The 62,033-nt window shown below is 35.3% G+C and overlaps 7 protein-coding genes across 7 annotated transcripts; 5 read left to right on the top strand and 2 right to left on the bottom strand.

Moving 5' to 3' along the window:
- Nucleotides 1-752: 752 nt before the first annotated feature.
- On the top strand, nucleotides 753-5,555 carry LOC111905038 (V-type proton ATPase subunit a1). Its single transcript, XM_023900726.3, has 14 exons — nucleotides 753-1,105; nucleotides 1,766-1,810; nucleotides 1,923-2,153; nucleotides 2,231-2,518; nucleotides 2,608-2,745; nucleotides 2,843-2,950; nucleotides 3,065-3,172; nucleotides 3,265-3,413; nucleotides 3,499-3,652; nucleotides 3,736-3,896; nucleotides 4,005-4,479; nucleotides 4,552-4,751; nucleotides 4,826-4,885; nucleotides 5,025-5,555. The coding sequence occupies exons 1-14, from the start codon at nucleotides 965-967 to the stop codon at nucleotides 5,230-5,232; spliced, it is 2,466 nt and encodes an 821-aa protein (XP_023756494.1). The 5' UTR covers nucleotides 753-964; the 3' UTR covers nucleotides 5,233-5,555.
- A 6,367-nt stretch (nucleotides 5,556-11,922) lies between these two features.
- LOC111905037 (protein NRT1/ PTR FAMILY 2.7) lies at nucleotides 11,923-15,551 on the top strand. The gene is made up of 3 exons (XM_023900725.3): nucleotides 11,923-12,076; nucleotides 12,175-12,934; nucleotides 14,563-15,551. The coding sequence occupies exons 1-3, from the start codon at nucleotides 11,986-11,988 to the stop codon at nucleotides 15,377-15,379; spliced, it is 1,668 nt and encodes a 555-aa protein (XP_023756493.1). The 5' UTR covers nucleotides 11,923-11,985; the 3' UTR covers nucleotides 15,380-15,551.
- A 1,399-nt stretch (nucleotides 15,552-16,950) lies between these two features.
- LOC111905050 (protein NRT1/ PTR FAMILY 2.7-like) lies at nucleotides 16,951-26,999 on the top strand. Its single transcript, XM_023900737.2, has 2 exons — nucleotides 16,951-17,705; nucleotides 26,147-26,999. Exons 1-2 carry the CDS (start codon nucleotides 16,951-16,953, stop codon nucleotides 26,997-26,999), a joined length of 1,608 nt encoding a protein of 535 aa, XP_023756505.2.
- A 540-nt stretch (nucleotides 27,000-27,539) lies between these two features.
- On the bottom strand, nucleotides 27,540-28,181 carry LOC111905049 (CAAX prenyl protease 2). The gene is made up of 4 exons (XM_052765831.1): nucleotides 28,052-28,181; nucleotides 27,897-27,959; nucleotides 27,731-27,808; nucleotides 27,540-27,637 (listed from the first exon to the last, which is right to left on the bottom strand). The coding sequence occupies exons 1-4, from the start codon at nucleotides 28,092-28,094 to the stop codon at nucleotides 27,540-27,542; spliced, it is 282 nt and encodes a 93-aa protein (XP_052621791.1). The 5' UTR covers nucleotides 28,095-28,181.
- A 666-nt stretch (nucleotides 28,182-28,847) lies between these two features.
- LOC111905035 (protein NRT1/ PTR FAMILY 2.7) lies at nucleotides 28,848-36,229 on the top strand. The gene is made up of 3 exons (XM_023900723.2): nucleotides 28,848-28,985; nucleotides 29,080-29,836; nucleotides 35,167-36,229. Exons 1-3 carry the CDS (start codon nucleotides 28,871-28,873, stop codon nucleotides 36,017-36,019), a joined length of 1,725 nt encoding a protein of 574 aa, XP_023756491.2. The 5' UTR covers nucleotides 28,848-28,870; the 3' UTR covers nucleotides 36,020-36,229.
- LOC111905036 (CAAX prenyl protease 2) lies at nucleotides 36,171-38,470 on the bottom strand. The gene is made up of 8 exons (XM_023900724.3): nucleotides 38,149-38,470; nucleotides 37,527-37,586; nucleotides 37,179-37,391; nucleotides 36,988-37,099; nucleotides 36,831-36,902; nucleotides 36,672-36,734; nucleotides 36,506-36,583; nucleotides 36,171-36,412 (listed from the first exon to the last, which is right to left on the bottom strand). Exons 1-8 carry the CDS (start codon nucleotides 38,365-38,367, stop codon nucleotides 36,276-36,278), a joined length of 954 nt encoding a protein of 317 aa, XP_023756492.1. The 5' UTR covers nucleotides 38,368-38,470; the 3' UTR covers nucleotides 36,171-36,275.
- Nucleotides 38,471-58,526: 20,056 nt separating this feature from the next.
- On the top strand, nucleotides 58,527-60,505 carry LOC111905034 (uncharacterized). The gene is made up of 4 exons (XM_023900721.3): nucleotides 58,527-58,709; nucleotides 59,131-59,387; nucleotides 59,464-59,943; nucleotides 60,049-60,505. Exons 1-4 carry the CDS (start codon nucleotides 58,616-58,618, stop codon nucleotides 60,343-60,345), a joined length of 1,128 nt encoding a protein of 375 aa, XP_023756489.1. The 5' UTR covers nucleotides 58,527-58,615; the 3' UTR covers nucleotides 60,346-60,505.
- The last annotated feature ends 1,528 nt before the right edge of the window (nucleotides 60,506-62,033 follow it).

Consider the following 62,033-nt stretch of genomic DNA (forward strand, 5'->3'; position numbering starts at 1 on the left):
ACAATTGCGCTTTTAAATATATAAAGTTAAATATGATATATAGTTTTTTCAGTTATATTTCATTTGGTTTTTTAAAAATTTTAATCGGCAGTACTTGATCGGTTTTATCGGTTATATTTTATTAAATCGTACACAACCTATTTTGGTTAATCTCCTTTGATTGTTATGTATAATTGATTCAACCATTTTCGAGAAACAAGAGGGATTGAGTTTGTAAGTTTTTTTTGAACCGACAAATTTACTCCCAAATACCACCTATGTCTTTTAATGAGATTTGAACCCACGACCTCTTATTTAAAAGTGTCATTCTTGACAGCTAGGCCAAAGTATTGAGTTTTTAAGTTAGCATTTACTTTTAAAGCGGTGGTTTTTAGTTATTTATAGAAGAAAAGTATGATAAAGGGTACAACAAAAGAAGTAGGATAAAAGCTCAAACCAAAAGACATATGGGCCATATGGTTGTAGGTATGCTCCTTTCTTGGGCTAACGTAAATCCGACCCGTAAAGGTGAGAAAGAAAAAAAAAGGTGTCTTAATAGACAAATGCTCATTTCTTAAACGTAACCTATTAAGACATGTTATATGTATTGTTTTTTTTTTAAAAAAAAAATGCTGTTATATGTCTGTATAGAATAAGTCATGCCTCCATTTTATTAAGTAGAAAAGAACTATGATTCTAATTGTTCAATATTTGATAATCACATGAGAAAATCTCAACTATTAAACCAATTCGACACCGACATCACGTATATGTACGCGATCATAATTCATATAGGAATAGGGGTTTACCTTTACCCCCAAAATAAGAAAACAAACAAATTACAGTGAATTGTAACGCGGATTTCCGTATGGAACATAGAATATGAATTGATGGTGTCTAGATCTCAAATATAACCCTCAATATCAAAATTTTAGCATTCATTCAATCCGTAGGTAGCGTAAGAGTAGCAGCAGGAACAATAATTATGGAGCTGTTAAAGAATTTGCCTCAAATGGATATGATGCGGTCGGAGAAGATGACATCGGTTCAGTTGATCATCCCCGTTGAGTCTGCTCACCGCGCCATCTCTTATCTCGGCGAACTCGGCCTTTTACAGTTCCGTGACGTATGTTCCTGAATCCGAATTTCTCTTTACATATGCATATGTATTACTCCTCAATACCACATTTTACTCTACGGACTTGATTTTACTTATTATTTTTTTTTTTTTCCAATTCCAGCAGTGATTGGTTAGGATCTTAGTGTTGTTTAAGAACGACTTGGAATTTTGATATCTATTCACCTTTTAAGTAGGGTGTGTGCCATATGATTTACTTAGAATTTTGTATCCAATATCAAAATGCATGCTATGTTTTAGGTTATGGTGGTTTGGTAACCTAATCTCCTTAGTAATTACTTCAGGCATAGACTAATAAAATGTTTGAGATTATAAATGTGATATAAACTTATAAAGGTGTAGAGTCATTAAGACAAATGATGTTAATTTCACTAATAGCGAATGAAGATGAATGAGGGCACCAGCTGTGTCAAGTGCCAACCTTCTTTTGAAGTTGATCCTCTCTTTTCACAATCAAATGTTAAGAGTTCGGATGTGGAGTCTGCATGTGTTGCTGCTTAAGTTCTTGGCATTACAAGACAATTCCAAATAACAAGTTGCTCTTATCTATTGGTTTTCATATTTCAATTTAAATATTGATTTAGGTTATAGATCTTTGTTACATCAGGCAGATTTTACTAATCTCTTGATTCTGATTTTTCTTGGCAGTTGAATGCTGATAAAAGCCCCTTTCAGAGAATATTTGTAAATCAGGTAAAGCTTATATTTATCAGTAGTTGATATCACTTGTTGATTGTTGATTGTTGAATGCATTGCACAAAGTAACCTTAAATCCTTAATTACCAAATTGTGCTACAATTATCAGGTAAAAAGATGTGCTGAGATGTCAAGAAAGCTTCGTTTCTTCAAAGATCAGATACACAAGGCCGGTTTATCATCTTCATCTCTTCCCATAATACAACCAGATATTGATCTTGAAAGATTAGAGATACAACTAGCTAATTATGAACATGAGCTTCTTGAGATGAATGCCAACAGTGACCAACTACAACAAACATATAATGAGCTTCTAGAGTTCAAGATGGTGCTACAGAAGGTATATATAACCAAAACCTTTAACTTCTTAAAGTAATCAAATTTGTAAATCTTATTAACTTATTATTCTTTCTTCAGGCAGGAGGCTTTCTAGTTTCAAGCAAGAGTCATGAGGTTATTATGGAAGAGAGAGAATTAGATGAGAACGTGTTCTCCCATGACTATCAAGATTCAGTCTCCTTACTTGATCAAGAAATGCAATCAGGATCATCAAATCCATCAGGTCTTAGATTTATCAGTGGCATTATCATAAAATCCAAAATGTTATTATTTGAGAGAACACTGTTTCGTGCCACAAGAGGAAATATGTTTTTCAATCAGGCAGATGCAGATGAACCAATCCTGGATCCTGTATCAACTGAAATGGTTTGCTCTCTCTCTCTCTCTCTCTCTCTCTCTCTCTCTCTCTCACACACACACACACAGTCATTCACTTTTCAATGATTCTTTTGAAGGTGGAGAAGACTATATTTGTAGTGTACTTCTCAGGGGAGCATTCAAGAACAAAAATTCTGAAAATCTGTGAAGCATTTGATGCAAACTGCTATCCTGTTCCAGAAGACCTAACAAAACAGAGACAAATAACTGAAGAGGTGTTCTGTTTATTGTTTATTCTTTAATTCACACTCCATATGTCCCAAAATCATGCAACATAAATCATATAATATTACTTTTTATTTGTTTCTGCAGATTTTGTCACGATTATTGGATTTAGAAACCACTTTAGATGCTGGGATTCGTCATCGTAATGCTGCTTTACATTCTATTGGATTACACTTGTTGACATGGATGACCATGGTAAGGTGTGCATTTTCTTCATTTCCTGTATTGTTAACAATAAAACTTAAATTTTTTTTCATATACAAGACTTGAATTTTCTTTAATATTTTAAGGATTTAATAATCTTGGTAGGTTAAAAGAGAGAAAGCTGTTTTCGACACATTGAATATGTTGGATTTTGATGTAACAAAGAAGTGTCTAGTTGGAGAAGGATGGTGTCCAATATTTGCTAAGTCCCAGGTACTTTTCTTTTATTTTTCCGGAAAACGTTATTATTATTATTATAGTTATTTTTTTAAAGGTTTTGATGGAAGTTATTTATTTATTTAAAGATTCAGGAGGCATTGCAACGTGCAACATATGATAGCAACTCACAAGTTGGCATAATATTTCATGTAATGGAAGCTGTGGAATCACCTCCAACATATATCAGAACTAACCGATTTACACACGCATATCAAGAGATTATTGATGCATATGGGTAAAAACCTAAATCTCATTCTCACATCTTAAAAATACTTTTTGATTTAACTATATTAGTAACAGATTGTTTTTACTTTTTACAGGGTTGCTAAATATCAGGAAGCAAATCCAACAGTTTTTACTGTAATTACTTTCCCATTTCTTTTTGCTGTCATGTTTGGTGATTGGGGTCATGGAATTTGCTTACTTTTTGGAGCTTTATTTCTCATAACTCATGAAAAAAAACTTACTTCTCAGGTATCTCTTCAATCTGCTAAGATTTTTTTTTTTTTTGTCATTTACTTGGTATTTTTTATAATCCAGATTTTTATATGTGGCAGAAACTTGGGAGTTTCATGGAGATGTTATTTGGTGGGCGTTATGTGCTCCTTTTAATGTCCATATTTTCAATTTACTGTGGTTTAATATACAATGAATTCTTCTCTGTTCCTTTTCACATATTTGGGGCATCTGCATATAAATGTCGTGACACCTCATGCAGGTATTTAATTTAAAATTTAAATTCATCTTTTCTCTTTCTTTTTCCTTTCAACGTGTTCATAATATAAGCTCAATATCTTATTTATGATATCCGTATGTTAAACAACAGTGATGCATATACAACTGGTTTAATAAAATATGGTGACACATATCCATTTGGTGTGGATCCTAGCTGGCGTGGAAGTCGATCAGAGTTACCTTTTTTAAACTCTCTGAAAATGAAAATGTCTATTTTATTCGGTGTTACACAAATGAATCTTGGAATCTTATTAAGCTATTTCAATTCAGTTTTCTTCAACAATTCATTAGACATCAGGTATCAGTTTATACCACAGATGATCTTCTTAAACAGCCTCTTTGGGTACCTTTCTCTTCTCATTATCATAAAGTGGTGCACTGGATCAAAAGCAGACCTTTATCATGTCATGATTTACATGTTTTTAAGTCCCTTTGATGATCTTGGTGAGAATGAGTTGTTTTGGGGACAAAAGCTCCTTCAGATCATGTTATTGGTGTCTGCCATTGTTGCAGTTCCATGGATGCTCTTCCCCAAACCTTTCATCTTACAAAAACTTCATTTTAAGGTACTCGATTTCTACTATATGTTTATTTTTTTTTCTCTTTGTTTTTACATTTTTAAATTTTGTACATTTTAGAGATTTCATGGGCGTTCATACAACATTCTAGAAGCTTCCGAGACAGATATGGAAGATCATGAACCGGATTCAGCAAGAAGACATCATGTTGAAGAGTTTAATTTCAGTGAGGTTTTTGTATATCAAATGATACACTCCATTGAATTTGTACTTGGTTCAGTTTCCAACACAGCTTCATACCTTCGGCTATGGGCTTTAAGGTACAAAACATTATATTCATTCTTGTCAATTACAAAATTTACAATCTTACCCTCGTTCTTTCTCGTTGTTACAGTTTGGCCCACTCAGAATTGTCCACTGTATTCTATGAGAAAATTCTCCTCCTTGCTTGGGGGTAATCTTTTCCTGACTATATTTCTTTTTGAGTAAATTACATTTTTGGTCCCTGAGTATAGCTGGACTAAAATTGCAAAAAATGGCTATACTCAGGGACCAAAAATGTAAATTTCTCAAAATCTGAGTAATTTTTGTAGGTATGATAATGTGATTATACGAATGGTGGGGATAGTGGTTTTTGCATTTGCGACTGGATTCATACTACTGATGATGGAAACCCTAAGTGCTTTTCTTCATGCATTGAGGCTTCATTGGGTGGAATTCCAAAACAAATTCTATTCCGGAGATGGTTTTAAGTTCAAACCGTTTTCGTTTGCCGGAATAGCCGATGCCGACGATCGGTAGAATCACTTCACTTTTTGGGTGAAGACGGAATCCAAATTTTGGGTAGGTTATAGATAGATGTGCAGCTCAGTGAGTGTTAACATATATAAGAATATAGAGAGGTGTTAGATGCAAATATTCAGATAACTTTATAGGTGATGAAAGGATTTTGCAGGAAAATGTTGGGGATTCAGAAGTTTTTGGGTAATAAAATTTAAGGTGCTTACATATTTACAGTTGGCTTCTTTAGGTGTAAAGTAAAAGTTGTATCTTAATTCTTATGATTTTGGTGCAACTTTTTAAATCATTTTATGAAACTTCTGCGATTTGTGATTGTGTTCTCATATCTCTGTATAGATTTATATCGTTTATGTATTAAATATAATAGTTATTGACATAATGCTTATTAGTGATGCATCAATAATGATAATGATGATGTCTGCCTGTGGAATCAATTATTGTTCCGTATGTTAAAAAAAAGTTATTTGTGGGGTATGTTAATAAAACTGAATACAAAATAAACATGATTGAGCAGTTTGTTACCGAACACATACATAAAAATAGTTATTTGTGGGGTGTTTTATTGAAACTGAATACAAAATAAACATGATTGAGCAGGTAATTACCGAACAAATACATAAATAAGAAGGTAAAGATTAATACACAAATAAGAAGGCAAAGATTGAGTGAAGCACACGAATACTACAAAAGAAGTTAGTGCATATACTACTCCACCACCCTCATTATAAGGCTACATACCATCTGAGTTCATGACTTCTTTAGATATAACCTCATACTATTTCCCCACATCCTTCTTATGCATCCTTTCCTCCTCGTACCATTGACCAACCACATCCACCCTCCACATCACATTCATCGGTTGTCTCAATGTACATGTTTTTTCCCATAGTTTGTTGATAGCCAACACTACACCCAATAGATTTTTGTTTGTCGTATTTGGTACCATATCCAAAAAGTTATACCATATGATTGTAGCAGACTAGCATCCTCATTTCAACGACCTCCATTTGATTTTTCTCTCATGCCCCTTCTTAATCAGCCAACATTCAAAACCATACAACAAAACTTGTCTTATAACCATGTTAGGAATCTTCTATTTAGTTTCAACAAGATCTTCTCATCACCTAAAACTCATGTACTCTCCACTTAAGCTATCCCTCCCTACTATAGTGGATAATGCCATCCACAACACCCATTCCTTATGGACCATAGACCCTATCATATAGGAAATTTGAAATAATCTTTTTAAAAGGTTTTTAATTAATTAAAAAACAATTCAGACAAGGTCCTAAACATTATAGTCTTTAACAATTAAAATTTTTAAAATGTCAAAGTATACAAAAGTATAACAAAGCAAAGTCGAACCAAAAGGGGGAGACCTAGGCGACTGCTTAAGGGAAAATCACAAAAATATAGGCCAAACTCCAAAAGATGCAGAGAAGGAGAGGAATATGTGATCGCCACATTAGGAGAATGTGATCAACATAGCAGGAGAATGAGACAATCATCGAGGAAAATCAAGAAACGAATATTTTGAAAGACACCGAGGCAAATCAGAAAAAGAATATCTTCGAGTTCTACCTATTAGTTCTTAAAACCATGCACCGACAGGTTATTGTTTCAATTACAATCATGTAGATTATTTTCAAAAACATCTTTAATTTTGCCAAGAAGTGTCGATTTTTTCCTAAATTTCAGTTTTATATGATTTGTTGTCACAAAATCCAAATACTAGTAGAACTAATTGAGTTCATAATGTCTTTTGGTGAATTGGTGCTTGCAAATTTTCTAACATAATCTAGGATGATGGGGTAAATAGTGTTTCATCTCCAACCCTACTCCATTTTTTTACCTCATTTTTAACTCTAAAAAGTATATTCCAAGTATATTCTATTATTTCAACTTAGATAGATTGTCAAACACACCCCTCTACTAATTTAGTTTTAACAAATAAAAATAAATTTTATATTTTTTATTAATTAATACAATTTATTATATTTCATAATATTATAAATATTAAACATTATATTTAAATTAAATCTAATAAATAAAATAAACTACAAATGTATAAATATATAAAATTAGGGACTAAACCCGAAAACTGAAACTTCATCCCCATATTTGGAGATATGAATAGTATCACCCCATATATATGGGGTAATACTATTCATATCTCCAAATAGGGGGGGGGGGGGGGGGGGGAATGAGGTAGGGTTGGAGAAGTATGGGGGAGAAAATGGAGGAAAAAATGACATTTGGGGGTGGGTTGGAGATGCTCTAAAACAACCGACTCACTCTGTAACACCGTGAAAATTTACAACCAATTTAAACTTTTCAAAAACAACCATATTCATTAAGTTATTACAAAAAGGTTTTCAATTCATTTATTATCAGAGTATCCCAGAAACATCAACATAAAACTGAGGAGGGGTACGATCACGCCTTCGCCTTGCCACGATCTCCTGAAGTACCTGAAACAATACACTGAAACTGTAAGCCCGAAAGCTTAGTGAGTTACCCCCAAAATACTACATACAACACATACGCCCTTCCAGGCCATAACAACACGTACGCCCTTCCAGGCCATAACAGCACATACGCCCTTCCAGGCCATAACTCCATAGGATCTTCCGATCCATATGTCTTAGGGGATTTCCATCCCATAACTTTGTTGACCTTCCGGTCCTTACCATACGTAGCATACATAGCACATACATAAATATCATCTTAACCCTCCGGTCCTTATCATACATAACATACATAGCACATATATATATATATATATATATATATATATATATATATATATATATATATATATATATATATATATATATATCACATAACCGCATATAACATGATGACCTTCTGGTCCATAACATACTGCTCATATCGTAACATAACACATACAACTCTCATAACATCTAACAACATATATCTCATACTCTTCATAGCACATAAGACCTTCTATAACATGATGACCTTCCGGTCCATAACATACTGCTCATATCGTAACATAACACATACAACTCTCATAACATCTAACAACATATATCTCATACTCTTCATAGTACATAAGACCTTCCAGTCACACATATACCATCCTAACTATCAGGATACCGACCTTAACCAGGTCCCTAACGTATACCATCCTAACTACCAGGATGCAAACATAGCAAAACAATAACATAACAACAATACCCAAATTTCCATTCGATAGAGGGCTGGCCTTGGTGCCGTAGACCTTGTCAGTATAGTGAGGATAACTCACCTGCAACTGCCGACTGAAGAATAAGATCACGCTACTCCGACCACCGACACAAACTCCACCACTGAACATTACCAAATAACCAAATCCAATAAATACCAATAATTACCAAAATACCACTGGAAGTCAACTGGTCAACCCTTGGTCAATGTCGAAGTCCTCAATCAAAGTCAACCCTCCTGTTTGACTCTACTCGTCGAGTCAACCCGTCGACTCGTCGAGTTCCTTTACTCAAAATTTCCCATAATATGACTCGACTTGCCGAGTCGCCCCAAGACTCATCGAGTCCGACAATCTCAGAGTCCCATCCTGCTTAACTCACCGAGTCGTCCCTCGACTCACCGACTCGAGGCTTAACCAGAAAAGGTTAGGGTTCCACGACCAGACTCGCCGAGTCCAAGAACAGACTCGCCGAGTTCAAGGCAATCTTCAACAGACTCGCCGAGTTGTTCTTCCAACTCGCCGAGTCCACACGTGACATCTTTATTCAGACGATCACAGGCCATTCCATTGCTTCCAATACATAGATCTGGACTCCTAGGGCCATATTCACACGTAAAGTTTCCAACTTTACGTGCATGCAAGGCACAACAAGCTCTAATCAAGCTAAAATGAAGGTTTAAGGCAATGACACTCTCAATCAAGCCCCAAAGCTATCACTTTCCAGATTCATGAGTCAAGACCAGTCTAGATCTGGAGTACCAACCCCATATCTAAACCCAATACTCGAAAAGAGACTCATATATGACAATTTGGCCCTAAAACTTCATCCATGAACAATCTAAGCACAACAAAGTCAAGGCAACAACTTTTTACCTTCAATCTGATGCCAACAAGCAAGGAGATTAGATCCACTTAGCTCCTCTATGATCCCATCAACTCTTGCTTCAAGTATCCTTCTTCTCCAAGCTCCAAAACACACTTAAATCCTTCTCACTCTCAAATTAGGGTTTGAAATCGATGGGGAAGGCTTCTGGACATCAAAGGGAGTGCTAAAGAGGCTGGGGTGGGGCTTAAGGTTCCTTATATAGGGTGCAAACCTTAGGAATTAGGGTTTCCTCATTCCAACACGGACTCGTCGAGTCCAACCTCCGACTCGGCGAGTCCAGTCACTTAACATGTGCCCGACACACGCTTAGACTCGATGAGTTGCAGCTCCTACTCGCCGAGTTCCTCTTTTCCAAACTTACACTTTACCCCCTGAACTCTTGATTCTGACTTGGGATGTTACACACTCCAAGGCCACCATATTTTTTGGGCTTTAATGTATCTTGCCCCTCCACCCAACATATCTTCTTTCTCTCCATATCACCGACCTATAGAAATCTTCTTTGAAGTGCTTCAAGAATGTCAATCACTCTATTTGGAGCTTTAAATACTGAAAAGTAATACCCTCGATCAAGGAATGACTTTCGTGGGTTGGCGCATCCTGTGGTACCCTCCATACTGCCAGAAAACGACATTTGGAAGTGATTATTGTAACATCATGTTTTTTTATTTGGTGTCTTCATAACTCCTTACTTTTTTTGGCGATATGCATGTCAATAAGAGTTTCATTTTTGATAGTATAGCGATCAATTCTTTTTCTTGGCCGGATAATCGAGCTTCCAACTCTATTGTAGTTTGGAATGGTTGGCTTTTAAATCCGTTGTAATTGTTATTTTTTCAACATTCTAGTAACTTGCTAGAATATTTAATATATGAAGATGTATATGTTCTCATTAAAATATATTAAAAAGTAATACCGTGGGAGATTTTCCAACACCAATTTGATCTAGGTTAACCTCCCTCCGAAAGAAAGTTTTTTCTCTTTCCAATGGCTTAATCTACATTTAAATTTCTTAACAACCGATTCTAAATTCTTAGCTAATTTCATTTTGGCACCAATTGGAACACTAAGGTAAATGAATGGAAAGGAGGCATGCCTATATTTAAGAAAATTGGCCATACAAACTATATCGCCATTTTCGACAACTCCATATATCTTGCTTTTGTGTAGGTTTACTTTTAGCCCGGATGCCACATGAAACATCGAAGCAATCTTTTGAGGTTCAAAATACTAACCATGCCTTCTCCTATAAAGGTTACCTCATTGGTATACAATAGGTATGATTTGTGAAAGTGTTGGACCATTCAAAGGAAGGTAATACCTTTGAAGATGTGAACACCATAAGTCGTTTTCATACGAACACTTAAAGCTTCCATTATAATGATGAATAGAAAAAGGAAATCGGATCACCTTGAGTCACTTCTTTCTTGATATTGAACTCCTATATAGCATGGTGAGTGAGCTATTCACAAGTATTGATGCTCTCGCGAAGGTTAAACATCCCATAATCCAGTTTCACCATTTATCACCGAAGTTCATTTGTTTCGTAATATATTTGGTCATGAATTTTTTTGAGACCTAATGTCATTTAATTTCAAATTTGTATCCATTGTCATCCCTTACCATATGTTACCGATCCTTAGCAACTTTTGAAAAAAAAATTGGCTCAATTTTTTTTGTCATGAATTTTGTCCTTTTTTTAATAAATTTGCCCTAACTTTTTTTTTTTTAAATATTGTTTATGATAAAACATTTCAATAATAATTTTTTCACTAAAAATTTCAAAGATTTTTAAATTTATAAGAAAAATCAACAATGGCATCAACATCCCACAAAAAAACATGATTTTACTTTATATTTGTTTTAATATATGATATGGGTTGCACAACTATCCACTACGATTTCACCGATTGACAAGGATATGAGGGAGGGGGCTCACCTATGGTGAAATGCTAGCAAGTCACAACCTTATCTTTCTCATGATCACCCCTAATTAAAGCCTCCAAGATTAGAAGTTAGGAACTCTCATATGGGGAATCATTGTCTTTACCAAGTGATCATGGCTAAATGTACATATAATATAAATTACTTCATAATTTTTTTATTTTATTGACACCTACATGAAAATGTATACACATGTTTTGGATTTAGCCGATAATTGGTCAAAACTCCATTACAAGGTAAATAATACAAATTGGTAAAATATATAAAACAAGAAATATCAAAAGAACAAAATTTTTGTAAATATATTGAGACCAAATAAGTAATAAAAAATAAAATCCGTGCAATTTTATATAATTTTTTTGGCCAAGTATCGTGAAACTATACAAGGCCATATCATATAATGGATACAAATACAGCATTTAATGATTTTGGGTCTCAAAGAAAATATAGTGATCAAATAAATACATAGCAAATAGTTGTTTAGAAAATTTCAACATGAACCTAATTAATTATTATAAAATTAATTCAAAGACATTGTAGTCCAAGTTTGGATAACAAAACACCCCCTTAATAATAATACATTAATACTTAGCTGTCGATGATATGTTTTCTAACAAAGACAAAATAACATACGCATGACTTATGAGTTATGACCCTACCTTTAAGAGGTCCATAGTCCCATTTGCTATATTAACCCCAAAATAACATACGCATGCTTATTTCCTCAAACACAAATTTTGCAGCAATGGATGCAGAACCAAAACCATCTAAAGGTGGCTGGATCACCTTCCCTTTTCTTATAGGTATATGTTCTTCTTCTTTTGTTTAACTTCTAGTTTTAAATCCAAGTCTCTTTAATTAAAATCATAACACAAAACCATTTTTTGTCATCTAAATATAGCAACCATGGCTGGTTTGACGCTAGCAGCGGGAGGATGGGCAAATAATATTATCGTGTACCTAATCAATGAATTTAACATCAAAAGCATCGATGCTGCTCAAATTGCAAACATAGTCAATGGTTGCACCACCCTCTTCCCAATCTTAGGAGCCATACTTGCTGACTCGTTTTTTGGCTCATTCTCAATAATTTCGGTTTCATCTCTTATATCTTTGGCGGGCATACTGCTACTAACCCTAACTGCAACACTCGACCTGTTAAAGCCCGCACCATGCGAAAACGGGTCGAACCTTTGCGTGGGCCCATCAAAAAGTCAACTCGCGATACTGTACACGAGCCTAGCTCTTTCGAGCATTGGGCTCGCGGGTACACGATTCACGTTAGCAACAATGGGAGCAGATCAATTTGATAACCCTAAAGATCAAGGGGTTTTCTTTAATTGGCATTTTTTTACTATGTATGCCGGGACACTTGTTAGTGTTGTGGGGATTATTTATGTTGAAGACAATGTGAGTTGGGGACTAGGATACGGTTTATGTGTTGCGGCTAATTTGATTGGTTTAATGATTTTTGTGGTGGGAAGACGTAAGTATCGGCTACTGAAGCCACAAACAAGTCCGTTTACTGGATTGGCTTGTGTTGTGGTTGCAGCTTTCCGTAAAAGGAAAGTCTTGTTGTCACTTAAGAGTGAGGATTATTGCCAAGAGCAACAAGGTGGAGGAACGAAATCGGTTAGAACTACTCCAACAAATAGCTTCAAGTAAGTATCTACAAGTTTTTATTTATTTATTTAATGATGAAATATGAAAATGTATATGGATGAAGACAAATTAAGATTCGTGATTCTCCTAACAATAATTTTTGGCATTGAGAAAACATGATCATAACAAAAATACAATAGTCCCAAATAAATTGGTAATATTTATTTATTACACCGAAATTCGTTGTTTGATGATATTCGGTATATTGTTACGTTAAACCAATAAAAAGATGACATAAATTTACTTATATCATATATTGTTCCGTAAAGCTTTAAATAAACCCAATTGAGCATTTAAATTGTATATTATAGCCTTTTAAATATTCAAAGGGAAGTGAATCCTACACAACGATTTTTTTCCATACACAACAAATTATGTTTTATAGAGTTGTACGATACAACACTTTAATGCATAACTTGCTATGTATGAAAAAAAATTGTTATGTACGAATTAGTTTTCATATTCAAATACTATAACTAATTTGATACGCATACTTTTAAAAGTTTTTTTTGTCACCTAGTAATTTGTTGTGATGAACATTTCCGAATGAAGCCAACTTAACTTTGGAACTTTTAGTGGGTAATAATAAAGAAATAGCAAGTTGAACCCACCAACCAATTTCCCAAATATGTAATCAAGAAAGACCAACAAAGTAGTAAGCCCACCTACCAATGATTAATTATCGGAAAGCTTATTCATTTTGTTTCAATTAAATTATATTGATCTAATTTTAACAATTAATCTAATATAAATCTTCCATAATCTTTTTTACGCTTTAAAAAAGTATTATTCTCTTGTTCTTTTGGATCAAAATTTATTTTTCACAGTTGTTGATTTTGTTACACCTGCAATCTAATATAACTAATATGGTCATAAAAGAAATAAATGTTTAACTGATAATCTTGTTGATCTTTATACTAAACATAAAAATATAATGACAATTTTATCTAGTTTTACACGCAACATCAACACAATATGTTTTGGTATTTAAGGCGGTATTAAAAATAAGAATCCTCCTCTCATTAATATCATAGATCTTGAAAGACAATTTGATAAAATAATATAATATCCAACGTTCTTACAAAATAAATTACATAGTATACTTAAATGTCTTTCAAGTATCTTGTAGATAATGTTTAAAAGGACATATCAATGGTACATGAATCGGTGTCACCTTTATATTTTCCAGTTTTAGGCATAATGATAAGTGAGAGATACTTGCCATTGAAGCAAAGCATGAATGAATGATCGATTAGTGCATATGTAACTCAAGATGCACATCGCAATTATTGCATAATGCAGGAGTGCGAGGGTGGACCAAATTTCCAAAGCCAAACAATCAAATGCAATCAGAAGTCAGAACTTAAAACGAAACCCATGCATGTCTTTCGATTCTATTTTTTTTTTCAATGTTCTCCTTTAATTTTTAAACTCAGATTTATATCCGGTCTTATCTTGTTCAATAACGAAATCATATGAGAAAAAAAGTCTTTCATATATTAAAAATGTAACTTACAAATTCGCGGAGTAGATGGACATTTTGTAATAACATTGAAAATGAGGTGATTATTGATCTACAAAGTACTAATCTTCGAAATATGCTAATTAATGATTAAAAATGAAACAGGTTCCTAAACCATGCAGCTCTAATAAGCCAAGAGGACACCATCAACAAACCATGGAACCTATGTACACTACAACAAGTCGAAGATCTGAAAACCCTAATCAGAATCTCACCACTTTGGTCAACGGGTATTCTCTTATGCACCCCTATAGCCATCCAAATGAGCCTGATAGTCCTCCAAGCTCTAGCCATGGATCGTCACTTGGGTCCCACTTTCCAAATTTCAGCAGGAACCATGATGGTCTTCGTTATGCTTTCAACTTCCATCTCTCTCGCCCTCATCGACCGTTTCCTTCTTCCCACATACCAAAAACTTACAAACACCTCCCTCACACCCCTACAACGCATAGGGGTGGGCCATGCTCTGACTGTGTCAAGCATGGCCATTTCTGCACTGGTCGAGTCAAAACGGCTTGCTGTGGCTCGATCACATGACATACACGGGAATTCGGTTGTCCCAATGTCCGTGTTTTGGATGGTTCCACAGCTTGTGGTTGTTGGTGTTGGTGAAGCGTTTCATTTCCCGGGTAATGTGTCGTTGTATTACCAAGAGTTTCCTAAGTCGATGAAGAGCACAGCTGCTGCAATGGTGGCCATGTTTATTGGAATAGCGTTTTATTTGGGGACTGCAGTGGTTGGGTTTATGAGGAAGACAACCGGGTGGTTGCCTGATGGGATTAATGATGGGAGGATGGATAATGTGTATTGGGTGTTGACTATTCTTGGGTTGATTAACTTTGGATATTACGTGGTATGTTCATGGTTGTACGAATACCAAAATGTCGAAAAGATGGAGATCTCAAGTTCAAGTCCTTGCTAAGTAATCATCTATATGCATAATGTTATAATAATTAGACATAATAGAAGCGAAAGATAAATTGTGAAGTAAGGAGTTTGATGGTTATATTTGAAATCTCATTACTTGGGATCAATTACGGATATAAGTTGTATAAACCTTTTACTCGTAAGTGCATTATACTTAATTATATTTACCAAGAGACATTTGACATAACGGTATCAGAAGTTGACAGATAAGCGCCCCTCATCTAAAGATCGAGGGTTCAAATCATGTTGCGGACGAAAGGTGTATATAACAAATATATTTAAAAAACTAAAAATTGAAAAAGTAACAAAAAATAAAATAACATTAAAACTTTGAACTAAATTTCATAAAATAAAAAATGAAACATATCATGTTCTAACGGATTAGAACATATAATCAAAAAATATATCTAATCAAAATTAAATATATCAAGACTGATTTGTGTCCGTATATACATATAAATCAATGGAAAAGAAAAACCCATTAAAATATGTATAATCAATGGAAAGAAAAAACCCATCAAAATATATACAGGAGGTGTTGGTGTTAATATACAATTGTCGTTGTGAAATTTATATTCAAGAACGAACTTATGTACGTAAAAAATGAAGCTCAAGATCGATTTGCTATTTTTTACTTATGTCCCAAGAGATGCATATTCAGGGCTTCATTCCACATATCTGCATTGTGCATTATGTAGGCTGCATTCAAGTCCACATAGACATGAGAAATATTACTAATCATTTATGCAAGGCTGTACTAACAAAATAAAAATGCTTAACTCGATGAATGCTAATAATAACTTGTTATTTATTTGTTTTTTTGGAAACGACATGTTATTTATTAATTTGTGGTCTAAAAACATGTTGTGCGACAAAGCCCACTTGTTATCATGTAAACTAAGAGGCAAGTGAGTACCAATATTGGTGCCACTATGGCAGAAGTAGAGTGTGCATTGTTGCATATGAGTAGCCTTCAAAATGAAGTTATTACCATTTCAATATATCAAATGAGCTCAATTAAAACTAACTCTGATCGGATTACTAAGAATAAACTATTTGTAAAGCATAAAAGTAGAAGAGACAAACATGAAAAATTATATTGCTCGATTGAAATGTGAAATTCCAGTCTACCCCGGCAGGGAAAGCTTGTCTCCTTTCCTTAATAGCTATAATACCCAAACGGTCAAAAGTATCCTAAAAAGAGCCAAATTATGGAAAGCCCAACCGCAATTAACTTAAGAGATAGAATCTGAAAAAAAAAAGTTACTTGATGTCCATAGTTCTGATGACTTGACATTATTGACATGCATATGGTATGACCCTACCTTTATGGGGTCCATTGTCCCGTTTTCTATATATATGTACCCGAAAATAAACTTACACATTCAGTTACATACAAATTTTGCAGCCATGGATACAAAACCATCTGTTACACCCACCAAAGGAGGCTGGATCACCTTCCCTTTTCTCATGGGTATGTGTATGTTCTTTTGTTTAACTTTTAGTTTTAGAATCCAAGTCTCTTTAAAATCATAACACAAAACCATTTTTTTAAATATAGCAACCATGGCTGGTTTGACACTAGCCGCGGCAGGATGGTCAACTAATATTATCGTGTACCTAATCAACGAATTTAACATCAAAAGCATCGATGCTGCTCAAATAGCAAACATAGTCAACGGTTGCACCACCTTGCTTCCAATCCTAGGAGCCATACTCGCGGACTCATTTTTTGGATCGTTTACAATAATTTTAGTTTCATCTCTTATATCTTTGGCGGGCATACTGCTACTAACCCTAACCGCAACACTCGACCCGTTAAAGCCCGCACCATGCGAAAATGGGTCAGAACTTTGCGTAGGCCCATCAAAAAGACAACTCGTAATCTTGTACATGAGTGTGGCTCTTTCAAGCATAGGGCTCGCAGGTACGCGGTTCACGTTAGCAACAATGGGAGCAGATCAATTCGATAACCCTAAGGATCAAGGGGTTTTTTTTAATTGGCACTTTTTTACCTTGTATGTCGGGATACTTGTTAGTGTCGTGGGGATTATTTATGTTGAAGACAATATGAGTTGGGGATTGGGTTACGGTTTATGTGTTGCTGCTAATTTGATTGGTTTAGTGATTTTTGCGGTAGGAAGAATTAAATATCAGTTGTTGAAACCACAAGCTAGTCCCTTTACTCGTTTGGCTTGTGTTGTGGTAGCAGCATTCCGGAATAGGAAACTTTTGTTGTCGCTAAAAAGTGCGGATTATTGTCAAGAGCCATATGCAGAAGGAACAAAACTGTTTCTAACAACTCCAACAAATAGTTTAAAGTAAGTATCTACAAGTTTTTATATATTTATTTATTTTTTGTGGAATATATATATATATATATATATATATATATATATATATATATATATATATATATATATATATATATATATATATATATGCACACACACACATTAGTCGTTACTTGCGCAAAACGGCGGTGACGAATACTATACGACATTGATCAATTCATTTAAGTGAATAGTTTCCTTGTGACTATCAGACCAAACCATAAAAATCATTACATTTTAACAAAGTTACAAAATAATGAGACTTTCTTAGTTCTTAAAATTATCAAACGTTGATAAATTAATTACTGTGTAATTTCCTTGCATATTGCAATAAATCAAAACATAACGATAACTCCAAATAAATGTAACATCTTAGCTTTTAAAAAATTGACTCGTAAGGACACCTTATAAAAATTGAAAAAAAATATACAAATCATAAAATCGAACATAGTACTATGTTGGAGAGAAAAAAATTGAAACAATGGATTATTAGAGTTGAATCATGGATCATTTTTATGATCCATGATTCAATTTTAATGATCCCAAAAAAAATTCAATTGTTTTTCTCTCCAATATAGTATTATGCTCGATTTTATGATTTGTATTTTTTTTTTCAAATTTTTTAAGGTATCCTCACGAGTTCTCACCGAAAAAATAGTACTCACTGGAACCGAACCCTATATATATATATATATATATATATATATATATATATATATATATATATATATATATATATATATATATATATATATAGAGAGAGAGAGAGAGAGAGAGAGAGAGAGAGAGAGAGAGTTAAGTTCATATGAGACGACCTAATTTTGTTTAACCGTGAGATATAATCATATTCACTCATTTTATAGATAAAAAAAATTAAAACGCAAAACAATCGAAAATTTTCGAAAAAAAATTTCAAATATTATTTTCGTCATTTATATTTTTCAATTTTTTTTTTGAAAAAATACCAAAAGATATAAAAACTTAATAATAAAATATACCGTTTTTTTACATATTCTAGTAGAATATTAGAATATTTTAAATTTCTGACAAATCTGGTAGAATATTCTAACATTCTAAAAATCATATTAAAATATTTACAGTGTAGTATTCTATTAAAATATTTCACGTATATTTAAAAAAAACAGTAATTTATTTTATTTTATTTATTTTTATTTTTTAGGTAAAAAAAGTATAAAAAATAATAATTAAAAAAAGAATTTTTCAGATTTTTCCTTTTATTTTGCATTTTAAATTTATTTTTAGAATGCGTCTCACGATCTTTTATATATATATATATATATATATATATATATATATATATATATATATATATATATATATATATATATATATATATATATATATATATATATATATATATATATATATATATATATATATTTGTTCGGTTTATTTGGTTAACCAAATTAAATTAGCTGAAAAGCAAATAACACAAACACGTTAGGTTCTATTTGGTTTCGATTTTTTGTCACCTCCTCATTGCAATAATCGTTGGACATGACTAATTATAAGAAACAATAATTTTATTATTTATTTAGTTGTGTACTATTTTATTTTGGAATATTTTAATTATGACATTAAACTTCTTTATTTTTTACCATGAAAATTCCACCTATGTATGGGGACATTAATATCATCGATCTTGAAAAGACACTGGATAAAATAATATAATACCCAAAGTTCTTACAGAAAAAATTACATATATAAATATAATACTTAAATGTCTTTCAAGTGGTATCTTGTAGATATTGTTTAAAAGGACTTATCAATATCAATGTATATGAATTTGTATCACCTTTATATTTTCCTGTTTTAGGCAATGATCATGAGTTAGAAATACTTGGCATTGAAGCAAAGTATAAATGAATGACTAGTGCATATGTAACACATGTATGGCGCAATTATTGCCTAATACATGAATATATGAATAGGCGTCCATATTCACAACCAATCAAATTTAATTGGAATTTAAATATAAACAAAGTGTATTTTCTTTTTTCAAATTTATCCTTTGATTTTTGTAAAGTCAATTTTAGTTAGATATTATTTTGTTCAATAAGGAAATCATGTGAATTTTTATTAAAGATAATTAGATAATGATACAATAAATTACAAGCTACACCATATATCAATCTATATAACCTATTTTTATAACTATTTATGTAAGAAAATATAACTTTTCCACTTTAATGCAACTTAGTCATTCAAATGTAACTTATCAACTTTTTACCATTTTATATGACGATTATATAAGATGATAAAAAAATGATAAGTTTTGTTATAACAGATTATTAAAATATATTGTGTATAGTTGATCTAATTTCCAATTATGTATTAAGAAAACGAGTTATTCATTTAAAATGATCATATTTGAAAGGCTAACATATCAATATAACCATTTAACCACATTTTCAATCGTCTATTAAAAAAAATAATCAATTTCATGAAAAACTAACTTAAGAATTGGCAAGATTATTTTTTCAAACAAAAAACTCATGAAAATTTGAATATATTCATGAGGTTGAAAATTTTAAAAATGGATCAAACAAATATTTCATAAAAATGTAAATAAAATAAATTGTAGCAAAAATAATTGAAGTATATATGTGGTTTTGAGGATCTCCATTGCGGATTCAAATAGTATGAAAGACGTTTTTTTATACATGAAAATAGAAAAATGAAAAATAGAAAAAATAGTAGTAGTTATTTGTCTTTGTTGGATTTAAAACCCCAAGTCTAAGCCCTAAAAACCATACTCTTTAACATTGTTTTTCAAGAAATACTCATCTTATTCGATTTTGATCTTAAACCTTATGAAAAATACATTACCGTTGTGTTTCGAGTTTTTTATTTGAAAGAAAAAGAAGGGTAATAAGAAAAGAAGGGGAGGGAAAATGAAGATATATAGTTGTATATTTATGTTCTCAAATTCAAAAGAAAAGATATGAAAGTTAAATTAAATGGTAAAATATGGAGTCGTGATGGAGAACAATTGAACAACATGTACATTAGAGGCGTTGAAGAAAATCACGATTATGTAAGCTTTGTAATTTTTTTTTAATATTAGATTGAAGGATAAAATCAGTAAATGACAGCCTTATATATCTTTGTCTACAAATCCCTCTCATTTGGGGGAGGAAACATAGGATGAAAAATTATGAAAAAATATTCTTCTTTTCTCACTTTCATTTTTTTCTATTAAAAAACTAAGAAACAAGAACTTTTATTATTTTCTTTTTATTTCCTTTGACTTTTCTGCTTAAAATCAACTTGGGGACACCGTGTAAATACACAAATATATTTAACAAAAAATCACGATATTTAGTAATTTCGTATATCCATGCCTAAAAGTCAATATGGTTTTTCTAAGAAAAAGTCATCTCTATTAAAAAGGTAACATGCAAATGAACGAAGTAGATTCGCATTTCATAATAACTAATCATCATTTTAATATTGAACTAAATACACACATTCTTTAGTTTGATGGTACATTAATGGTCCAATTTTGGATACCTTATGTGGTTTTGGTCCTCCTAGTTGGAATTTTTGTGTAGTTTTGGTCCATACCTAATTTGAAATGACGAACATGCCCCTAAAATTGTTTTTAATTTCTTTTTATCTATTTTGTGAAGATTTTTTTAATTAACTAAACTAAAAAAAAATCCTATGCAACCCCACATAAGTTATCATGCCTAATACCCACCCCTCCCCCTCTCTTGATTTTCCTTCTTCTTTACTTTATGGCTAGACATAACCTCCAACACCGGCCAAGCCTCTGGCGATGACAACAACCCCACCTCCAATCGCCTAAACAACAAATTTCTCACTGATGAACTATTCCCCTCCATCGCCACACTATGAGTCAATCGGAGCTAGGGTTTGCACCAAACAATTTAGGGTTTTTTTTATTAACTGTGGTGAAGTATGAGAGGAATTCGACAATTGAGGTGGTTCGAATCATACACAAGAAAGAATGAGCGATGACGAATGGGTGGGGAAGTTTCATCAGGTCTAAGGAATGAGAGATTAGGTGAGGGTGGGATTGGATGTTTGCGATGGGCGATAGTGGCATTCGGTGGTGATCGTGGCAATGACTTTAGTCATCACCAACCTTAACAAGCTCCAATAAGAATCATAGTGCTCCTCCGGCTATAATGAGAAACACAACTTCCTTGCTTGTTCATCATCGACCACCCTAACAAACTCTGATTTCAATGGCTTTAGACCCAGATGCAAACTACATTGACACACACACACACACACACACACACATATATATATATATATATATATATATATATATATATATATATAGGGTTAGGTTCATATGAGATCTTTATATTTTGTAAGACATGGGGACGCAATCATAACCACTCATTTTGTAGATCAAAAAAACTATTTTTAAAATGCAAAATAAATGAAAATTTTCTATTTTTTTAAATATTATTTTTTTCATTTAGATTATCCGAAAAATATAACATCTCAAAAATAGAGGTAAAATTTTTCAATTTAAAAATCATCAATCCATACAATCGGTGTCACAAAATCCATCACAAAACAGTGTATCACAAACATCAGAGTAAAATGGGAATCAATGCGGAAACATAAAGGAGACGTTGTGCGATCACGTCAAACCCTTCGCTTTCGTACCAGAAGTACCTAAAACCATAAACATAAAACTGTAAGTATAAAGCTTAGTGAGTTCCCTAAAAATATCAGATACCATACATATAGTTGGGCCCAGCCCTGAGGTATGTTCCAATCCAACATGCAATCATGGGCCCAGCGTTGGGGTATGTTTCAACTCGAACATGCAATAATAGGCCCAACCCTAGGGTTTCTATCAACCCAAATATACAATCATGGGCTCAGCCCTGGAGTTTCTTTCAAATCAAACATACAATCATAGGCCCAGCCCTAGGGTTTCTTACCCAAACATATAATCATGAGCCCAACCCTGGGTATATTTCAACCTAATAATACATCAAGAGTCACAAAGACAACTAACATCCTATATAACACAATCCAGTGGACCGATATTGGTGCATTCGACCCACAAGTACAGTGAGAAGACTCACCTCTTAGTCGAAACTCAACTACTGCTACTCTCACTGCCAGAAATAAAAAGCCCTTAGTTCTTATTCTAAAACTAAGAGTTTGACCAAAAGTCAACTCAAGTCAAAAGTCAACAGACAATGGTCAAGGTCAAGAGTCAAATTTCTCACTTCAGTGAATCGCCATGTCATGGCCATTATTGGCCACATCGTGACACTGAATCAAGACAAAGCAGTCGATCCATCCTTAGTCGCCACAACATGGCGACCTGATGTCGCATCATGGGAACTAGGTTCCAAACAGCTTAATGGATTAAGATGTTTCCTTTAACCCTAAGAGCTTCAAAGCTCAGATTTGGTATGAAACACGGTCAAGAAGGATAAAGTTTCCAACTTTATCCCTTAAGACCACCCAAAAGGTTAAAATCTCAAACATCCACCGTGCAGTGCATGCAATTATTGATAGACAGAAGAATCAAAGCTCAGATCTGGTATGAAACATGGTCAAGAAGGATAAAGTTTCCAACTTTATCCCTTAAGACCACCCAAAAGGTCAAAATCTCAAACCCGAGGTTTCAAAAAGGATAGACAAGACATGGATTCATCTATTAAGCACTTTTTCCAAAAAGTCCTTAGTCCATTAACTCCAGAAGGGTTTCTATCACCAAAACTAACATAAAAGTCGGTGCTTTATAGACATGCATGTCCAATGCATGTCTTAAAGCCATAATAAGTCAAAATAAGGGTTTTTGATAAATAAAAAATTCTCATTTATGGCTTAAAAACTTAACTATACTTCAGATCCAAACCATTAATCACACCAAATGTCTCAGAGATTTATAAAGTTGAAAACTTTTTGAGATATCACCTCTCCAACTAACAAGAACATGAAGATTAAGGGACACAACTCAAGATCTAACAACCTAACATGATAAAGATCGAGTCTTGGACACTTACAAAGGTCTAGAAGAGTGATAGGACGAAGAAATGAGGCTTGTTTGTTGAATCTTAGCTCACCTCTTCTTCATTTTTCCCTTAAGAACTTCTAAGAACACCAAAAAGAGCTTCAACAATGGAGGAAAGAGATTAGGGTTTCTTCAGAGCTTCAGGAGGCTGAGGATAAGCAAACCCTAACCTCCTTATTCCTTTAAATAGGAAGCAAACCCAAAAAAATCGGGTTTTCCATCAGACAGTTGTCATGTCATGGCCATATACTGCCTCGTTGTGGCGGCTTAAATGTAACACGTGTTCCAAGCTTGCCTCGCCACGTCGTGGTGGCCCCTCCATCATGTCGTTTCAACCCTAAAATACCATATATATATATATATATATATATATATATATATATATATATATATATATATATATAATAATAATAATAATAATAATAATAATAATAATAATAATAATAAATAATAATAAAACATAAAGTACCTCAAGATGAGGGTTTTACGAAAAAAAAATATATTTTTTATATATACATGAAATATTCTAATAGAATATTACAGTATAAGTATTAAAACAAAATTGTTAGAATATTCAAATATTATAATATGCTAACAATTTTAGTAGAATATTAAAGTACTTTAAAATATCTAACAATTTTAATAGAATATTAAAATATTTTAACATTCTAAAAATTCTATTTGAATATTTACAGTACAATATTCTACTTCCTCCGTCTCATATTAATAGTCCATGTTTCATTTTTAGTTTGTCTCAGAATAATAACCTGCTTCTAAAAATAAATTTGTCTTTTCCTATAATATCCCTCATTATTAGTTAAATTACCATGAAATTAAATGCAACTGCCATTGAATTATATACAGCAAAAAGTAAAACTATCGATTCATTTAATAAAGTAATAATAATTAATGTTTCCTTAATCTGTATATTTTTTTTGTCTGTGGACAATTATTTTGGGATGGAATGAGTATTATAATATTTCACATATATTTAGAAAAACGATAATTTTTGTTTTTATTTTATTTTATTTTATTGTTTTGGTAAATTAAATGACAAATGATATTTAAAAAAAATCTCCATTTTTTCTTTTTATTTTGCATTATATAACTTCAATTCAAAATTTAAAAATAAAACATCTTACCCTAATACTGAACACATTTGATATTCATGATTTTATTGTCCTTACTCCTTTGTGTGCATTTATCTTTCAAAAATGGAATTTGCATATCTATTTAGTCGCGTCCAAACAAGTCCGACATGACAACATTTCTTTTGTTTTAATTGTATTGGTATTTTTAATCTTTTTATGTTTATTATATTAAACATAAATTTTATTAATTCGAACTATATCCAACGAATAAAATAATTAATTTTTTTCAAACATCTAAAATAAAGAAAATGATCATATATAATTAATAAAAAGTATGGTCTAATTAAGAGAGATGCTAAATACTCCCTCCGTCCCAATATTATTGTCCACAGACAAAAAACACATAGATTAAGAAAATCATTAATTACCACTAACTTTATATAATAAAATGACAGTTTTGCCTTACTTTGCATTTAATGTTGCATTAAATGTTTAGTTTGTTAAGTAATAATGATGGGTATTTTGGTAAAAATGTTATTTATTTTTAGAAGTGGACTATTATTTTGGGACACACCAAAAAGGAAAGATGGACTATAATTTTAGGACGAAAGGAGTAGTTTATATTATTTTTTAATTTATTTTTAAACAATAACGTTGCTGTTAAATTATACATAAATGTAGTTAATATGATAAAATATGACATTTTTTTTTGAAAGTCATGAGAAAATATATGACATTTGTTTGAGAGAATAAAAACTCTTTGCTTTAGTTAACACTTTCCATCTAAATAAGCAAACGAAAAATAACATCCATATACCTACAACATCCATGTTTGATACATAAAGGTAGTTGATATGAGAAAATATGACATTTTTTTTGAAAGTCATGAGAGAAAATATGACATTTGTTTGAGAGAATAAAAACTCTTTGCTTTTGTTAACACTTTCCATCTAAATAAGCAAACGAAAAATAACATCCATATACCTAGCTACAACATCCATGTTTGATACACTTAGAAGGGATAAATGCATATTTATGTAAATCATGTTTCATATTTTTATGAATTTATTCAACACAAAGGTTTTTGGTAGAAAAATATACAAACATGTTCCAAATCATTTACTAAAATGTCACGCTACATTATGTTAAACATTTAAACAATCATCCAATGTTGTATATATAAATTAACTATCGGTAAATTTATGATTAATGATTATGTTTTTTTGTAGTTTATATTATTTTATTTTGTTAAACGTGTATTACACCGGTTATATAACTAATGATTAAAAATGATACAGGTTTCTGAACCATGCAGCTCTAATAACAAGCCAAGGGGACACCACTTCAGACAACAGCTCAATCAAAAAACCATGGAACCTCTGCACAATACAACAAGTCGAAGACCTCAAAACCCTAATCAGAATCTCCCCACTTTGGTCAACTGGTGTTATGATGTCCACCCCTTTAGCCATCCAAATGAGCTTAATAGTCCTCCAAGCTTTAGCCATGGATCGTCACCTCGGACCCACACCCACCACCTTCCAAATCTCAGCAGGAACCATGATTGTCTTCGCTATGCTTTCAACTTCCATCTTTATCGTTCTCATCGACCGTTTCCTTCTTCCTACATACCAAAAACTTACAAACACCTCCCTCACACCCCTACAACGAATAGGAGTGGGCCATGTTCTGAATGCGTTAGGCATGGCCATTTCGGCACTGGTCGAGTCAAAACGACTTGCTATGGCTCGATCACATGACCTAAAAGGGAATTCAGTCGTGCCAATGTCTGTGTTTTGGATGGTTCCACAACTTGTGGTTATTGGTGTTGGTGAAGCGTTTCATTTACCAGGTCATGTGTCGTTTTATTACCAAGAGTTTCCCAAGTCGATGAAGAGCACAGCTGCAGCAATGGTGGCCTTGTTTATTGGAGTAGCGTTTTATTTGGGGACTGCGTTGGTTGATCTTGTGAGGAAGACGACGGGGTGGTTGCCTGATGGGATTAATGATGGGAGGATGGATAACTTGTATTGGGTGTTGACTGGTATTGGGTTGACCAACTTTGGATATTACTTGGTATGTTCGTGGATGTATGAGTACCAAAATGTCGAAAAGATGGAACTTGATGATAGTTCTAATGCTCCTTGCTAAGTGATGTATCTGCATACATGCTATGAATAATTGAATCAAGAATCAAGTAAATGACGATTGATAGAGGAAACAGGTGGATCGATTATCATATTGTCAACTCTTATCAAATCTATAAATTATGTCTACTAATATATAGAAGCTAAATGGAATATAGAGGATCTTGTATTATAGAATATAAATGCTCCTTAGAATAAGTTTGCATAAGTTTAATGTTCACGGAATTTATTATGCTTTATATGTTTATGTAGTTAACTGTTTAAGGAATTTATAATGAAAATTGATAAAACTGCTACGAAATTTATAATAAAACATTGATACGGAGTAGTTATTCAATAACCATCTTGATACTACACAAAAGATTTTTTGTTAAACTAAAATGTCCATACATGCTAAGACAGTATGAAATAACCAATCTAGATACTACACAAAAACTTTAACAACCAAAAAATGTTACCTTTTTGAGACAACTTTCATATCCTTAATCAGCTTAAAAAGTACAATACTCTTAGCCACCTGAGTGATCATATAACCATGTCAAAATCAAACAATTTTATGATTGTACAACTCAGGGGAAGTGAGTGGAAACAAAAGATATACAAATCCAACTACCCCTGCAACAAATCCCACACTCACCATTCCTGAAATTTTTCAGATTTGAAAATTTATGATTAATTGATCCATAATAATATATAAAAAAAAAAGATATTTGAAACGATAATATGTTTTGTTACTTGTCCTTGGAGAAAAGAATGCAGGAAGGCCCATGAAATTACAAAACACGTGCGACACAAGTGGTGCTGCTATATGTCCTGCAATTAACAACAAATATTATTATTTAGATAAATCACTAGCAATTAATAAAACATTTAACATCATTAATTTTTAATCATCACTCACCAGTTCGGACAAAAAGAAATGATGCATATAACCCAAAGATCACAGTGTACCCAAGCTGAAAACCTAAAAAATAGGAAAGAGATATTTGGTGCATATAATTAAAAAAAAATCCTTCAAAGAAAATGTTAAAGAGCATGTGAAAAAGTAGCAAATACCTACAACCATGCAAGCTTTCAGAAAACTGGAATCTTGATGCATGTAGAACTCCAGTAAATGATTTAAGTGAGCTGCAAATAAAGTTTTAAAAACTGTATGGTGTAAGAAAAGAACTTTTAAACCAAAAAAAAAAAATCAAATGAAATAATAATAAAAAAAAAACTAAAAAGAAATCAAAAAAGAAATGGAGAAGGACGTAATTTTCATTACAGGTTAGGCAGAGATGAAACGTATAAGTTAAACCAGACAATGGAAGGGTCCGATATAATTTTTAAAAATAAGGATTAAACATGTAATTTGACACTTGCAGTAGGGAAGATTCGTGTAATTTACTCTAAAAGTATAAAAATGGAGAGCAAAATGGTCATTCATCAAACTTAACACAACAAATATAACGAATGTTAAAATTAAAAGACCAAAACCACAATTAAACTGCCAAAAAGAATCATTTTTACAAGTTGAAATTATTTTGGACCTTAGCTAGAAAAATACAAACCACATGAACCATTTCTCCGGTATAAACAAATATAGGGATCAAAACCACACGTTTTTTTTTTTAAAGAATCAAAACCACAATCAAAATTAATCTATGTCAACTGGACAAAATTATCAAAGTTAAAACTTTGTGGGACCTTACCATCAAAAAATTGAAAACAATTTTTTTTCTAAAATTAATTCAAGTTAGAATAGTCTAAATTTGGATAACATACACCCCTTTAATAAGTTACTTTTGATGTCCATAGGTACGATGACTTGACATTATATACATATGGTATGACCCTACGTTTATGGGGTCCATTGTCCCTTTTTCTATATATATGTACCCGAAAATAAATTTACACATTCAGTTACATACAAATTTCGCAGCCATGGATACAAAACCATCTGGTACACCCACCAAAGGAGGTTGGATCACCTTCCCTTTTCTCATAGGTATGTATATGTTCTTCTTTTGTTTAACTTTTAGTTTTAGAATCCAAATCTCTTTCAAATCATAACACAAAACCATTTTTCTATCTAAATATAGCAACGATGGCTGGTTTGACACTAGCCGCAGGAGGATGGACAAATAATATTATCGTATACCTAATCAATGAATTTAATATCAAAAGCATCGATGCTGCTCAAATAGCAAACATAGTCAACGGTTGCACCACCTTGCTTCCAATCCTAGGAGCCATACTCGCTGACTCGTGTTTTGGATCGTTTACAATAATTTTGGTTTCATCTTTTATATCTTTGGCGGGCATACTCCTCCTAACCCTAACCGCAACACTCGACTCGTTAAAGCCCGCACCATGCGAAAATGGGTCGGACCTTTGTGTGGGCCCATCAAAAAGTCAACTCGCAATCTTGTACATGAGCATGGCTCTTTCGAGCATGGGGCTCGCAGGTACACGGTTCACGTTAGCAACAATGGGAGCAGATCAATTCGACAACCCTGAGGATCAAGGGGTTTTCTTTAATTGGCACTTTTTTACCTTGTATGTCGGGTTACTTGTTAGTGTTGTGGGGATTATTTATGTTGAAGACAATATGAGTTGGGGATTGGGTTACGGTTTATGTGTTGCTGCTAATTTGATTGGTTTAGTGATTTTTGCGGTAGGAAAGAGTAGATATCGGCTACTGAAACCACAAGAGAGTCCGTTTACTCGATTGGCTTGTGTTGTGGTAGCGGCTTTCCGGAAAAGAAAAGTTTTGTTGTCAACGAAGAGTGAGGATTATTGTCAAGAGTCATATGAAGGAACAAAATTGGTTAGAACAACTCCAACAAATAGCTTCAAGTAAGTATCTACAAGTTTTTATATATTTATTTTAGGGTGGAATATATATATATATATATATATATATATATATATATATATATATATATATATATATATATATATATATATATATATATAGAGAGAGAGAGAGAGAGAGAGAGAGAGAGAGAGAGAGAGATGAAGACATATTAAGATTTGTGATTCTCTTAATAATAATTTTTGTTAATCAGAAAAGTTGATATAACTAAAATAAAAAAAAAAGTCTCATAATAAATTGGTATGATATTTATACATTGTTACGTTATATCAGTAAAAAGATGATAAAAATTTACTGTCATATATTGTTTCGTAAAGCTTTAAATACACGCAATTGAGCACTTAAATTGTATATTTTAGCTTTTTAAATATTCAAATACTAGAATTAATTAGATACACATATTCTTTACTTATACTTTAAAAGTATTTTTCTTTTTCGTCATAATGGATGGTAATAATTTGGTGATATGAACATTTTTGAATAAGCCAACTTAATGTTGTAACTTTTATTGAGTAAACAATAAATAAATAATTATCTAAAGCTCTATTTGATTTGTAATATCAATAAAATTTTATTTTTAACTTTTTTTTAAGCTTTTTTTAAAGTTTCTTTTTATTCTAATAGTTAAACATCATTTTCATGCACTTGAGATATTTTTTCAAACATTAGTTTATAACAAAAAAGAAAAAACCATAAAAATAATATAATAGTTGTTATAGTATTTTAATATTTATCATTTATACCATTTTAATCAATTTAAATCCTTTGTTTCATATAATTGTTGATTTTATTTTGTATATCAATATATTAGTTAATTAGTTAAAAAGTATAAATATAAAATATAATTAAAAAGAATAAAATAAAAGTATTATTAAGATGAGATAATTATATGTAATAAATAAAAAATTAATAAGTGGTAAGAGAATATCAAATAGTTTAATAATAAAATAAAATTATCCATATATTGAATAATAGTTGAAATAACAATAGCTAGGGTATCCCATGCTTCATGATGGGCCGAAATAACATACATCTTTCTTATAGATAACCATATACCAACCTAAGTATAAATTTGATGAAGTACATAATACAATCTCCTCAAAATCCAATATTTCTTACAAAAAATAAATATACCAAATAATATTAAATAAAAAACAAGACAAGTTGCAGGAAATAGCAACACATGTTACCTCCTTTTTTACCAATATAAGCAATGTACTTTGTTTTTACTTATAACAACAACATACTTACATATGTTTACCCATAATAGCAACATACTTGTATTTCTTCGTGCATGCACCCTCACTTCATTTTCTCAATCATGTACGTTTCCGTTGTTGGGTAATCTTGATGGATCAAGTCGGGATTTTGGTTATAGGTTAGTGGGCCACTAAATACTAGAATAAGTTAGGTTTAGTTGGTCTTTGGAGGACCGAGTCTAGAGGAAAATAACGTGGCTTAGTAGCCACTTTAATAGGAGCACATGCACCTACACTTGTTAGGGTTATTACGTATTCTTTCATGTTTATATAGCTGAGTCTGTAGTCTTTTTTGTGTGTGTAATCAGTCTCTTTCGAAGGTAATATATACAGAAATTGTTGTTTTGATTGGTGTTAAAAGGGTGAGTCCAGGCCTAAACTAACATTTGTGTGCTCTTTCCATGCCTTTCATAAAAGAATGCTTCACCACTTGCTTTAACAACCAATTTAGAGGTAGTTTGTGTTCCATAGTCTGTTTGCATATCATCGACATTCATAATCAAATAGAAAAGGGTTAAGGTTTTGAAATGGCAACTTACTTTCAGTCAAAATTTGAGGTTTTTTTGGGCGGTCAAGGTGCATATGTGGTGTTGAATGTTGATGTCACGTTCACATGGGTATAAACTCAGGAAGCATGCTCATGTCATCTTTTATAATGTTTCTTGTCACTTTATCAAGCAACTCAGTAATTTGAATTTCACCTTCACCATAATCATCTAAAAAATCTTTAAAATCATGTTCCAAACTTTGATCCTGATTGATTGCTATGTTCAATACATATTAGAAAGGGAAATGCAAATTGTCACATAAACACATAATTCCAATTTACTGCTTTTAAAAGTAATTTGTCCTAATAAGAAACAAAGATTTTAATTATTTTCTAATTAGTTTGTTGTACTTAAATACCATGTTATAATATCGCATTTGTGTATTTCGATTCCTCTCTTTCTTTTCCATTAAAAAAACAAAATGCCCTCAATCTTTGATTTTACATCCAAAGCGAGAGAACATAAACACTTACATTTGTGGGGTTGTCATATTAGCAGAGTGGCATTCACCCATCACTATCGGATATCCATTTGAAAAATGCACCCGATGTTTCTCAATCTTTTTCCAAAATCAAAGTCAAATTCAATTTCTATACCCATAAAAAACCTTCGAGTCAGATCTCAGAGAGCACTACAACATGTTATTCCTCCCTAAATTGTGCATACACATTTTGAACCTACATATAAGAAATAAATCTCATTTTAAATGGCGTTTAAATAGTGAAAATCAAATGATCTTTTGAAAATTTGCTTATCCAATTCATGAGCCCTTGTATGAGTTTTTTGACTTGTTTACTACCATCTAAGGACCATTTTTAATAACTTATGTCAAGCTTAGCTATTTAACATTTCAAGGATGTATTGCTATATGACTTCTCTTTAATGGGTTTTTTTTTTCAATTTTTAAGATTGATTTTTCTTATTTAGCAATGGTCTATCCTTTTTTTTTAACTCTTGATTACTCGTTTCAATAAATGATTCTGAAAAACAACACATTGTTGATGTAAAATCCATATATATATATATATATATATATATATATATATATATATATATATATATATATATATATATATATATATATATATATATATATATTCTCCTGTGTTTTTGTTTTGTTTGTATTGGGGTTACACATTATGGATACACATACTTGAAGTTCAAATAAAATCTATATATATATATATATATATATATATATATATATATATATACCAAATTTTGTTATGCTTTTTTTACCGGCTAAGGTCACCCTTTAATGCATTCAGATCACCCTTTTATACACTAATCATGATGCAAAAGCAAGCACCACAAACTTATGCTATTCTTTTGTGGAAAAAAAAGACTATTCTTTCAGCAATCCTGATTAGTGTATAAAACGTTAAAGAAACATACTTACGTATTTTACACACCATATACATATAATCCCCTTATCAACCAACATAATAGCATATATCTTTAGTGATTCAACATTCAAAATCTACGGAAAAGAAAAACCCGTAGAATACACAACACACAAAGACACACAACAAATAAACAAAAATCCACAAAACTTACAAATACAAGTATAAGAGATTAAGAGGCATTGATATTTGATAGATATAGAATATCCTAAAACTAATTGAATCAGATGAAAATGAGTACCTATGGAACTGAGATTCAGAAGGGGAAAGGTTATCAACACCTTTAGCAATACTATCGCAAGATACCCTATTAGGGGAAAGGTTATCAACACCTTTAGCAATACTATCGCAAGATACCCTCTTGGAAATTCAACTAGGGGAATAAAACCCAGATCGAAAAATGGATATAGATGGAAATATCTTCCTTTAACCAAGATGAGGAACTATAGGAATGAAACCCATGATGTATTTTCCATTAACACAACAAATAAACAAAAATCTCTCATGCGTTTAAGTTGATGGTGTGGGCGTGTATGATGAGTTTTCTTGAACAAATTTTTGGAGTAGTCAAAGCACAACCAAATAAATATTTTCTCCAAACCATCAATTCTCTGGTTGTTGATGGTGGTGCATCCGAAGCGAGACCTTCAACACCTAATGTAAATGGTTTAGTTTCAGTAGAAGTGGAGGTAATTGGAGATGCATACAATGAAGCAGGAGGTGTCGACAGGTGTTACATTCCTGGATTAAGACTACTAGGTGTGGTCAACATGTTATTACATGTTATCACATCCAAAGTGTCCACATCATCATCCTAGTCAAAATTTGGTGTTATAACACCAAATGTAGAAATGGACAACACCAAATAACATGAGATAACACATACTATCTTCTATTTCTTTTTTTTGGATGTTTTTAATTTCTATTATTCTAATTTGTTTTATTTTTTTATTTTTTTCATATATCTATTAAAAACATATAAATTAATAAAACATAATTCCATTAAATAGTAAATTAAAAATACCATACAAACTTAAAAAAACATTACAAAACAAAAAAAAAATTGAACAAAAAACACACAATAGTCCTAATAATTAAAAAAAAAAACACCGACAAACTATTCTTCGTCCAATTATTTGCTCTCGATCTTTGCCTTCATTCTCCGTATCATTTCAGCTCATCTAAGTGGCAAATTTTCTTCGGTTGTCGTAAGAGTTGCTAAATCTTTCGATATGCGATCTTGTTCAACTTCTTGACGAAGGAAATCCAAATGCTCCCGTTGCAATTCATATATTTTATTTGCAATTTCCGTGTGGGCGTCGAATTTTTTTTTCATTTCCTCGTGCTCTCAAAACCGACTTCCATTCTCCTCCGCATGTCGTTGAGCGCGCTTCGCTTTGTCGCGCCCCATCGGTCGTCGTGGCGGAGAGATTTCCTCGATGTCGTCAAACTCGTTCGGGATCTCATCGGTGTCCGCATTGAGGTTGATGTTCGTGTGTCCGTCGGAAACGTCAACCGAACCCGAACCACGAGACCTATTTGATTGTTGTTCCAATGATGTTGGTGTTTTTATCCATTTTGGATCTTTCCTCACTATCTCCCATACTTTTTCGTAATCAATACGTGACCCATTTGCACGTGATATTCCTCCCTCGTGGTTCTAAACACATCGAAATCATTGGCACCACTTTGACGTTGCGAAGAAAGTTTGTTGTATATGGAATCGAAATCATAGTCATCCGATGGTGGAGAAAAATGAAGTTGAAGAAAATCAAGATTATGTAGACTAATGATTTTTTTATATTAGACTGAAAGGTAAAATAGGTAAATGATAGCCTCATATTACTTTCTCTACAAATCCTCCCAAAATGAGAGGAAAGGTAGGATAGAATATATATATAATCTTTGTTTTTTAGTCTGCCTTTTTATCTTTGCATATGTGGTTTACAAAGTGCAAATATTTCACCTATGGAAAAATAAACATTATCTTATTAAATATATAGCTCAAGCCACCAATGATTATATATTAAGCTTCGAAATAATGATATTGTAGCGAATATATAGCTCAAGCCACTATAACTAATGATTAAAAATGATACAGGTTCCTAAACCATGCAGCTCTAATAACAACTCAATTGGACACCACTTCAGACAAATACTCCATCAAAAAACCATGGAACCTCTGCACAATACAACAAGTCGAAGACCTCAAAACCCTAATCAGAATCTCCCCACTTTGGTCAACCGGTGTCATTATGTCCACCCCTTTAGCCATCCAAATGAGCCTAATGGTCCTCCAAGCTTTAGCCATGGATCGTCACCTCGGACCAACACACACCACCTTCCAAATCTCAGCAGGAACCATGATTGTCTTCGTTATGCTTTCATCATCCATCTTTATCGCCCTCATCGACCGTTTCCTTCTTCCCACATACCAAAAACTTACAAACACCTCCCTCACACCCCTACAACGCATAGGGGTGGGCCATGTTCTGAACGCGTTAGGCATGGCCATTTCAGCACTGGTTGAGTCAAAACGGCTTGCTATAGCTCGATCACATGACCTAAAAGGGAATTCAGTCGTGCCAATGTCAGTGTTTTGGATGGTTCCACAGCTTGTGGTTATTGGTGTTGGTGAAGCGTTTCATTTACCAGGTCATGTGTCGTTTTATTACCAAGAGTTTCCCAAGTCGATGAAGAGCACAGCTACTGCAATGGTGGCCATGTATATTGGAGTAGCCTTTTATTTGGGGACTGCAGTGGTTGATCTTGTGAGGAAGACCACAGGATGGTTGCCTGATGGGATTAATGATGGGAGGATGGATAACTTGTATTGGGTGTTAACTGGTATTGGGTTGATTAACTTTGGGTATTACTTGGTATGTTCGTGGAAGTACAAGTACCAAAATGTTGAAAAGATGGAACTTGATGATAGTTCTAATGCTCCTTGCTAAGTGATGTATATGCATACATTCTATGAGTAATTGAATCAAGAATCAATTAAATGATGGAGGACACAGGTGGATCAATGATCATCAAGTAAATTATGCCTACTACTATATAGAAGCTAAATGGAATAGAGGAACTTGTATTATAGGATATAAATGCTCCTTAAAACAATTGTAAGATCAGATATAATAAACTAAAATAAGCGAATTTTCACAGTTGTTGAGTTTACATTTTTGGTATTAATAAGCAACTGCATACTCTCTAGCTCCTCCATTCACAGTATCTATGCCAGCATTTACAATTGTCAATTCTATCATTGTACAACTCAGGGGAAGTGAGTGGAAATAAAAGATACACAAATCCAACTACCCCTGCCACAAATCCCACACTCACCATTCCTGAAATTTTTCAGATTTGAAAAATTATGACTATGTAATTGATCCATAATAATATAAATAGTTAATTGAAATGATGAAAATGTGTTTTGTTACTTGTCCTTGGAGAAAAGAATGCAGGAAGGCCCATGAAATTACAAAACATGTGCGACACAAGTGGTGCTGCTATATGTCCTGCAATTAACAACAAATATTATTATTTAGATAAATCACTAGCAATTAATAAAACATTTAACATCATTAATTTTTAATCATCACTCACCAGTTCGGACAAAAAGAAATGATGCATATGACCCAAAGATCACAGTGTACCCAAGCTGAAAACCTAAAAAATAGGAAAGAAATATTTGGTGAATATAATAAAAAAAAATCCTTCAGTATAAAGAAAATGTTAAAGGGCAAGTGAAAAAGTAGCAAATACCTACAACCATGCAAGCTTTCAGAAAACTGGAATCTTGATGCATGTAGAACTCCAGTAAATGATTTAAGTGAGCTGCAAAATATATGGTGTAAGAAAAGCTGTTTGACATGAATATGTGGAATAAAAGATGGTGAAAATAAAAAACTGTTGGACTCACCTAGGCTAAAGAAAACTGGAGAGAGAAGAATTACTGTATAAGGTTTAAATCCTCCACATAGAAGCAAAGGTATCATACAAGCTCTAAAAACCAACTCTTCTGTAAGTGGAGCCTGTAAATTTGATAAATTCTCACTTTATAAACTAAATGTTTAGATAGAACTTTGAAAACAAGAGACATAAGAAACTCACCACAATATAGAGTCTCCATGATGAAATATTGCATAAATGTGAATGGATCCAGTTGATGAAGTTTTGAAGAACAGTCTTTATGCCATGAAGTGATAGATCTATTTGTTGACCACTTTGCTCGGTCAACGAGGTCCAGAGTGAGAAGAACTTGAGGAGAAATGATCCGGTGTACATGAGAGATGTGAGGAAAAGAGGAAGGAGTACAGCTTCCCACTGTTTCATACATAAAAGTCCATTTCAGCAATTTACAATCTGCAAATCATGAAAGATACATAAATTGATAAAAACAAGTGTTTATGACTTTATTCATGTTTGATGCACCTGTGTACAAACATAAGGACTACTTACAGTGTGGTGTGGATGGATACCATAAGCACTAAACAAGTACGGTGTTTCCCAGCTCTTTATCTGGAACAATTAGGGAGGAATTTGGTAACATCAGTAAGTTGAAAAGGAATCACTTCTCTATGAACAGTTGTTTAAACCCTAAAACTGGTTGGAGAAAAATAAACTCTACTAAAAGAATGAAGTAGGGCCTAAAATGGGACTGTAACATCTAAAAATTGGTAGCTTTTGAGCTGAATGAAACTTCCGATGTTTAATTATGAATCATCTATTTAATTTGGCAAATTTTAAGCTGAATATGGTTTATTCGTCAATAGCATTTGAACTTAAAACCTAGTTTTGTGCAAAATTATCTCCTAAAACAAATAATACCAACGGATGATCGATTTTGTAAGAGATCCGATTTGTCTTTTACAACCTAGCAGTATGCAAAGCCAAAAAGCACAAAATCGCAATATAGCTTGTAATTGAATTTTTTTTTTCTTAAATTTTGTAATTGTCACGACAGAAAGCAATTACTAGTTCGAAAAGTCCATTGCTCTAATACTCATCGCTGATTTTGTCAATGACCATTGCAACTATCGAAATTTGCACTAGAAAGGGGATAATGGAAGTTTCAACTTACAGGAAGGATAAAAGCGCAGACAAGAAGCGAGACGAAGGTAGAAATACCAGCGCAAATGAACCGTCGAGTCATGTAGCTCTTGAAGGATGTGGGAGGTGGGAGACGGAGGATCAATGTGGGAGAGTAAAGAATGGCAACGTAGAAAATAGTCATAGCGGTACACGCCACGACTGCTACTGATACTGAAACGCCATCGCCGGCGCCGCCGTCTACCTCCATTTCTGATGGAATTGAAGACTGAATGTGTTTCTCCAGATTGGGGGTTCAATTTCTTCGTCGAACTGTTGACCTACAGAAGACTAGCCCACATCCTTAGGTATGATTCGTCTTCTTTTTTATTTGGGTGAAAAAAATGTTAAAACTTTTTTTTTTTTAAATAAAAGAGAAAATCATCAAAATAACGACCTTTCCTAGAGTAATTAAGATTTTTATAACAAAAATAACCACTAGTCTGTCTAAAATACGTGTATTTGATCCACTTTCTTGGCTTAAGGAAAGTGTAAGTTCTTGGACTCTAAGATGTTGAATTTCGATATTACCAGTTTGGCTTACCAAGCCTAAAATACGTATTTTAACATGTATAATTCAAGTCAAAACTATAGAATGAACACGCTAGCTGAAGTCATAAATATTTATAAGGCTGCGTTGATTGTGGTGGTTTTACTTCAATTTATGTTATGATGTTTAAGTTGTTGCACCTTCATATATTTTTGAAAGTTTTACATAACCCTTGGTTTTAGGACGTGAAGACCTATTTTTCCACAAATTATGCTTTGGTTTGAAATAATGTTTTTAAAGGGTCAAAACGTTCGACTCATATGACAAGTGTTTCAAATATGTGTCAGAGAATATGCTTAAATGTTAATATAGTGCTCGTGTTTAGTTCCCGAGTTAGGGAGAAATGTAAGAAAAGTTAAAAAAAAATGTTTCTTTCTCTCAAAATCCTTCCAAATTTGAAAGAAAGTTAAGAGGGCAAGTAATTATTCCATTTCCTTTTTTTCGTTTATTTTCTTAATGAAACTTGTAAACACCAATTGATTTTACTTTCCTTTCACTTCCATCAATTTCTCTTTTTTTTCCTTCGTTAAGTTGAATTCAAGAACAAGGTGTTAGTCTTAAACCATAGTGAATAAAGACGAATAGAAAGACGATGGTATGGCCCTATTATGTGCCTAGAATACAATGTAGGATCCTACATTCTTTTAGTGTTCAATGTTTTACTATATTTAAGAGCTAACACGTGGATTTCTTCAAAATGGTGAACACTCTCAATAACCGTTCGCCATATGTAGAAAAGCTTGTTGGAGGGACAATGAGGATACTCAATTGAATCGAAACTCGAAACTGACTCTTCTAAATAACTTCCCAATAACTTCTGATCAATGTAAGAAGAAACGAAGAAACATTGAAGAAGGGAAAAAAGCAAATGATGACTACTTTTTCAAGACATGTTGAAAAGGCATGACGAAAAACATAAAGAGGAGATGAAGAAGTTGGTTGGTGCCCGGTGGAAACCATATCCAAGATGTGAATGATGTTGGTGATAGGAAATACGATATTCCATACAACTCTAGGTGAACGGGCCAACGACTAAACCTCAGAACTATGAAGAGGAGGTGGTAAGGAAGAGTTGCACCTAAAAGGACTTCATTAGGGATTTGATTGTGTTACACACTTAGATAAATGTGATTAGAGATGACCTTCAACACATGTAGTGGTGGATCAACTTGAAACAGACACCGAAGAAGCATGTATTAGACCAATTAGCGTGGGAGGAGTTTCTAGATTACATTATTAAAGCCATGTCGGATTTTTAAAGTCACTTTGATATTTTTCTTAAAAATAAAATAAAACTAGCCAGAAGATAATAATGTAAGGGTCTAAAATACACACGAAAGAAATGAAATGGTTTTTCTCTTTTTTTTTTTTGGGAAGGGAACTTTCCTAACGAGGGTTTTCGGCCAGCTTTAACACACCGACTAATCCCCTACTACAAACATGAGGCTTTGTCTCATGTCATAGAGTCATTCAGACGAACCTCCATGAACACAAAGGTTGATTAGTGTCCGGATTTGAACATTGTTCAATAGGTTATTCACTATATCTTTCGCATGCCTTATCAAGTCGACACAACCCAAGTAGTTTGATTTTTCTCTTTTACATATAATATATTGTGTTTTTGTGGAATTTTCTTATATAACGGGTTTAAACCCAAAAGATTATAAATGTTTCATGTAGGTTTACCAATTAGTATTTGTGACATCCCCAAAATCTCGACCAGAAAAGACCATTTTTCATTTATGCTTTAAAAATATTTTCAGAGTAAATCCTTTCGATTTGAAAGAGTTGCGGAATTTGTTCCCAAAAACAAAACACGATAAAACAATGTTTACCAAAGCATTTCATAAAAGAAATGTATTTTTCATTATATAATCAAAACTCGGGGTGTCATGTTCCGATACAGACCAATAAGCATAAACGAATACATTACAAGTCATTCAACAAATATATACATATACAGACTTGTAATCAAAACAACTGATGGTTCATCCATCTCATGCCCTTGCGCCACTTCCTGTAATACAATTAAAACTGAGTGGGTCAGGCTTGGGAGCCTGGTGAGCATATAGGGTTTTCAACCCACAATAAATAATCATATTTAATTTTCACCAACCAACAATAACCCAATTACCCATTCCCGTTATTCTCACTTTATGTCCCTAAAACAACTAACACAAGGGACCTAGTCTAAGAATATTTCATCGGGGTGACAACACATGCTTCGGGGGTACCTCAGCAATATAAGTCAAATAAGGCAACCATGAGGGGGATGGAGTACAGCGAATGAACACTCAAGTTCATTAACACCTACAGGTGGCAAACTGCTAATGTTTCCACAAGACTGTCTAGAATAGCCAGTGGTCGTCATCTAAACTCCGCTAGATGACTAAATCAAACAACAACGAGGCCTCTCATCTGTTTATTACACACCAACTATCTACCCATGTTCTACCCAACATATTAGTAGATAAAATATACATTTTTATACATAGTTTTGAAAACCTGTATAGCATGCTTTAATCAACACATAATCCACATAACAGATGAGGCACACACACACATAACACATATTTCATAGAGAATAACTCAGATCTATGAGATAGAAGAGAGTGAATATACATTCACACATATAACAACAAATTATATACATATAGCACGTATTTTATATATAATACTTTATAATAATGTGTTGGAAGAAGGTAACTACACACTCACTTGATCAGAAGATGATCTGACAGCACTACGGCTTATAGAAGCAGCGTCTCTCCGTAGATCTGGAAGATCTTCACAAAAACCGGGCTCCTCGCGGGCAGGGCTTCGGCTCGGGAATAACGCTCTTCGGGATTCGGGGTACAATCGGCACGCAAAACGAGGCAAAGGACTAGAGAGAAGGAAGAAATTTTGAATGAGAAATGAGCTGCCTTCGGATCCCCTTTTATAGTGCTGGACCCTCGCACGTACGCGGGGCGTACGAGGCTACGTGGGGCGTACGCCTCGGGGGTCGTCAGCGCTTACGTCATCGGCCCTCATACGTCATTGTATACGACTTCGGAATACTCGAGTGCCATTCGCTGTACGCGGGGCGTACAGCAGTACGCGGCGCGTACTTCGGATAGACCGCCTAACCCTTCTTCGGATAATATCGGAGGATAAATAAAAATAAATATTAAATATTTATTAAACTTCAAAAATTCATATCTCTTTCATACGAACTCCGTTTTCGACGTTCTTTATATCCACGCGAAGGTGAAACTACGCTCTACAACTTTCGTTTAGACTCCGTCGGCTCATTTTGACTTTTATTTTTATTAATTATTTTTAGGAGGCTCGGACAGGAAAACTTCGTTATAAAATCATAACTTCTTCGTCCGACGTCCGTTCTCGCCTATCTTTTCATCGTTTCGCTACTAACAACGAGATCTTCGATTCTCATTTAGATTGTTTCGGCTAAAAACTGCTCGATCTCAAATCGAGTATTTCGGGCTGCACACCGCTAAGCCGAAACTTCGATAAATCATAACTTCCTCGTACGAAGTCAGATTTGGGCGTTCTATATACATTCGGAAACCTCGTTTCAACTACTACAACATTATTCAAAGATATTAAGTTTATTTTACACTTAAATTTTGACGCTTATTTTTATTCTTAATTAATCAAACCACATAATTAAGCAATTAAGCACAAAACACATAATACTCAAATAATACACTTTTATTATTTCAAAACGGGTTACAAAGGTTAACCTAGACTATTACATCAACAAAAATGCCTAACCTAGAAACGCGGGCGTTACAGTATTACCCATCATAAAATATAAATTTCAGCATAAACATAAAATTATTTAGTTTTAACAAACCCAAAAAATTAAATAACATAATGGGTTTTTTTAAGAATTAAGATATAACAAATTGAGTTTTTCTACTGCACTAATGATAATTACATGTGTTTTATACAAAATTTTCTAGGGAATACAATAACAAATTGGGCTTTTCTTGTAAAAATGTGTATTACACAAAATTTCCATTCATGTGTTTAATGTTGGATATTGCATAAATTATGATTAATGACAATAAGCAAGTATGAGAAAACATGTAATCTTGTTATACAAATAAAAAAGTAGATTTTTTTTGTCATGTGTCATCATATTAGACCTCCTAATTAATGTTTTCAACCTATTGATTTTCCATTTCAAATTTGAAATTTTAAATTTCCTATTTTATTTACATTAAATTAAATAACATTAGAATATAATAAATTAGTACTATTATAAGGTGATATAATTTTATAGATTTATTTTGCATCAATTATTATAATTTTATATAACTAAAAATATATCTTTTAATTAATAATTTATTTAAAATAACTTATTAATAATTTTAAGTTTTAATATGAAAGTTTAATTAATTTTATAAAGTGGTTCTCACGGGTTATAAACTAGTTTATTTAATATCGTGTTAACATTCTATTAATTCTAATAAAGTAATCACAAATTTTTCATCAAATTTTTTCATGTCACATTATTGCAACTCAACACATCAATAAATTTATCTCCACTATATTAAAGTTTTTGCACAAAGCTTATTTATGGTTCATATTTATTTGTAATTAATAAAATTAAAAACTAAAATAAAATTACTCTTGATTTTTCTTTGATAAACAAATTTAGCTTAGCATTACATTTTATGGTGTATTTTCCAAGATATCATGTAGTCTTCAATTCCAATACACTTGCCAAGTTGCAAGTAATTGACAACTTCACAATAAATTATTCAACAAAAATTCCAAAAACAAAGGAAAAACTAACTTAACTAATTTAAAGAGAGACGTAAGATGTGGTATTTGAATCTGGTTTTGGTGCAGCTTTCAAGTAAAGTGGGTGTAGTGCATGGCGTTCTTTGGGTTCAACATTCACCCACTTACGTCCACTCAGCGTATGACGTTCAAATTTGACACACCCTTCTTTCAAAGCATAAAGCGTATGATCTTTTCCCATTCCAACATAATCACCTGGGTGGAATCGAGTGCCTCTTTGTCTTACAATGATATTCCCAGGTATCACACTTTGTATAAATTTCCCAAATATTAACAAAATAGAAAAAAGAAATAAAATTTAATACAATACAAATTTAGATACTAACCTCACCACCGAACTTCTTGACACCAAGCATCTTGGGTTTTGAGTCGCGTCCATTTTTTGTGGAGCATGTTGTTTCTTTGGTGGCCTAGCGTCTGAATATCATGCTTAATCTATCTCCAGATACATCTATGCACGATTCAGTTTCAAATAAATGTTATGTTACCACAAGATAAATGCAAAATAGAAAGGATTTTATGTAAGAGTTATACCACTTGCAGAGGTGTAAACAGGGATTCTAGTAACCAAGTTGCTAACAATTAATCTCATACACAATGAGGTTGCAAAATTCATCCTCCCTTCCCTGACCCTTTTTATGTAACTAAAACATGTATGTAGGCAAATCAAATTCAAAACAACATGTGGAACTATTGGAAATTTATTAGTTGATGGTTAACTATCTAGCCCCTTCAAATGTAGTTAGGTTATTGTTACTAGGAAGACCAACATCTACAATTGTGAACTCCTGGCATAATTTAACCAAAATCTGAGTTTTAGCAATTAACATATAAGAGTTGTACTTCAGTTTCAAAATATGAGTTTCAAATTCAAAATCAGGCTGCAATTCACATAAACAGCCATCGTCGCTGCAATAGTAGTCCACTGACAGTGATGGAGGCGTGGATGAAAATTGAAATCGTGAATCAACGTCGATGGGAAGGTGAAAATTGAAATCATAATTATCATTATCAGATTAGGATTTAGGGTGTAAAAAGTACTAAAACAAAGACACATACCCTTGTGAGTCTGACGCTGTGGAATGAAGAAAGGAGTTCTGAAATCGACTACTGGAAGTGGAGTCCAATAGTAAGAAAGTAAGAACGTGTTTGGTTCACGAATTGAATTTCAAAGTATTTAGAGGGGTTGAAATGTAAATTCATGATAAAAACAATTGTGTTTAGTAAAAAATCAAATAAATTGTAAAATTTTAAATTCTATTAACATATGAATTTGAATGAATTGGTATTTTTTTTACTAATAACAAATATTTTATATTCAACTTATAATTTTGTAACATCCCGAGTTCAGAAGTGCAAGTTTAGGGTTCAAAGTGTAAATGTGAAAGAGCAACTCGGCGAGTCCATGGGTGGACTCGGCGAGTAGGGTCGCGATTCTGGTCGCGTGTTAAGTGTCCAACTCGGCGAGTCGGCGGCTGGACTCGGCGAGTTGGTGTTGGGTGGAGAAAACCCTAATTTCGGAGGATGAGCCCTATATAAAGGACATTATACCCTCTCCCCAGCCTCTTTACCCTCTCTTGAAGTCCAGAAAACCCTATGCACGTTTGTGAAGTGATTTGAGAGCATTTGAACCTTGGAGAAGAGATTTTGGAAGAGATCTTAGAGAGTTAAGAGGCTTGGAGCAAGGGGCTTTGCAAGGATTCAGATTTCTCTTCTGTTGGAGCTTCCTTTTGAGGTATTATTTCGTTGCTTGGGCTGTTATTCATCTAGATTCATCATTTTGGAGTATTTGGAAAAAATAGCTTGTGATATTTTTGAGTTTGGAGGTTAGATCTGAGGTTGCTACCTCAGATCTGGAATGGAGAAGGTCTAGAGTGCATTAAAGTCCTTGTTCTTGAGTGATTGGTGAAGCCATCTTGACCCAAACCCTAACCCTAGAGTGTTATATGCTTAGATCTCCTTGGATTCACGTAAAGTTTGCCACTTTACGTGATGGATGGGTTATAGAAGGGTAGATCTATGGTTTAGATCATCTGCATGGCCTGGGAAACTTCTGTATGGATTAAGATATGGGGGTACTCGGCGAGTCACAAGGGTGTACTCGGCGAGTTGCATGAAGGTGGGCAGGAACTCGACGAGTTGGAAGAATAACTCGGCGAGTTGGTTGAAGATAGCCTTGGACTCGACGAGTCTGTTCTTGGACTCGGCGAGTCTGGTCGTGAGGTCCTAACCTTCTTCTGGTTGAGCCGTGAATCGGTGAGTCAAGGGAGGACTCGGTGAGTTGAGTGCGAGGGGACTCAGAGTTGTGGGACTCGGCGAGTCTCGGGGTGACTCGGCGAGTAGAGTCGCGAATTGGAGAAGTTCTGAGCATGGGGACTCGACGAGTCATCGGGTTGACTCGGCGAGTAGAGTCAGTCAGGAGGTTGACTTTGACTTTGACTTGGACCAAGGGTTGACCAGTTGACTTCCCGGGGTATTTTGGTAATTGTTGGCATTTGTTTTGAGTTCAGTGTTGGTGTTGGCTAGTGGTGGAGATCATGTCAGTGGTCGGAGCAGCTCGGTCTTATCTTTTCAGTCGGCAGTTGCGAGGTGAGTTATCCTCACTATATCAACAGGGTCTACGGCACCAAGGCCGGCCCTTTATCGGATTGTGATCCGGGCATCGTTGTTATGTTATTGTTTTGCTATGTTTGCATCCTGGTAGTTAGGATGGTATATGTTAGAGACCTGGTTAATGTCGGTATCCTGGTTAGGATGATGTTATGTTATGTGATCTGCTAAAAACCGCTCGAACTAAAATTCGACTAAGCCAAAAACCGTTGAGTTCCTATTAATGAGATATTCAACTCTCATTTAGTTCGCATAAGCCAAAAACCGCTCGAACTAAAATTCGAGTTTCGGGCTGTGCACTGCTAAGCCGAATCTTAGAAAAATCATGACTTCTTCATACGAAGTCAGATTTGGGCGTTCTTTTTATGGATTTTCTCGGTTTAACATATTCTACGACTTTCGTTTAGATCACTAAGGCTAAAAAGTCCTCCATCGTAAATTCACTATTTACGCTTCCCGGTGCCGTGTCGGTTCCGTCGCGAAACTTCGACGGGCTATAACTTCTTCGTTATAACTCGGATTTCGGCGTTCTTTATATGTACGAAAACCTTGTGACGTATTCTACAAAATGGTTAAGATTATTTAACAATGAGCGCGATACTTCTATTGATCGCTTTGATTTCAATTGTTTGGTTTAAGTCGGACGCTACATCAAACTTGGTTCTCCGAACCACGTAACATACTTATCATAATCGGACTCAATTCGATATGACCACTAGGTTCGGAATAACAATCATCCTCTTAGTCATTACCGAAACGATGGTAACAACATGCTTGAATAAAACGAAATCATTTACTAGCTTCTTGGTAACCTTGTGACTTTCCCTGATCCAAGCGTGAGTCCTGTGCTTTCGGTAGTATATGCATCTACTACCTTTCACACCTACTCGTACTCGTCCCAAGTATTGTCCCGCAGTTTTTTTTCCAAGTCACCATAGAAGAAAATCACATAACAGCTTATTACATCAAATATCAAAACGAAGGTTTATTATTCCTTGAAACTATTACACAGGTGTTCAAGTTCACCCTAGACTGTGCCTCTAATAGGCTACATCATATGATTCTATGGCTACTTCATAACTCGACCTTTGGATGTCAAGCCTTCACTCCTGAATCCTTGCATTGTCATCTGCTTCGTCAATGATCATTTGAAATGCTCTCGCCTTTGGCTTTGGCGGCACATTTGGTTTTGTTGCCCCTTCTCTCTTTGGGCAATCTTGCTTGAAGTACCCTTCCTCATTACATTCGTAACACACCCTTTTGTTGAATTTACACTCGTTGGCATAATGCCCATGCTTCCCACACTTGAAACAAGTCACCTCCTCACCGCATTTTCCAGAGTGTTTCTTTTTGCACTTCTCGCACCATCTTTCTTCACTCCCTCCTCCTCTAAACTTCCTTGTACTGGACTTTCTTCTCTCATAGGGCTTCGCAGACCCCTCAAACTTCCTCTTTTCGCCAACCTCGGTCTTGTTGGCAGCTCTTCCCTTGATCATCTCCTCAACCGACTTGGCAGCCCAGATAGCTGCCTCCAAAGTAGGTGTCTGATGCACTGGCACCGCGTACTCCCATGGGAGTCCTTTTGCATACTTGTCGATTTTTTTCAGCTCATCCAGAACAAGACGTAAGGCGAACTCCATCTTCTCTGTGAAGTTGTTGGTGTATTCATCAATAGACATGCTTCCTTTCTTCAAGGTAAGGAATTGGTTTGCTAGCTCGAGCAGATTTTGGGCTGAGCAGTACCTACATTTGAACTGCACCAAAAACTCCGCCCACGTCAGTTGTAGGGGCACATTGGGGCTTAGAGTCTTCCCTAGAGTGTTCCACCAACGAACCGCGCCTCCTCTGAACTGGCGTACCGCAAACGTGGTTTGTAGTTTGCCTCTGCAACCACATGTCATGAAAGCTAACTCCATCTCGGAGATCCAATACATGACCCCAATCGGATCTTCCTTTCCAGTGAAAGTCGATGGCTTGCAAGTCATAAAATCCTTGTACTTGCATCCATTCCTCTCGACTCCGTCACCTTGGTTGTTTTGTCGAACTATTGGTGGGTTGACTTGACCAACGGTTCCACTGTTGTTATACATGATATTTCTTTTTTTGAGTTATGATAGAACAACATGCTAGTACTAGGCTAGGGATCTTAAGGATTTCATGATAATGTTGCCTGATTTATGATGCCTGCTAGCCTAGGGTTTCTTCTGTGGGAGATTTCCAGTGTTCCTCTAGGAGTGAGGGTTGAGTGCTTGTTATGTATGTTCTTCACTAGGGTGTTGTTGTGATAATTGATACAAATATGGGTAGGTGTGGAAGGTAGTATGGGCCCGTACTACTGAAAGCACAGGACCCATACGCGTATCAAAGAAGCCACAACCTCTAGGGTTGAGTTGGGGGTTGGTTCCCGGGTTAGTGGGAAGTATCTGAGATCTGGCGATGTTTTTCAGTATGGTGGTTACGAGGCATGCTGGGAGCGGATCCGGGTCAGGATCGGGAGCAGGAGAGGACGGTCAGGGTGGGTCAGTACCGCCCGAGGTTATTGGTCAAATGAGCACAGACGAGTTGGATGCTAGGATTCGTGAAATCCTGCATGATGAGGTTGCTGTGTTGTTCCGAGCCGAGTTGTCAGAACTGTTTGGGTCGATCAAGACCACCATGGTTGAGTATTTTGATGAGCGCTATGCGGGTCTCACAGAGACGGCTGCCGCGGCGGCTACATCGGCTGTAGCAGCGGCCGGGGGAGGAGCCGGTAGAGGTTTTCAGTATCGGGACTTCGATAATACGAAGCCCCCTACGTTCGATGGAGTTCAGGACCCGATTGTTGCTATGAGATGGTTGTCGGACGTGGAGGGGTGTTTCTTCACGTGTTCATGCCATGCTGATCAGAGGGTGAGGTGTGATCTGAACCTATAGAGGCTCGGGGCGAAAGATTGGTGGAGATTGACCACGGGGTCATATTCGGATGCGCAGAGGGCTGCGGTTTATTGGGACCAGTTCCGGGAGATGTTTATCACTCGTTATGTTCCGCGGGTTGAGAGAGAAAGGTTGGCTCAGGAGTTCCTGGAGCTGAAGCAAGATTCGGAGTCGGTGACGGAGATCACCAGGATGTTCACTAAGAGGGCGATGTTTTGCCTTGAGTTCGCTTCGGAGCAGGCTCAGATGTCCCGATATCTGAGTATGCTCAAGAGGAATATCAGGCAGTTTGTGTCTACGCAAAGGTGCGAGACCTTGTTGGAGTTGCAGGAGGCCGCCAGGCGGCGTGAGTTGGAGATTGAGTTGCATTTGCGAGAGCAGAGGCAGGCTCCGGTGCAGTCGTAGCCGGCGCCGAAACGTTCCAAGACCGTTGATTCTAGATTGAGAGATCATAGCAGCCACACTTGTGGGAAGTGTGGGAAGGGTCACACCGGAGTTTGTAGGTCCGGTGGTGCATGCCGCAAGTGCGGAAAGGAGGGGCATTATGCGAGGGATTGTCGGCAGACAGCCCCGGTTCGGGATTTGAGGATTTGTTATCATTGTCATCAGGTTGGACACTTGAGGGTCAAATGTCCACAGATTGTTGCAGGACCGGTGCAGGCTCCAGCACCGGACACTTTGAGGATTACGGGTAGAGGTCAGGGTGGAGCGGAACCCCCAAGGGCTCCGGGTCGTGCTTTTCAGCTTATAGCAGAGGAGGTCAGGTCAGTGTCGGATGCAGCTGCGGGTATGTTTCTTTCTTGATGTCTTGTTATCTTGTGATTATTATGGAGTATTGTATATCTGTTAGTCTTGTTGTGTGATTTTTGGTATTGTATTCGTTGTTCCTTGAGGGTTATGGTATGGTTATGGGTTTGGTGTTAGGAATTTCATTGGTTATCATTCATGAGGATTATTAGTGGGAAATCTGGCTTTTAGTCTGAATGTCGGGTAGCATCTGCAGTCTGAGGAGTGGTTAGCTGAAGGTCGGGTTTCTTTCGAGCCCGGGATGATCAGTGTTGTTATGTAATTTTGTGAAGATTGCTCGTTCTAGTGGGAATCAGTTCGCGAGTAAGGGTTTGTTTTGTGTAGGGTTGTCGAGGGAGGTCGGTGATGGCGACCGGTGGTTGATAGTCAGTGCTCTAAGTGGGGGAGAATTGGAAAATTCTCCGGAAGATCGATAAGCATGAGAGGTTGTTTAGCTGTTGGGATTCAACAGTGGTTCTGTCAACCGAGCGTAGGCTGGTATGAGCAAGTGTCAGACAGACGGGGCGGGATGCAGACCAAGGGTGATTGATTGTGGAAGGCCTGGGAACGGGCTGGGATTGAGTATGTAGAATGGAGATAGAGTTCGGAACCCCTAGAGGGATAGAACAGTATGCATGGGAGAGTTTTCGTGGAGGGATAACGCGGGATGATGAATGCTAGTTGAGCGGTCCGGATAGACTAAAGGCCGGTGGGCGTACCAGTTAGGCCGAAGGCTCGGAGAACGGTCCAGACAGGCTGAAGTCCCTGGAGGGTGGTCCAGACCTGCTGAAGGTTCAGAGAGTGGTCCAGATGGGCTGAAGGCCTGGTAAGGCGGTCTAGTCATGCTGAAGACTCTGCATGTGTTGATAGATATGTATGAGGAAATGGAATGAGTTTGTCGTGATGTGATAGCATCATAAGGTCTGGCCCTGGGTATTAATCGTGATTAGTGGAAGGTAGTGCATGGACTCGAGAGTCCCTGTGAGCGGATTCAGAGCATGTGTGGTGCATTAGATAGCGGTTATGCTATAAGGGAATGATGTAGTATTGGGTGAGCACTGTGGCACTTGTGGTAGTGTCAAGGCAGCCAAGTGGATTTCCTTGGTAAGGAAAGGGAAAGGAATGTAGCTCTGAGAGGGAGTGTAAGTTCACGGAAGTGAAAGTAGTAGTGTGAAGTTATGATTGGGGTGTTCCAATTATGGTTATTGCGCAGTGTGTGCGAGGTGGTACGGAATCACATCCGGGTTGGATGTCTGCTGAGGTCGCGGAGGGAATTCCGCGGGTGTAGAGCCAAGAGGCTCGGAAGGGATGCATGGATGGAATCTTGGATTTCTAGTTTGATTTTGATCAAGGAATTATGTATGAGGCGGAAATTCATCCTGGGGGATGTTTGGAGGTGTCGACAGTGTATCGGGTTTTCCCAACCCGAGGATGCTAGAGCCAGTTCAACATGGGTATGAGATTGCGAAGGAGAACTCATGGGAGTTGCTCTGAGACTGAAGGATGTGTCATCCTGTCAGCATGGAGTGGATAAAGTTGGACTCAGATCGGGATTCCGGTGGTTCAGGGTTATTTCTAGCTCGTATGAGTCAAGTGATTGTTGTGATTTGGAGCGATCAAAGTATCATGGAGTGGTACTCGGTTGATAAGTGTGGTTATCAGAGGATGAGGCAGGTGGCCGTCTTGAAGCGGTGGTCAGGACACCGCAAGGGGAAAGTTGGGTGTAACATACACGTTTTGAAATCGTGTTTTAAGTAAATAATATTATGAAATATTAAGTGAATTTGAATGTTGAGTTCTAACAGATAGTTTTTACTAGAAATGAAGTAAAACTATGTTTAGAATCACTAATAAAATGTTGGAAGTCTTATGAGATTCCAATTAAAAACCAAATAGTAAAATATAGCGAAAATATAAAATTTGGACTAAGTAAAATTTTATTATTGAAATTTGTAGATAATCTCGTTAGAAACATTTAGGCGAAAACCTCATCGAAATCCGAGTTATAACGAAGAAGTTATGACCAAACGAAAATCCGTGATAAATCCGAAAAATACCTTGTCGCGTAAAAATTTAGTTTTCGATAAACTAAATTTTAGCTTTAGTGATGTAAATGAAAGTTGTAGAACTCGTGAAAATAATCAACTTTCATATAAAGACCGTTTGAATCTGACTTCGTATGAGGAAGTTATGATTTTTCGAAGTTTCAGCTTAGCAGTAGACAGCCAAAAACTCGAATTTTAGATCAAGTGATTTTTAACCGACACAACCTAAACGAGAATTGAAGCTCTCGTCATTAGTAGTGCAACGGTAAAAAGTCTGACTAAAGCGGACGTCGGATGAAGAAGTTATGAATTTTTAACGGATTTTCCTGTCTTGGTCTGTTAAAAATAATAATATTAAAATTAAAGTCAAAATTAGCTGACGAAGTCTAAACGAAAGTTGTAGAGCATAATTTTAGCTCCGCGTGCATATAAAGAACGTCAAAAACGGAGCTCGTATGCGAAAGTTATGGATTTTACAAGATTTGGCACATTTTTCGAGAAAATTTGCATGAATAGTTCTGCCACGTCACCCTTGTATGCGAGGCTTCCACGTGTCGGACAGGTATTCGCTGCTGATTGGACCGCAGCCTTGCGTGTTGCCTTCTGATTGGACCAAGCCCGAGGACCACTAAGCTCAGAACACCTTCGCAGGAGACACCCCCTTAATCACCCTCGCACCCTCGTGTCATCCTCCCATTAGACCGAAGTTGGGTCCAATCCGAAGCTACCATCTGCGAGCCAGCTGTTCCGACCCTCGCACCCAAAGCCTCGCCCTGCTGCCACCTGGTCCGAACCTCGCAAACGCGTGCCTTCTTCCCTTCGCTTCGGATCCGAAGCTCGGCCCTATATAAGGGGTGCGAGCCCTCTCGGCTAATTTTAGAAAATTTCCACTTTCACCCCCTTTTTCAATATTTTTACTATCCCGACATTCCCCGAAGCCCCGATACTGATTCCAAAGCCCGAAACACGCCCTGAGACTCCCGAGAAGCCCGAAAAATTTATCTTTTCGGTTTCGAAGCTCTGCCTTCGCAGAGCCCGGTTTTCAAGAAAACTCCCGGTTTTCAACGACGAAAGTCATATTTAGAGCCGAAGTACTGCCCAAATTAATATTTTAGCCCCCGGTTATTTCACGGTGAGTTTAATATATAGAAATAATTGTATGTTATGTGTTATATGTGCTACGTGCTTTTCACTGTTATTATTCTGGGTTATTTTCCCGGGTTATTTTTAATTGCTATTTTTAATAGCAAATAAATACCTTTGACCATGTGATCAGTGAAAGGACTTAGATTCACGTTGGTACTGGTATGTAGCCTCTGGCCATGTGGAACCTGTCTCCGTAAGAGAATGAATTCTATTCTATGATAGTGGCAGAAGGTTAGACAGGGCTATAAGCCTGAAATCTACCGAAATGTTAATCCGAAGTTGTATATCTTCTGTGCCGTTTGGGCCAAAGCTTTATTGATGTATATCAAACATGGAAATTGTTATGTCTCATTGATTGTATATCTTTAAACCAAATCAATGATTGATATGGAATGTTTGTCACATGATTCACATATGCCCTTGTTGTTCCTTGTTCCTCTTTGCTTCTGCCCTATTAAAGTATATATATGGCATAACATTATATTGTATCTATTATTGAACTCACTAAGCGTCATCGCTTACCCTATCGATGTTTAACAAATTGCAGGAGATAAACATCCAATATAGTTATATACTGGTAGAAGATTTTTGAATAGTTTGAAACTATTGTATCGATAGAAGCTTATGAATAGTTTGAAACTATTGTATTTTGCACTCCCATATGTATAAAACTATAGAATCCTGGGAAGTTATGTAATATATAACACTTTAAAATAGTCGGTTTGTATCCAGTAGTTTGTAATCTCTTTATCAATGTAAAATTATTGTTTTTATGAATATGCAAGTAGCATGTTTTGGAGTAACTATATTGTCGAGTATGAAAGTTTAGGTCTTTCATAAATACGAAAGTTAGGGTCTTTCATTGGGTTTTGGGTTTCGGTGGTTGTGTTTTGAGGAACCTGGTCTGGTTAATGCCAGGTGGTGCATTGCGAGAGTAGTTCTGGAGTTGTGTTGTTGCAGGATTCGAGGACGAAGCCTAATTTAAGTGGGGGTCAATTGTAACATCCCGAGTTCAGGAGTGCAAGTTTAGGGTTCAAAGTGTAAATGTGAAAGAGCAACTCGGCGAGTCCATGGGTGGACTCGGCGAGTAGGGTCGCGATTCTGGTCGCGTGTTAAGTGGCCAACTCAGCGAGTCGGCGACTGGACTCGGCGAGTTGGTGCTGGGTGGAGAAAACCCTAATTTTGGAGGATGAGCCCTATATAAAGGACATTATACCCTCTCCCCAGCCTCTTTACCCTCTCTTGAAGTCCAGAAAACCCTATGCGCGTTTGTGAAGTGATTTGAGAGCATTTGAACCTTGGAGAAGAGATTTTGGAAGAGATCTTGGAGAGTTAAGAGGCTTGGAGCAAGGGGCTTTGCAAGGATTCAGATTTCTCTTCTGTTGGAGCTTCCTTTTGAGGTATTATTTTGTTGTTGGGGCTGTTATTCATCTAGATTTATCATTTTGGAGTATTTGGAAAGAATAGCTTGTGATATTTTTGAGTTTGGAGGTTAGATCTGAGGTTGCTACCTCAGATCTGGAATGGAGAAGGTCTAGAGTGCATTAAAGTCCCTGTTCTTGAGTGATTGGTGAAGCCATCTTGTCCCAAACCCTAACCCTAGAGTGTTATATGCTTAGATCTCCTTGGATTCACGTAAAGTTTGCCACTTTACGTGATGGATGGGTTATAGAAGGGTAGATCTATGGTTTAGATCATCTGCATGGCCTGGAAAACTTCTGTATGGATTAAGATCTAAGGGTTACTCGGCGAGTCACAAGGGTGTACTCGGCGAGTTGCATGAAGGTGGGCAGGAACTCGACGAGTTGGAAGAATAACTCGGCGAGTTGGTTGAAGATAGCCTTGGACTCGGCGAGTCTGTTCTTGGAGTCGGCGAGTCTGGTCGTGAGGTCCTAACCTTCTTCTGGTTGAGCCGTGAATCGGTGAGTCAAGGGAGGACTCGGTGAGTTGAGTGCGAGGGGACTCAGAGTTGTGGGAATCGACGAGTCTCGGGGTGACGCGGCGAGTAGAGTCGCGAATTGGGGAAGTTCTGAGCATGGGGACTCGACGAGTCATCGAGTTGACTCGGCGAGTAGAGTCAGTCAGGAGGTTGACTTTGACTTTGACTTGGACCAAGGGTTGACCAGTTGACTTCCCGGGGTATTTTGGTAATTGTTGGCATTTGTTTTGAGTTCAGTGTTGGTGTTGGCTAGTGGTGGAGATCGTGTCAGTGGTCGGAGCAGCTCGGTCTTATCTTTTCACTCGGCAGGTGCGAGGTGAGTTATCCTCACTATACCGACAGGGTCTACGGCACCAAGGCCTACCCTTTATCGGATTGTGATCCGGGTATCGTTGTTATGTTATTGTATTGCTATGTTTGCATCCTGGTAGTTAGGATGGTATATGTTAGAGACCTGGTTAAGGTCGGTATCTTGGTTAGGATGATGTTATGTTATGTGATCTGCTAGATCGGTTTGATTGGATGTGAATTGTTATATGATTGAATGTTTGTGTGCACATGGTTGTTGGAATGGGGTTGGGTTGAGGCGGGTCCTTCTTTGTGCTGTAGGCCAACATACCCAGGGCGGACCGGTTATCCCGAAGGCCCAACGAGCGGTCCGGATAGGCTGCAGGCCCCAAGAGGGCGGACCTGACGTGCTGAGGCTCGGAGAGTGGACCAGGCCGACTGAAGGCCTAGTGCGGGCGGACCATTCATACTGTAGACTCAGAGAGTGGACCAGGTGGATTGAAGGTCTGGTGTGGGCGGACCAATCACACTGTAGACTCGATGTATATGACTAGACTCGAAGGGTGGACCAGGCGGACTGAAGGCCAGTGCGACGGACCAGTCACACAGTAGGCCCGAAGTGCATGGCTGTTCTGTGTTCTGTTATGATATGGCCTGTTGTGCGTGTATGGTATATGTCGTTGGTATTTTGGGGGTATCTCACTAAGCTTTCGGGCTTACAGTTGTGGTTTAATGTTTTTCAGGTTCTTCAGGAGACCGTGGCAAGGCAAAGGCGTGATCGTACCGCTTCTCATGGTTATGTTTTATGATGTGGTTCTGGGAAGACTCTGATAATAATTGTATTGAAAACCTTTTTGTAATAATTTTATGAAACTGGGTTGTTTTTGAAAAGTTTAAATTGGTTGAAATTTTTAGAGTGTTACAAATTTATTAAAAATATAAAAATTTCCTCCCAGTCATTTTTTTTTATTTTAACAATTATTTATCAAACTCTTTCATGCATCCAACTCCACACATACCCTACAGACACCCCGTACATACAACTACATATTCATCATGTCCATCATACCCCCACACCATTACATACATACACTACATGCCTTATACTCATATAAATATACATATATGCGTTTCCACACTTATGTCATGTCCATAAGCCCAACGCCAAACACCCACCCTCACCCCATGCAACCACCTCCATACCTACATTCCACCCATACACATCATATACCCATACTAACACGAACATTTAGACCCCTACCTATACCAATAACCACATACATACACCCATATATATACACCCACCCACCTTACTCTTACCCTCACCCCCACAATCATAGCCACACCCATATAAACATACATGTTCATGCTTATGCCTACATGTCCATGCACACCCTACACATACATGTATACACATGCACACATATATGGTTTTTTTTAACTCTTTAAATCTGCACCTAATTCTTACTAAGTGGCTTGAGAGCTATCACCAAAGCAAGTTAAGGTCCAAAAATCTTTTAACTATAGTGTTTGATTGTGGATTTCATCACCGATTTTAATAAATATATCCTCCTTTTAGATCTTTAATTATTTTTTAATATGTTTATTATTATAACTGAATTACAAGTGGACCTCGTTCCTTAAGTCATTAACCCATCAACTCACCCATACCATCTATCTCCTTTCGTCTAGTCACCGCTCCTTATTCTCTCTTAGTTCCTCCTGTCACCACTTTCCTACGACGACCTTATTTTTCCCATCGAGATTCCGACCAAATACCCATTGAACATCATCTACAATTGCTACAAAAATACCAACAAACCTCAATTCTCAACCTAAGATAAACCCATAGAAGGTTCCCCACAAGTTGTAAAGTTACAAAATGAATGATAAGGACCAAAAAGTTAAAGCAAAAAAACCTAGATAACTAAATTCACATAAACCACAGGATTCCATCACTCAGTTCATTAGTAAAGAACACCAATACCAACTTAATCCAAAACCATCTTCAAAATATGCTTTAAGAACAATAATCATGTCAAATGTTCAAAAAGTCAACCTATAATTAAATTCACATTGAATTCCATTACCGTGAGACAAATCATCCCCAAAGAAAACATAATTCCAAATCTACTTGTATATAAGGACCAAACTTGTAGCAAGATTAAAACAATAAGTAGGAGGACATGAGAGGAAATATAGGAGGTATTAAAATAGAAACAATGTTAATTAACGATTAATAATTCAATAAGATTAAAAATAAAAACAAAATAGTAATTTTTATTTATTGGTCTTAAAACAAATGGATATTAATGTTAGTCTTCTACAGCCAAACCAGAATGACTATTTTTGCAAGTTAAGAGTTTTTTTTGGAGTTTAGCCACAATCAATTGCAAATCACAACGATCATTTTTTATAATTTTCTCAAAAGAATAACCGATAAGTTTTCATGGTTTTTTTGATTCTCAAAAATACTAGCTAAGAATAAACCTACACATTAACAGTCCAGGAGCCTTCTCAGAACGATCCTATATTTTTAGGCTTGAGGGAGTGGCCTCATCACCCCCTCGCCAAAACACATGTTATCAATCTTTAAACCATCCCTTATAAGTCACTAAGATACTCGTTAAATAAGAAACGCTACTATAGTAGTGAAAAGAGAGAGAAGAAAAAATGGGCTGTGATTGGTTGAGATTATTTTCTTTTAATTTTTTTTTCAAAACAAAACCAATTAAATTCCTCTCACTACTACTCCTTACTCTTTTTAACCTATACATGCTAAGCTTACTTGGCAATATAAAAACCTATGTAGCGATAAAAAATCTTACATGTTAAAGTGCTAGAAGTGTTATCACTCCCCTTAGCCTTAGTAGTGATCTTACAATTTAGGTTTTTCCTGATAGGTCCTAGATGTTTTCATGATAATATTTTTTTGGATCTATTTCGGTTCAATTTTGGAGGTTTTCGATCCGTTTTCGATTTCAGGTTTTTCCACTGTTTCATTAACGCCAAAATGATATATTAAGATTTACTAAAATGATACATTAAAATTTAATTAAAAAATAGGGAATGCGTGATTAACAAATGTGAATTTTGTGAGATTGGTCTTAGATCAATCCATAATTTTTGAGATTGGTTTTACGATCCGATCTCATTTTAAACTAGGAATGTATCGGTCTTTGTTTGTGATCGGTTAAAAACCGATCCATCTGTTGCTATATAGGCCCAAGAAAAGTCCGAGAGTCAACTATGTCCCACGAAAATCGTCCACATTTTGTCAAAGACTTTGTATACAACTCTTTCCAAATTCCAAGTTAATCAAAGCATCTTCTTCTTTTTCCTCCTCTTCCGCCATTGAATAACAACAATGGCAGGGGAAGTCAAGAGGAAGATTTCAGCATCATCAGCAAGGTCGCATACCAGGAAATCCAAATCCAAATCTTCCTCATCTTTCCCGTCAGGTGCTCTATTCTCATATACTTGTCACCATTTTTTTTTCAAGCTTACAGACTTCACTATTTGATACATTCGTTATAGATTCGTTGGCGATTTTACCGAATCGAAGTGTTTGTGTGCCAATGAATGAATATTGTCAACTTGGATTTCCTTCAATTAAGATCCTAAAAGATATCACATATGTAGGTAGAAGTTTAGAAAACCGTAAAATCATGAACTTCCCGATCGGAATTGAACCTTTTAACATCCGAACTGTAATATTGATTTTGATTGAAATCAAGAGATGGGTCCGTCGAGCATTAATTCTAATTTGATTTCTGAAATGCAATTTAATCACAGCAATGTTTCCATCAAATCAAATAATCATCATGTCAAATTGTCAATTATGAATCATAAGAACTAATCCAAACACCAAATTTTTTTCAGGGTTTTTCATACTATTAGTCTTCATTATCGGGTTTCTGGCATGGGCTTATCAATCAGCTTGTCCACCCCAACCCAAGAAGCTCGGATCTCCAGACGGACTTCCCATTACAACACCTAGAATCAAGCTTCGTGATGGAAGACATTTGTCCTACAAAGAATACGGTGTACCAAAAGAGGTCGCCAAATACAAGATTATTTATGTTCATGGATTCGATTCTATCAAGTATTATGCTGTTATTGCTACATCAGCCTCCCCGGTAGGTATCGTGTTTTGTTCCTAATTCATTAGTTTCGTTATTCCGTTTCTTGATTACTTGGTTGTGATTTTAACAGGCCCTAATTGAAGAATTGGGGATACATATTGTCTCATTCGATCGACCTGGTTATGGAGAGAGTGATCCGAACCCTAACCAAACTTTACAGAGTTCGGCTTTGGATATCGAGGAGCTTGCTGATCAGTTAGATCTCGGATCAAAGTTCTATGTAGTCGGTTTTTCAATGGGAGGTCAAGCGATCTGGTCTTGTTTGAAATACATTCCTCACAGGCTAGCAGGAGCAAGTCTTATAGCTCCAGTAGTTAATTACTGGTGGCCACGTTTGCCATTGAAGCTATCTCAAGAAGCGTATTCAAAACAATTCATTCAGGATCAATGGAGTCTACGTGTTGCTCATCACCTTCCATCATTAACATACTGGTGGAACACTCAGAAGCTGTTTCCTTCTTACAAAGCTATCGCTCATAGCCCTGATATTCTTTCTCAGCAAGACATGGAACTCATTCCCAAGTTTACAGCTGGCAGGGGACCCATTGAGGTAGGTACTCATTTAAGTAATCACACATCCAAACATCTAATTACTTGACCATTTTAAGAAGGAGAATATGAATCTAATGTTACTTTTTTTGTGTGTGTTGAAAAGGGACAAGTAAGACAGCAAGGAGAATATGAATCTATACATCGTGACTTGAATATTGGATTTGGTACTTGGGAATTCGACCCGATGGATATTGAGAACCCATTTCTGGAAAATGAAGGATCCGTTGATATATGGATGGGTGATGATGATAAGATTGTGCCTGTGACACTGCAACGTTATATTGCCCAACAGCTTCCATGGATAAGGTATCATGAGCTCAAGGGTGCTGGTCATATGTTTCCTTATGCTGATGGGATCAGTGATGAGATCCTAAAAGAACTTCTTCTTGGTAAAATTTAGATTCAAATATTTTTTGTACGAGTAAAAATTTGGGTATTTTTGTAAGAGTAAAAATTTGATTTGAAGTTTTTATTCTTTGGGTATTTTGATGTCCTTTGTGTAAATTAAACTGTTGTATTTGATATTATAAATTTATAACCACATTTAATTTTGGGGTTGAGAGTGATTGATGAAATATATTGTTGGTAGTTCATTTTTATATATATCAAGCTTATTTAATATTGGATCAGAGGGGAGGCTTTGGATCCATACTCCGGAGTAGATCAGATTGAACCTGTTCGTCTACCCTAGAGGTGCACAAATTCAGTCTCTAAGATGCGTTTGGTTGTGGAAAACTGTTTTCATTGTCTAAGAAAATGTTTTCAGAAAACAGAGTTTTTATTTTCAGTTTTCAAATAAATTTTTAGAAAACGTGTTTGTTGTGATGGATGGAGTTTCCATTTTCCATCTTAAATATTTAGAAAACTTTAAAAATCACTTTTTTAATTTACATACAATTTGAAAAACAGAAAAGTTTTGTTTTCTTGGAAAAAAATTTAAAATTGAATCAACCAAACATTTTGAAAATTTCATTTTCATTTGAAAATTTTCATGGAAAACTAAATTTCTTTTAAAAAACCAAACGCACTCTAAACGACCTTTTTTTTTTCCTGTCTTTATGAAGACCGATCCCATCTGACCAGACCTATTTTGGACGGTCATTTTTTGGTTTGTATTTGGGTTTTATCTATCGGGTTTGGGATTTTTAACTGTTCATTTTCAGTTTTTTTGGTTTGAATTTTATTGTTGAAGTCATATATTGATTATCGAATCTTGAGTATAATTAAATTAAAAATTTGCTATGAATATCTTTTTAGTTAATAACATCTATAATCATTTAGAGTAAATATCATTTTGTATTAATCTTTCCCACTTTGGTGACAACCATCACAAAAAGATCTAGGACTCATCGAGCAGTAGCTTATGGGTTCATGAATCAAACACTTAAGAGTTTACAATAAAAGCATAATGCTTAAGTGTTAGGCGATGAGGTATACTCACCACACTATACCACCTTCAACACAAATCTCTCCATCACGAGAGAGAGAGAGAGAGAGAGAGAGAGAGAGAGAGAGAGAGAGAGAGAGAGAGAGAGAGAGAGAGTGAGTGAGTATGGTGTTATAAGGAATGGTTGAGGCCACAACCTTCCATGCCAACAAGCCTCCATATCATCACCACACCGGTAGGGGGTGGTGTATCTACATGGCCAAGCATGCAAAGTCAGCACCACATACACATAACGTGTGATGAGTATATTGTATGGTCTTATAATAATAAAACTAGGTGAATGCCCGTGCGTTACGCAGAAGCATTTATATAGCTAAAATCTTCCAAACATATGTTTTTTTTTAAATATAACAATAATGTTGTTGTTAAATTTTATATAATAATTTGTATACTAAGTAGATATAATATACTAATTATTTTGATTATATGATAATATATAAATCTATTAAAACTATATAATCTTAATCTTTTGAATGACCTCTACCCGCGGGTTACAAATGAATAAAATTAAATATAATATATGGTTTAATGTTATTTCTAGTTTTTGTTATTTTTAATTAATTTTTTAAAATTTATTTGCTTAAAGTTTTAATTTCTATCATTGTAATTATTTAAAACATCAAACAATTTTTTTGATTTTA

This window comes from Lactuca sativa, chromosome 1 (assembly GCF_002870075.4).
Source record: "Lactuca sativa cultivar Salinas chromosome 1, Lsat_Salinas_v11, whole genome shotgun sequence".
In the NCBI taxonomy this organism is placed as follows: Eukaryota; Viridiplantae; Streptophyta; class Magnoliopsida; order Asterales; family Asteraceae; genus Lactuca; species Lactuca sativa.

What these genes read in the sequence shown, in the direction of transcription:
- LOC111905038 (XM_023900726.3), top strand. Translation starts at nt 965, where the DNA reads ATGGAGCTGTTAAAGAATTTGCCTCAAATGGATATGATGCGGTCGGAG. An exon ending in ATCCTGTATCAACTGAAATG is followed by an intron (nt 2,519 to 2,607) that starts GTTTGCTCTCTC and finishes ATTCTTTTGAAG; the next exon opens with GTGGAGAAGACTATATTTGT. An exon ending in ATTCTCCTCCTTGCTTGGGG is followed by an intron (nt 4,886 to 5,024) that starts GTAATCTTTTCC and finishes TAATTTTTGTAG; the next exon opens with GTATGATAATGTGATTATAC.
- LOC111905037 (XM_023900725.3), top strand. Translation starts at nt 11,986, where the DNA reads ATGCTTATTTCCTCAAACACAAATTTTGCAGCAATGGATGCAGAACCA. An exon ending in CACCTTCCCTTTTCTTATAG is followed by an intron (nt 12,077 to 12,174) that starts GTATATGTTCTT and finishes ATCTAAATATAG; the next exon opens with CAACCATGGCTGGTTTGACG. An exon ending in ACTCCAACAAATAGCTTCAA is followed by an intron (nt 12,935 to 14,562) that starts GTAAGTATCTAC and finishes AAAATGAAACAG; the next exon opens with GTTCCTAAACCATGCAGCTC.
- LOC111905050 (XM_023900737.2), top strand. Translation starts at nt 16,951, where the DNA reads ATGGCTGGTTTGACACTAGCCGCGGCAGGATGGTCAACTAATATTATC. An exon ending in ACTCCAACAAATAGTTTAAA is followed by an intron (nt 17,706 to 26,146) that starts GTAAGTATCTAC and finishes AAAATGATACAG; the next exon opens with GTTTCTGAACCATGCAGCTC.
- LOC111905049 (XM_052765831.1), bottom strand. Translation starts at nt 28,094, where the DNA reads ATGCATCAAGATTCCAGTTTTCTGAAAGCTTGCATGGTTGTAG. An exon ending in GAAAGCTTGCATGGTTGTAG is followed by an intron (nt 27,960 to 28,051) that starts GTATTTGCTACT and finishes CCTATTTTTTAG; the next exon opens with GTTTTCAGCTTGGGTACACT. An exon ending in ATTCTTTTCTCCAAGGACAA is followed by an intron (nt 27,638 to 27,730) that starts GTAACAAAACAT and finishes GAAAAATTTCAG; the next exon opens with GAATGGTGAGTGTGGGATTT.
- LOC111905035 (XM_023900723.2), top strand. Translation starts at nt 28,871, where the DNA reads ATGTACCCGAAAATAAATTTACACATTCAGTTACATACAAATTTCGCA. An exon ending in CACCTTCCCTTTTCTCATAG is followed by an intron (nt 28,986 to 29,079) that starts GTATGTATATGT and finishes ATCTAAATATAG; the next exon opens with CAACGATGGCTGGTTTGACA. An exon ending in ACTCCAACAAATAGCTTCAA is followed by an intron (nt 29,837 to 35,166) that starts GTAAGTATCTAC and finishes AAAATGATACAG; the next exon opens with GTTCCTAAACCATGCAGCTC.
- LOC111905036 (XM_023900724.3), bottom strand. Translation starts at nt 38,367, where the DNA reads ATGGAGGTAGACGGCGGCGCCGGCGATGGCGTTTCAGTATCAGTAGCA. An exon ending in TCTGCGCTTTTATCCTTCCT is followed by an intron (nt 37,587 to 38,148) that starts GTAAGTTGAAAC and finishes TAATTGTTCCAG; the next exon opens with ATAAAGAGCTGGGAAACACC. An exon ending in ATTCTTTTCTCCAAGGACAA is followed by an intron (nt 36,413 to 36,505) that starts GTAACAAAACAC and finishes GAAAAATTTCAG; the next exon opens with GAATGGTGAGTGTGGGATTT.
- LOC111905034 (XM_023900721.3), top strand. Translation starts at nt 58,616, where the DNA reads ATGGCAGGGGAAGTCAAGAGGAAGATTTCAGCATCATCAGCAAGGTCG. An exon ending in TTGCTACATCAGCCTCCCCG is followed by an intron (nt 59,388 to 59,463) that starts GTAGGTATCGTG and finishes TGATTTTAACAG; the next exon opens with GCCCTAATTGAAGAATTGGG. An exon ending in CTGGCAGGGGACCCATTGAG is followed by an intron (nt 59,944 to 60,048) that starts GTAGGTACTCAT and finishes TGTGTTGAAAAG; the next exon opens with GGACAAGTAAGACAGCAAGG.